This window comes from Taudactylus pleione, unplaced genomic scaffold (assembly GCF_031769625.1).
Source record: "Taudactylus pleione unplaced genomic scaffold, aTauple2 ptg000967l, whole genome shotgun sequence".
Lineage (NCBI taxonomy): Eukaryota > Metazoa > Chordata > Amphibia > Anura > Myobatrachidae > Taudactylus > Taudactylus pleione.
The window spans coordinates 4,372,951-4,438,891 of record NW_028285368.1 but is presented as its reverse complement, the minus strand read 5'-3'; the positions used below and the strand labels follow the sequence as shown (position 1 = coordinate 4,438,891).

Sequence of the window (65,941 nt, the reverse complement as noted above, 5' to 3'; positions counted from 1 at the left end):
CTCTAATGCCAGCTCTATTTGAAGGAGCACATTTCATCACATTCTGCAAATGCCAGTTCTTAAATTACCTAAAAATACCACTGCTCATTATATTTACTTCCTGATCTGGACTGTCTTTAGCATTAGAGATGAGTGAAGATGTTGGAAACTTAAATGTGAATATTTTTTTTTGCAGTAGAAATGGATGTTGTTCTATTGCTGTAATCTGGGAGTTTGCTTAGGGGTCACAATTCTACACTGTGATGAATTTGTGAACTCCTATTTTTAATAAAATACATAGCCTATGAACAGAGCTGGGACAATGGCGAAAAATGAATTTGCTGTGTGGTGAATTTGGCATAGGACCAAGAACACTTCTGACCAAAACGTTGATCACATATACTTAGCATGCATCTACTTATATAACACTGTTTGTCAAGTCAATTACTGCAGCTACGGTAATTAACCATTGGCTAATGCAGTACTGGGGCTAATTAACTGCAGCCCGCAGGTTTCACTTAACATGGATTTCTGTTCGAGTCTGAGGGAGGCTCGAACAGAAATCCATGCTTAGTGCCCTTATCACAGGTGCCATGAACGTGTTAACCCATAACTCCGGGCACTAATTTCAGGAATCTATGGGTTAATACAAGTTAGCCGTGGATTTGCCTCACGAGGAAAAGGGCTTATAATTGAATAGCTCCGGGCATAAAAACTGAGAGGCTCCTAGCACTTTTCCTCACGGCTAATTGAATCCGGCCCATAGTCTGCGTTTATGTCTTTTCCTGTTTTCAAGAGAGAACGAAACAAATGTGCAGCTCTGATATGGAGGCTACAGTTGCAGCAGTGTGTTGCACAATGTAATTACTGTAGGCTACTCAGGCAACATTATTGTTGCATGACCAGTATATTTTAATTGCTTCACAATACAAGTTCCCATAACATGACTGGAAAAGGGGAGAAATGGAAAGAAAAAAGTGATCAAGATAAAATTACAAACAAAAAAGAAGAAACATTTTCCTTGGATAAACATTGTGAGCGCCCTATCACACTGCATATCTGTGAACTTGGGACCTGATTCAGACCCGCTCGCTCGATGCGTATACAAATTCAGCAAGGCAAGCGATCACAAGGCATTAGCATGCCCACTATGTCTTGGCGTGCGATCGCATTGTGTATGCAGACACCCACCAGCCTGACTTAAGATGCCCACTTGCGCACGTCATCTCCAGGAATTGTATGCAACTATCGGTAACATTGGATTTGATCGCAGCGCTTGTGGCTGGCCATACCCTACCGCAAGCACTTCAGTGTAAAATCCAGCCAGGTGACGTGTACTATGACGCTGTCTGTTATTTATGCACGCCTCTGAAACGGCTTTGAGACGCTCAGGCACATCTGCATTCGCACCTCCACTCCCCCGTTTTTAATGGCCAGCCCCTGTCGCCACCCACAAACAGCTTCTCCTGTCACTCACTCTGATGGGCAATCTAGGCGCAACGAGCGAACGCTTCCCGATCTCTCGCACTGGTTCGTGCACTGCAATGCATATGCATGCTCAGAATGCGAACCATCGGCAGCTACGAGCGAACGCATCTTAGCGAGCGGGTCTGAACAGGTCCTTGGTTCTTTCTTCAGGTACTCTATACAATATTATAAATTACATGTATACTTTCTTCTTGAAGAGGGATTATGGTGAGGAACTTATTGTTAAATCATTTCTTAAAGATGATGAAGGATGTCACCATCACTTTATTAGCATTATTATACTACATTCAAATAGCGTATATGGCACGGAACTGCACTCGTACTGGGTGCAGAATACTAATTGTGGATATTTGCCATATATGCAACACGCACGCTTGTTCATATAGCGATAATCATTATCAGTGCGGACTTCTATCAGCCCTATACATGGTGCAAAGCACAACTCTGCATAGCCCTCAATTCATTCTATACCCCCTGACACAACAGCCTAAAGCTGGGTATACACCATACACTATATATCGTACACATATCTTATAGTGTGTTAGTCATGAATCGTCCCATCTGCTGTGCTGCACATCAGATGGGACGATTGAATGAATGACACGATGTAGTTACATGTAACGACACACTGCGTCATTATACGGCGCATATTGCAGTGTGTACAGCGCACGCAATGCATTGTTGCATCGCTGGGCCACACCATCGTAAGGTGTGTACCCAGGGCCGGCACAAGCCTGATTTTTTTGGTGAGCGGATATAGATTGATACCCCCTGTTGAAATAAAGCCTCATATTTTGGGGTGTGAAATATCCGGAGTACATGTAATAATGTAACAATGACAAAAGGAAATCTGTAGATCAAAAGACCAACTTTATATACACACGTTTATAATTTAATACTATACTCAGTGGTGTCACTAGGGTTGGTGTAACCAAGTGCAGTAACTAGTGGAGTTACTCCACATGGACCTTCTCCTGCATCAGTTCAAAGAAAATCCTTAGTAATAATATACAATGGAACTAACAGGGGAATAAACATACACATTAACCCCCACTGCGGGGGCCCCACATGATAAATAAAAAACACACACATAGGACACAACATGAAAAAAAACCACACACATATGCCCCCACATGAAAATAGTAAAACACATAGGATTTGCATGAAAAATACACATAGGCCCCTACATGAAAATAATTAAGCGCACACAGGCCGCGACATGAAAAAAACATTAATACACACACACATAGGCAACCACATAAAAAATAATTAAACACACACATAGGCCCCTACATGAAAATGTATGAAGTGTTATAGGGCCCCTATACAGAAGGACCACCCTGGGTGCTAAGCTATAATTATACCCTAAGGGAGACAGCCAGTGGGTGACAGGGAGAGGGCAACAGCACTATGTGACAGGGAGAGGATGACGACAGGGAGAGGGTGACAGCACTGTGTGACGCCAGAGAGAAAGTGACAGCACTGGGTGAGAGGGAGAGGGTGACAGCACTAGGAGATGGAGACGACAAGGAGAGGATGACAGGGAGAGGATGGCCAATGGGTGACAGCCATACAGGGTATTTCAGTTTCCTTACCTGGGGCCAGAACTGCAGCACGTTGATGTTGGCTCCTCCTTGGACCTCACTTAATGCCGGGGACGGTCACACGATCGTGAAGTCAAATCTACGGCGTCCAGCACAACCTCAGAGAGAGAGAAAGCTGGGGTTGGAACGTGGAAAGGGGAGGAGCGGAGGAGAGGGGAAAGCTCGGCCCCTCCTCCCCATTCAGCCGGGCACTGACTCTCACTCTTGTAAGCCGTATCACTCTGGGGTGGGGGGGTGGGGGGGACAGGCAGCAGCTGCGGCACTGGTGGCTGGCTGCACAGCGGCATATAATGAGTCAGTGTGACTCATTGTAATGCCGGCGGCTGTGGGGGACCGCGGCGGGACTCTGATGCAGAGGCCTCCCTTACAGCTTGGCGCCGTACATGGATCCGTACCTGGCGTAACGGGCTGTGTGTATCCAGCTTAAGTGTGAATACCCTGTTGCCACCCTTCAGCTGCAAATGGAGATGTAACCGAGTTGAGTACGACTCTCAATCACCCATAGTTGCTTTTGCTCAGCCACGGAGAGTGCGCAGTGCTAAACATCACAGGAGCCAACCACAAAATGGACTTACAACTCGTCAGCCCCATAGTTATGGTCTAACTACACTACCCTCATTTTTTATTGCGTCTAGCACTTACCACTAATGGATTTTGCTGAAAGGAGGGCACTTGGATAATGCCACAAAGAATTATTCTATAAAGCAAATAAAACTATAGATGTTACTTCCTCGGATTGTTGTATGGTCACAGATATCAAAACAAATAACAACTGGAACTGAATTCAAAGTTATTACCCCCATGAGAAAGGACATACACCCAACGCTAAAATAAGTTTGTATGTGACTCAGGGGTCTATTTACTAAGCAGTGTTAGGGAGGGAGGGGTCAGCCACCATCAGCAAATCAAAGTCCGTTTCAGCTGTCTCCCGATTGGCGCTGGCCGGGACATGTAGTAAAAAAAGGAAAAAAAAAAGAAAAGAAAAATAATTGATAATTAATTCCATCGGCCCCAAAACGGTCCGGCCCACCGGGAAAACTCCTGCTGAAGTCAACGGCCAATCTGCCCCTGGTGTTAGGAGACAGAGTGAAAAATGATAAGGTGCCAGCCAATCAGCTCCCAACTGTCATTTTTCAAACACAGCCTGTGAGATGGCAGTTAGGAGCTGATTGGCTGGCACCTTATCACTTTCTTATCACTTTTCACTGTGTCTCTTAACACTGCTTAGTAAATAGACCCCTCAAACTTTTAATGTAAACATTTATAACTTACAATATAGTAACCAAAGTTGTAGAACCCTCAAATGGGATAGATTCAATATGCATTTGTGATTTTGTAAAAAAATCTTTATATGTTCTGCCAGTTTTTTTTCGCACATTTCAAATGATTGATGCTAGATCCAAGTTGGCAGAAAGACCTCTGACGTCACAACTATGTGACCACTACAGCAGGGGCGGTCAGCTACCACTTTTACTATCCACGTGTACATAGAGGGTGAATATAAACCTGTGGCGGGCAAAGCAAGCCAACGTGCCCGAAGCGTGGCGGTTGAAGTGAGCCCGCAAGGGTACACTCTTGGCCCCATGTTCTGACCCTTGCTCCTCCCTCTGTTGTCCCGGCTCACATGGTTGTGACGTCAGAGGTCCCGTAGCCCACTTCATTTTAGACCTAGCTCATTTCCAACTGTGTAGAGTCAAGATCGGATAAAGCACTCAATGGTGAGAAATTTGTTTTGAGTTGTAGGATGAACTTCCAGTCTTTATACTATCGGAGATTACATGCTAATTTTCTTTACCATCTGATTACACTTCTCTCTTACAATTTACTCTGGGAAGTAATATTTTTAGATTTGCACTATAATAAATTATTTTTTATTAGTCCTAGCACTTTCTTTTATTTATTTCTGTTATGAAACTGCTTTGTATTTGTGATCTGAAGATTAAATCTTTACTTCATTGGAAAAGCCTCCATTTCATGTGATACACAATTATATTTACCTGTTAGGTATCATTATTTGTTGAGCATTTCACTTATGTTTTTGGCATAGAACTCTCACAGAGTGACTGTAACATAGTAAATACATCATGCAGTATGTGAGCAACCACTGCTTAAACAATGACAAGAAATACATCTCAACCCCAGTACACACTCACAGTAAATACAAAACATGTGTAAGCAATGCATATATTATTTATTACAAATACAAAAAAAGTTGGTTTTCCACATAAATCACATCCTTTCATAATTTAATTCATAACCACAAGTTAAGCAGGACTTTTTGTACATATCCTCTTCAACATGTTCCTCTGGACCAAACTCATGATGATGACCACTGGCTTCCTTTTTCCATAAGCTACTCCTGACGGCGCGTCGCAGTACTAGGAAACAAACATACCGTGTTAGCACACTGGGCTGGCATAATCATAGGCATCCAGCCTACCAATCTTTAATATAAAAATATAATACAGCTTGTCTTTATTTTGAAACATTACTTATTATACAAACAGATAAAACATTGCTTTATACCAAGGGAGGGTAACCTTTTTTCTGCCGAGGGTCATTTTGATATATAGAACATTATTTGCGGGCTCGGTGCAGGCCACGCCCTCACAGTGTGACTTTTCACAGGGGCGGGGCCACAATAGTCAGTGATAACAGCAATGCCCGAGCATCATGAGGAGGCTCCGGGAGCTGTAAGGGCAGTGGTGTGACTGTCTGAAGCATCCGAAGGACGCTCCAGGTGGCACTGCTGCATAGATTCTGGCTGCAGGGTGCCATTTTAGGCACCCTGCTAGCCAGATGAGGCTAGGAGAAAAAAGCTCAGAGGGCCAGACCAAATGATTCCGCGGGCCTTATACGGCCCCTGGGCCTGAGGTTCCCCATCCCTGCTTTATGCAGTTATTCCTTTACAATTAGCAGAGGTGTCATCACATCAACAATAACAGAGTAAATAAAATATTAGAATAAAAGGTATTTTCATGGTGCTTTTGCAGTTCTGCTACATGCACATGAGTAAAGGAAACAACAAATATTGCGACTTGGCCATTACCCAAATTACTTGTTGAAAGCAGCATTTGAGTTTGCCCGAGTATAAAAGAATGTTATTTAATCTAAACAGCTGGAGGTCAATAAGTAAACTGAATATTATCAACTTGCCTTCCTTATGCAGGGCATACACTATACAATTATCTGGCCAATCCACTTGATATCGGTGGATCGGCCAGATAATTGCACAGTGCATGCGGACGACCACTCTAAAAATATTAATCGGTCGGGCATGCCGGATTGTCCAGCATGCCCGTTCGATCTGAAATTTTAAAAGTGCGACACTGCATTGTTACCCATTCTCTCTATTTCCTGATGAAATGCACATTTAATTTTCTAATTAAATCAAAGCAGCAGCATATTGTATTTGCAATATCTGAGCCAGATGCGGTTATCAATTTAGGAGACAATACATTAACATCTGTAGGATAAATGCTGTTGATTAAACATATAGGACAAATAGGATAAGTATAGTATGTAGCACTTTCTAGCCATCTCAATATTTGCTTTAACAATGTTTTTACATGGTACCAATTTAATGCAAAATTAAAACAAATGCTGATGTCATCAAAACAGCGGTTGTATGAAACTCCCTGAAAAGCACCCAATTCTACAAAATGGACAATTATCAGTGATTTCTGCAGCAGAATTTTCAGTAACAATGTTTTAAAAGTAAACCCCAGTTTGTTGGGTTGGAAAATGTATTAAACTCAACACACCGGGTTTTGGCTCTGAGAAAATTGTCATTTTAAGTTACACCACAAAAATCACTGAGAACTGACGATTTTGTAAAATCACACCTCATTAAATAAAGCCCAGTGAGGAGAGGGCAAGTTAGCAATTACATTTGTCCAACCTAAATATGAGAGCATGGGAGACCTTGGTTGCAGTATTTGGTCAATAACTGGTTGTGAGGTTGGAAAAAGAGGTTAAAACCAAAGGTTAAATCATGAGCATGAGATGCTGGTGTGAGGATTATGTTATTGATGTTGATGGAAATGAGGGTCATTAGGAGCATGAATTAACTTGTTTACCTTCTGCTGTATCTCGTTACTGTTTGTATCGGGTGTAAATGTTAGACAGTCAATAGGTCGACTGGGACAAAAAGGTTGACACACTAAAGGTACAGTAGATATGCAAGAAGGTCGACAGGTACAAATGGTCGACAGGGTCAAAAGGTCGGCATGAAAATTGTCGACACATGATTTTTTATTTTTAGCCCTAACCTTCACCCTAACCCTCCCCTTGGTGCCTAACCGTTGGAGTTAAGTGTCTAACCCTAAAAAAAAGAAGAAAAAAGCATGTGTCGACCATTTTTGTTGCAACCATTTTCAGGTTGACCTTCTTACATGTCTACCTTCAGTGTGTCAACCTTTTGTCCCTATAACACCTATACTACTCCATCCAACAATGATAAAATCCCTTAACCATATCTGCTGCAAAGTTGAAATGGCTCCCAGGCATATCGCTGGATATCTAAACTGTAAATGACAGTCTGATTACATGACCCACTATGAAAAAAATTGTATTCTAGAAGATCACAAGAGTATGTACACAACCAATGGGTAAAAAAATACAATGCAAGCTGCTGCACAAACAGACCAATTGATAAGCTGCATACATTTTTCCACTTACCTTTTACTTTTTTGTCAAATTTCTTCTGTTTCATTTTATCCCTGTTCTCTAGTCGAGCTTCTTTTGCTTCTTCAATAGCTTCCTCAGTGCCCCAAACTTCTAAAGAGCGTTTAATTATCTACACAGAATAAAAAATACATTCTATCAGGGCAAAGCAGTGCTAAATATAATACAAACATACCAATAACTTACTATCAATTCATTGTAGGATACCCTGAGCTTTTGATCCTCTGCGCTTATTGAAATGACCCATTATTTATGTACTTATTGGAATGTTACATAAGAGGAGACTGGAATAGCAGTGTTTGTGTGCAGTCATCTCTATTAGGCCAACAACATTGTTGCAATGGCGTCTATGGAATATTAATAAAATATAAAGATTTAAAACAAAAAGAATATGCTTTATACCTGCAATTTTAAGTAAAGTTTCATGTCTCCCCAGTGAGAATTGTGAGGGTTTTTCTTCAAAACGTATTTCAGCACAGGCTCCCGTTTATCAATATCACAGTCTTTCAGCAAATACTCCTTCTTGGCTTCAGTCCGTGTAATGAGCTTGTGCTTTCCTTCTGCGTCTCTAACATATCCAAATGTTCTCAAGTCATTTATATGTAAAAAAAAATTACACTATTTTAGCTAAGAAATATCATACCCTATTCCAACTACTACACAGAGGGAAATTTATGAAAGAACTGCATGTTTGTCACATTTGTTTAGATGCACACACATTACTTACTCCCATTCACAGTTACAGGACATTTTCGTGCTGCACCAACTCTGTGGAATGCCCTCCCACGCACAATAAGGCTTTCCTCTATTCTCCAAACCTTGAAGTGTTCCCTGAAATCTCATCTATTCAGACGAGCTTGTAAAATTCCAGAACCACCCACATAACCTTCATAAACTATCCTATCCAATTATATCCCCTCTATACAGTCCAAACATAACTTTACATATTTTCTCTTTCTTCACTTTCACATCCTCCTGACTCTTGGCCAACATCCCATGTATGACTGGGTCATACAGCCCACCAAGAACCTCTGCAATCTTGCTGGACCATTAAGCAATAGATAGCATCTATCCTTGTGTATCAATGCCCATTTCCCTATAGATTGTAAACTTGTGAGCAGGGCCCTCTTACCTTTATGTCTGTCTATTACCCAGTCTTGTTTTAATATTGTTTGTTCCCAACTGTAAAGTGCAATGGAATATGCTGCGCTATATAAGTAACTTAATAAAAATAAATAAATAATTGTGTCAATGTTGCCATTCTGTGTTTTATTGCAGTTCGTTTGTGCTATATTCATATGAAATATACATAGTGTGTTTGGCATTGGTGTTAAAATCTATGCAGCATGTGTATACCGTATTTTCAACTCTAAAAAAATATGTAAGTACAGTAATGTTTGTTTTGTTAGTGACTCCTGTAAGACAAAGAAATGTGGACACCCTGATAACCATTGAGCAGTGAAGTCACCAGTTAGGATATCAAAATTACATAAATTTTTAGTCAAATCTTAGTACAACTTCAAAGCAAAGAGGCATAATGAAGAAAAGGAAAGGGTGAATTACCTGCAGCTGTCACAGACAGCCAAATCAAACTCATTGCTTAAGTATGAATCCATGAAATCTTTACCACACTCCTCACAAAATAGATAATCAAATTCCAGCACTGGACCTGCAGAGACAGATGATGTTCATTTTAAGATATATCCAATTTCTTTCCTGCCAATGTTTCATTTCCAGTAACAAAATAACAGGATTTTGGTACTTACCGATAAATATCTTTCTCCGATTTCATAAGGGACACTGGAGAGAATAGACAGTGGGGTATAGACGGTGCTGAGAGGGAGCTTGGCACTTTAAATTTTTAGAAGTGTGGCTAGCTCCTCCCCCTCTATACCCCCCTCCAAGCCTCAGTCTTAGAAAACTGTGCCCGAGGGGAGCTGAGAAAAAATAAACAGAAGAGGAAGAGGTGAAGCAAGTACACAGAACATATGAAAAAGGTAGAAAATACACAACCAGAGACATCAGACAGATCTCTATTAGTCATAACATAAAATGACCCAACCCTGGCAGGAAGGAACAGCGCAGGGTGGGCGTCCAGTGTCCCCTATGGAATCGGAGAAATGGATTTATCGGGAAGTACCAAAATCCTGTTTTCTCCTTCATCCACTAGGGGACACTGGAGAGCATAGACAGTGGGGATGTCCCAGAGCTCCCATTATGGGTGGGAAGCGCTGAGAACCCTGAAAAAAAGACAAGCCATACTGCGCTGCAGAGGCCTGAAACATGTCAAATCTATACAAAAGAACAAAGGAATGTCGGCCAGACAAAGAATCCGCTCGGCAAAGTAACTCCATGGAAGAAAACACAGCATGGAAGAAAATACCATGAGCAGCCGCCTACGAGAAACCCACGGAGCAAGTGGAATGTGCTGTAAAAGAAAGCAGAGGCTCCCTAGATGAAGCCTGACTGATGGTCAGAATCCAATGGGCCAGTGATTGTTTGGAATCTAGTCAACCAGGCTAGCATCATCATACAAAATAGATTTTGTTTTACCTATGGCTGTATTCCTACCCACATAAATACGAAGAGCTACATCCAAGGATCCTTACGAAGGACAGTGTCGTGGAAGAACAGTTACCACAATAGGTTGGTTGATATGGAAAGCTGGAACCAATTTGTGAAAGAAAATCCATTCTTGTACGGATTTCTGCTCTATCCTCATGAAATATCAAATATGGAGGACGACAGGATAGAGCTACCTTATCCGACACCCTCCTTGGTGATGCCAGTGTGAGAAGAAGTGTTACCTTCCATGAAAGGTATATTAACCCCTACTGCAAAAGTTCGAACAGTACTTTTCAACTGTAAGAAATAAAGTATGAGATCCAAATCCCAAGTAGCCGTAGGAAGAATAAAGGGTGTTCGTAACCGAATCATCCTTTGTAGAAAATCTGTACCTGCTGTATTCAAGACCCACTCTTCTGGAAGAAAGACAGTCGAGTTGAAATTTGAACCTTCAGCGAACCTCATCCGCAGACCGGCTGAGAAACCTGCTTGCAGAAAAAGCAGAAATCTGGTTAGGTAGAATTCTGTAGGAGGAACCCCTATACAGTTACACTATGAAATTTAATTCTTCCAATTACGGTGGTAATGTTTGGAAATACCTTCCTTCCTAGCTCTAAGCATAGTAGGGATTATCGTGGACGGGATCCCTTTACATCTGAAAATGGCCCTTTGAAGAGCCACGCTATGAAACGTAGCTGCTAGAAGTCTGGATAGACTAAAGGACTCTGTAGTACAGCGATTCCTAACCTCGGTCCTCAAGGCACACTAACAGTCCTGGTTTTAGTGATATCCATGCATAAGCACAGATGGTTAAATCAAAATAACTAAGGTACTAATTAAGTCACCTGTGCTCAACTATGGCTATCCTTAAAACCTGGACTGTTAGTGTGCCTTGAGGACCGTGGTTGGGAACCCCTGCTGTAGTAAGAGATCTACTTTCAGAGGTAGAGGCCCCTGATCTTCGATCAGGAGAACTTGAAGGATGACATACCAAGGTCTGCAAAGTCAATCCGGAAATACCAATAGAACCTTGGTCTTCTCCCTTTTAGACGTGTTGCAAAATCCGAGGGAGAAGAGGAAATGGAGGAAACAGATAGACAAATTTGAATTGCCACGGTATTGACAATGCGTCCACTGCCACTGTCTCCAGGTCTTCCGTCCTAGAGTATTCGAAAGTCAGTTGATGATTTTGTCTGAATGTCATGAGGTCGACCTGAGGAAGACCCCACCATTGGTGAACAACCTGTGGGTGTAGTGTCCATTCCCCTGTTCTACCGGCTGAGGTAACCTGCTTCTCAATTTGCTACCTCTGGAATGAAGATTACTGAGATTGTAATGGCAAACCTTTCCACCCAGACTAGGATCCGGCTTACTTCTTTTAAAATTGCTGGATGTCTGGAGCCACCGTGATTAACATACGCCACTGTCGTGGCATTATCTGCTTGAACCCAGACTGCTCAGCTCTGCAACAGGTGAACTGTTGTCTGAATAGCGTAGAAAACGGTCCGCAATTCTAACATGTTTATCACCAGACTCGCTTCCTGTGATATCCAGCAGCCTTGGAAGTGCTGTTCCTAAATCACCGCTTCACATCCACAGGCGTGAGATCCATCCCACACTCCGAATCTTTTTCCCTCCAGTAGGAGTCTCGAGTTCAACCACCAAAGAAGGAGTAACAGAGTTCTGGGATTTAACTTTATCCGTTGGTGGATAAGATGGGATTCTGTTCCCTGAGAGAGAAGGACTAGCTGAAAAAATCCTATAGAGAAATCAACCGTAAGGAAAAAGGTCTTTAATGCCTTGACCCTCTTCCTCAGGAGTCAGATGCAAACATGCATCAATACCAGACGATGTTGAAAGACCTTCCTCACCATCTCCAGAATGGAAGTTGCTTTTTTCTGATGAAGAAACACTTTCTGACATAACGTGTCCATGTAGCGTCGGTTGCAGATGAGACGTGGGAAAAGTCAGAATCCACCTATAACGATGAGACTGCTGTGAGTTACTGTGAAGTTCTGCAGTAATTGGTCCCTGGAATGGACCTTCAGCAGAAGTTCGTCTAGGTAAGGGATAATAGTGATCCCCTGTTTCTGAAGGAAAGTCGTCATCACAGCCATGAGGTGAATAACCTGGTGACTGATGATGAGCCGAAGAGTAAGCCCTAAGGCAGGGAATGAGAGCTCTGAAGTACGAATCTCCGAAATGACTGGTGAGGCGGCCATCTATGGATGTGTCCTTGATATATAGAGATATTGTGATTCGCGGCATTCTAGTCCCGCAATTGCCAACTGAAGGGACTTTCTTAGGAATATAGTGAGATTCTACAAGTTCAGAGTATGTCTAATCGAACCATAAAGCTTCGGAATCACGAAAAGACTGGAATAAAAAAAAAAAAACTTTGTCCGGTTTGCTGTCTGGGAACCTGGACCACCATTCACATGGATAGAAGCTAGTGTATAGTTTGCTGTAAACCGATACTCCAGGTGAGAGGAAAGCCCATCATGCAAGAGGCTTAGTAGTGGACTAAACCACATGTTGAGTAGAAATTGTTGCAACTCTACCCCGACCTCCGGAACCACAGGAAGTTGATGGTCCCGTGAGCAACCTGGAGCACTAAAGGATCTAAACAAGGGTCCTGATAAGAACTTCCAGGAGAAGGAGCCACAGACTGAATATAGGAGGATGTACCCTTATTAATTTGAGAAATCCATATCTAGATACAGTGCAAGAAAAACACTATCGCGAATGGAAGAGTTTTTACAGCTTACCTCAATTCTGCACTTTCCTTCATGTAGATTTCAATGACAGGACGCAGTATCACACCAGCAGCTTTACCAATGGACTTGAGAGTGTACTTCAAAGTCCTGTCCGATGTCTTTAAAAGACATAACCTCAGGAACCGGAAGCGTTGAGTTCTTAAATAGCCGCTTAACCGATGGATGTACTGTAGTGGGCGTTTTTCAAGATATTGTTACGCATGAAAAAGAGAGAAATATAATAATCGTCGGGAGATCTGAAATTTGTTTATCCTGATGTTCCCAAGATGACAACTGAACATAATCCAGCTCTATTGAAATTGGAAATGCAACAGCTACAGTAGTCTTTTATTTCTTTAGAAAGAACAACTGTGGAGCAGGACTAGTCCTCCTCCTGTATCTGCAATACCAGGCGGATTGCAGAAGATAAATCTATTCCGTAAAATATTCTCAGAAACCCATACTGGGATTTGGACGTACGTCAGTCAGTCAGTCAGTCAGTTCTCTCTCTCTCTCTCTCTCTCTATAATTATAACTGCACCCCAGTATCTTGATCAGAGGAATGGGAAGAAAAAACATGGTTTTGAGATTCCAAGGCCCACATGTGCGGAAGCCACAGCGTTCTACACATCGAAATCACCAGTAGGCTATGTGGTAAACATCACTGTATCTTATGCTGACGGAATAAGCTCCTTAACGGCAGCTTATTTCTCATCCCGTCAGCCATATGAGTTTATTGTTTAGGATGCAATTTTATTCAGGAAGTACACAAAAACGCCACACAGCCGGAGCCGCAGTGGGTTGTTGAACCCCAGCACTGCGACGCAGCAATGCCAACCACCACAACATCTACGTTAAACCATAGGGAATTAAATGATTGCCCCTGTATAACTAATCTGCACCATATTTGCAGGTACATATGATATATACAGACCCCACACATACAACAGTAAAGTGTAATGAAAAAGGTCAACAGAAGGAACTGGTATACAGAGAAAGCAACACTTGCCCTAATAGCGCTCCTAGCAGTGCCAGAAAACACTAGGCATAAAATGAAGTAATCACATATACTTACATGCTCTCCTGACCAGCCTAAACCACACTGTGTACTTACAGTTTCGTTTTGGCTATTTCACTGCAGCAGCGTCTTATATTATACATTAGGCAGAATCCATCCGTGTAATGGCCACCAGCACACTTCCAGGGAAGAGCTGTGGCCGCTGGGAGGAAGAAACAGGGATCCGGAGCTAAGCTCCGCCCCCCGCTATGGCGCTTGAACTGTACTGTAAGTGCGTTATAAACATGGTCAGAGATGCCACTAAGTAAGTGGCAATGCTTTATTCTATAAGACATACCATAATGAGTCTGGATAACAAGCAGCACTAACAGGTCTGCAGCGAGGTTACTGCTACCCACCGCTCTTACATTAAGGGGTTTATTTACTAAGCAGTGTTAGGAGAAGTGAAAAGTGAAGAGTGAAAAGTGATAAGGTGCCAGCCAATCAGCTCCCAACTGTCATTTTTCAAACACAGCCTGTGAGATGACAGTTGGGAGCTTATTGGCTGGCACCTTATCACTTTCTTATCACTTTTCACTCTGTCTCCTAACTGCTTAGTAACTAGACCCCTAAATCTGTGTGCTCTGTTACATGCTCTCCTGACATTAGTGGTCGCAAATACGCGCTATAGCGCGGATTTTACCCGATATTGAGCACTGGGGACTCACTTTTATAAAGTAGCCGGGTCCCCGGGGACGCGCTGTGCTGTGGCCAATCTCTGACAGCTGGCTGCAGTACAGCGCGTCCACCTGAGAAAGACACAACGCTGTCTGTTAGAGCAGCCATTGATAGTCAGACTCTCATTGGCTGCTGCTGTGGAAAGCAGTGCTGGGATCAAGTGTCTGATCCCAGCATCGGCACAGCATCCGTGCCCGGCGCTGGGACAGTGTGTTTGTTACCAGCGCCGTGTAAGCCACCGCGGCGGGTTCCTGGTGAAGGGACCGCCTGGTCCCTTATACCAGCGTCGGAGGTAAAGTGGCGGCGGGAGAAGCTTGGCTCCGGGCGCAAGCTAAGCGGAGCTCGATGCCCGGAAGCCAAGTAGTGGCGGCGGTTGTTTGGCACTGGCTGCGAGCCAAACACGGCTCGCGGTCCAGCAGCCAATAGGGGGCAGTCGCGATGAGCCAATCGCGGCTCACCGCATATAAGCCCCGCCCACTCGCGGCATCTTGAATTAGACGCCGCTGAGCAGGAAACTTCAGTACCAGCGGCGGAGGGGAGGAGTGAAGACCTCCTGAAAGGGAAGAGCGTCGCGGCAACAGTTCCTGCGGCCGCGCAAGAGGCCAGAAGACGGCGTGATCAAGAAGGAAGAAGAGGCGGCGCCGCTGGCCAGTGGCAGAAGAATGAAGCTGAGGACCGGAGAGGACTGCGGGGGTGGGAAGAAAAAAAGCTAACTAAACTCCGCCCCGCCTCTTCCACCATACGGGTATGCGGCTTTGGGCCACCGTTATTTAACCCCTCCCTAGACCACCAGGGTTGTCAGGCACTAGGCCCGTAGCAGAAATTCATGCAATAGGCCTGTGGGTATATAGGTGGCACAAGGCCCGGGCTACAAAAGGGGCATTAGGCCTAATTGAAGGTATCTGCCCCACAAATAGGTGAGAGTGACCTGGGCATTAGGGCCAGGTCACTAAAGGGCAAATAGGTGGGCCAATACTGGGAGCAAGGCATAGGGGGGATTACTACTGGGGGCACTGCATAGGCGGACTACTGGGGGCAATGCATAGGGGGACTACTAGAGGTAATGCATGGGGGGGGATTACTACTAATGGCAATGCACAGGGGGTCAACTACTGGGGGCAATGCATAGGGGGGGGACTACTACTGGGGCCAATGCATAGGGGGACTAAAGGGCATTAATGTGCAGCATAATGTGTAAAGGCCGGACATGGCTGTGTGGCATCATTTGTAAGGGGTTAGCGGAGGTCTGACAGTTATATGGGGAGCTCTAAAGCATAAATTATGATGGGACCCAGAAACGGTCACAAAGGACCCCATTTTTTTTTTTTAAGTGGAGGGTCCCTGGGACCCACATATTTTGTCACTCACCGAGATCACTGTGACATGATGAGTCACCGCTTCTGCAGTCTTACTGCTGTTTTATATCGGAGCAGCCTGCTGCTATACCACCTGTTTAAATAATAATAATAGTAACCTGGCCTACTCGGGAAGCCAGGGAATACTTACAGGAGCTGCGGTGCTGCCAGCGGCGGTAGTTACTGATGGGGGCCGGTATGCTTGCTGCAAGCAACGGCATGTAGAACCCCCTATTATGGAGAATGTGGTCTCAGCAGTCGGGGACCCCAGGCAAAGTGCGTGCACTTGCGAGCGGGTCCCCCGGCAGCTCCACCATTGCAGACAGGCAGTGCAGCTGCTGCCTGTCTGTCCTCAATGTATTCATGTCTTCAGCACAAAAGTGCTACTAACTAATTACCTAACCCTGAGGAGGAGTGTAAAACACATCTTGCTCCCCTCGGGCACGAACTAAGACTGAGGCTTGGAGGGGGTATAGAGGGGGAGGAGCTAGTCACACTACTTAACATTTAAAGTGCCAAGCTCCCTCTCAGCACCGTTTACACCACACTGTCTATGCTCTCCAGTGTCCCCTAGTGGATGAAGGAAAAAACATAATATTTACTTCCATATCTGTTAGGGGCGTATTTAAAGGCCCAATAGCAAAAGTTTGTAAGGGCCCTTACGTACTGTACCACCCAATAGTGAAAAATGTATATAACACATGTAACACTGACAAGGAAGATTGGCCCCAACTTAGCGCTGGGCCCCATAGCAGCTGCACCCTTGCACCTGTGGTAGTTACGCCCATGGTATCTGTCCTTCGCCATTCCTATATACATCTATATGGACAAAAGTATTCGGACACCTGACCATTACACAAACAGGGACTGTAATGACATTGTATTCAAATACATATACTTTAATATGGAGTTGGTCCCCCTTTTGTAGGCTTTCCACAAGATTTTGGAGTTTTTCTGTAGGAATTTTTGCCCATTCATTCTGTAGCGCATTTATGAGGTCAGGCACCGATGTTGAACGAGAAGGCCTAGCTTGCAATCTCCGTTCCAGTTCATCTCAAAGGTGCTGTGTGGGCCAGTCAAGTTCTTCCACCCCAAACTCATCCTACCATGTCTTTCTAGTCCTTGCTTTGTGCACTAGGGTTTGATAAAGAAAAGGGGTTTTACTCCACACAGAATTATTATATATAGGTATGGTTAGACCAAAATGTAAGGAATAATCCAGGATGTCATATCTCATCTGTAATCACTCAATTGGTGGTGCTCCCCAGAGCCAATAATATTTTGAACAAAAGAAAAAGAGGAGAATTTAATAAGGATAAGAGAGATTTTCAGTCTGGGAACATCTTCAAATGGAATAAGCCTGAGAATAAAAAACATACTTATAGACAACAAGATCAGTATTCATCGTCTGAAGCAGAATCCTCAGGAAGAGAAGATTTCTTAGAGGACACTAGACCCAATACATCTACCTATAGAGGTGACAATTACAACGAGAACTCATCCCTTCCTTTTTTAGGGGTTGGGAGAGGCAACAGAAGCAGACAACATCCAAGAGGAAGACGAGGAGGGGGAGGAAGAAATGCCACAGAGGTAGGCTGGGACCCTCTATTAACACGAGATACATCACGAGGACATGGAAAGGCAATTAAATACCAATAATCAGAGCCTTAGAATTATCAATCTCTCGGAGAGGACCCTAACCGAGACTGAAACTAAAATCCTTGAGAAAGGACTCACCTTCTCACCCACTAAAACCTTTAATAGATTCTTGTGGGAAAAAGCCCTTAAACTCTTTGGGCGCAAACTGCTTCTGAAAAAGTTTTTCTGTAATAAAGAAAAGAATTTGGATGAGATGGAGGATACCATATTATCAACAGGATCACCCTCACTTCATCTAGAAGAAGATGAACTTTTAGCACTAAAAATTCTGGAGGATTTAGAAGAGGAGAGTATACCTACTATGCAATGCAAAAGGAGGAATAAGCTTAGACATAGTAACTTGACCCAGAAGGAAATACAAACCCTGAGGACAATGAAAAAATGGCAAGATGTAATAATAAAGCCCTCGGATAAGGGGGGTAATATTGTGATCTGGCCGTCGGACATGTATGTTAAAGAAGCTATGCAACAATTAGGAGATGATAAATGCTACAAAAAAAATCATGTTCATTCCCACGGATAACTCGAATATTATTCTGAATTTGATACTGAAGAAGGCCTTATCTGATGGGACAATTCTCAAACAGGAACATGATTACCTTATAACACCACACCCTAAAACACCCACCTTCTATCTATTACCGAAGGTACATAAAAACCTAAGGGAACCACCAGGAAGACCCATTGTCTCAGGCATTGGAGGAATTTCAGAGAAGGTGGGAAGGTTTGTAGATCTTCTCTTACACCATCATGTTCTGAGCCTGCATTCATACATCCAAGATACAGCGGATGCACTACACAAGCTACATGATATCAAATTAGAAGAACGACAGATACTGGTAACTCTTGACGTTGAATCTCTCTATACGAGTATCAAACACCATCTGGGTCTCCATGCAGTCAAATACTTCCTCATGATGGAAGTATTTAATGACTTCCACCAATTCATTTTGGAACTTCTTGAATTTGTTCTGACCAAAAATAATTTCACTTTTGGAGACCACCATTACCTACAGATAAGAGGTACAGCTATGGGGGTGGCCTGTGCCCCCACATACGCGAACCTCTTTTTAGGGTGGTGGGAGAGGGAAATAGTTTTCCATGTGGACAATGAGAATCTCACCAAATATATCTCTGCATGGTGGAGATATATAGACAACATTGTTTTGATTTGGGAAGGGGATGAAGAACTTTTGATGACATTTATCAACAAATTAAATAATAACTCAATAAATCTGAAACTAACACATTACGTCAGTCATAAATCGGTACCGTTCCTGGATCTTACAATATATAAAGATCCCACAGGCTCAATTCAAACTGAGCTATTCTGGAAGGACATGGCAACCAATAACCTCCTACATCAGACAAGCTCACATTTTCCACCAACTATAGAAAACTTGCCCAAAGGGGAATTTCTCAGATTGAGAAGCAACTGCTCAGATAAAACAATATTTGAAGAGAAAAGCTGTGAACTCGCTGATAGACTCCTTGAAAGAGGATACAGCAAACGGTCCATTAAAAGGGCAAAAAAACTTACAGTATATGCTCCTAGAGAGTCACTTATCTTTCCAAGAAAAGACAACAAAGAGAACAAGGGAAAATTACGCTTTGTGGGTGACTTTTGTCATGAGTGGAGGGAGATTCAGTACATTGTGCAAAAACATTGGCACACTCCACTTGGACAAAGATCTATCAAACATTCTGGAAAACAAAGTCTCCATGAGTTGGAGACATTCAAGAAACCTTAGGGACGAACTGGTAAAGAGCCACTTCATTAAGAACCCACCAAGGGAGAGCAAACTTACAGGTACTTTTCCATGTGGCACCTGTAAGGCATGTCAATTCATCCGCAAAACAAACAAAGTGGAAGATAAATTTGGTCAGAGTATCCCAATTAGGAATTTTATGAATTGCAATGCAGTAGGATTAATCTACTGCATTTCGTGCAGCTGCAACATGAAATATGTTGGAATGACATCTCGTGCCTTTAAACACCGGATATTGGAACATATTGGTTCAATAAGAAACGCCTCTACAGATCTACAAAAACATAAGAAACTGACCTCAGTTGCCAGACATTTCCTTAAATATCACCAAGGATCGAATAAAGAATTTAAGATCTTTGGCCTGGAAAAAAATAACTTAGGCATACGTGGGGGTGACCTAACCCAAGAACTATTGAAGAAAGAAAGTGCCTGGACCTTTAGACTTGGATCACTTACACCAGATGGACTCAATGAATACATCAACTATAATGTATTCATATGAAGACATATTCCAGCATATGGCACTTCACATATCCATGAGAGATTTTATATCTCTTTGAATCTTATTATTCATACATGTTATTCTATACATGAAAATCTATGTGTAGATGCTTTTAAACACTCTTTATTATGGTATCACGATTTATTATTAGCTCATTCACTATTCCTATATCTGATTTTGTTTCTCTAATAGGGATGTCAGCACTCACTCCCTCTTTGGGATTTTCTCTATCTTGGTTCATATGAGGACATAGGGGGTCATTCAGACCCGTTCGCGAGCAAAGGACGCTCGCAAATGGGTCGATGTTCCCCCACTGCGCATGACGGAGGGAGCTCCGTCGTGCGCATGCGCGAGACCCGGACTGCGACAGCCAAGCTGTCGCTACAGGTCTCGCACCAAAGGGGGCGTGCTGTCGATGTTGATTGACAGCACGCCCCCTTTTTCATATTTACGAATCATCACATGCATGGCCTGTATGCTCACTCTTCATCAATATCTATCGATACATGATCAGCAGTAGCACGGGTTTCCGCCCCTGTGATGATTTATCTCATATTCCTTTTCTTGATTTATATCCTGAACACTCTCATTACAGACTTTCAGAGAAGTGTCCTAGGGTGGCACGCTCACATGCCATCCTATGTTATTCACGTTGGCATGAGGCAGCTGCAATCCCAGGCGAGATGTGGGGATTTTCATTTTAATCTACTTATCTCCTTTTTCTTTTATTATACTTGCTATAATTATGTGAAAGTTCTATCACTATATACTTATTAGTATATAGGCAGATGTACATGCATACACCAGGTTATTCACATATTAATGCCAAATGTACAGATATGGTTCACACTATGATGGTGAACCACAAGTAAAATTAAATCTGTATGTTTCCTTTGTATGTTCCTCCATTGTGTCCCCTGTTACTACTCATTACCTCATGTTCCTGAGAGGTCTGGGCAGAATAAGACAGGATATTTCTATTTAAGACTAATACACTGCACTCAGTGAGCGGTCATAATACGCTCACTCAGCGCTGCTATACATCTGTCCTAACGACGGCTTGTATTATTTCTCCCTCGTTTACTATTGTTTACATCATGTGACTCAGTTAACCAATAGGCCTTTGGATAATATCGGATACACACACGTGTCCTGGGTGACCAATAGGCAATCCCCTTTCACTATTCAGAGACCGGGAGCAATGCCCGGAAGTCAGCATTTAAATAGAGAGCGGAGGCTTTCTATCTTGAGCGGGTGACCAAGTCCTACAGGCGAAACGCGCGTCCCGATTTCCATGGCATCGCAGTGGTGATAGACGGACAGACAACGGCGGGTGCACACGCCGTTCTCCACTCCCTCCTTACTGGTCTACTAAGGGTAATATGTATCCTCCCCGTGTGGGATCTCACAGGCACTCACAGACTAAGGACCTCATTCAGAGCCGCTCGCTATTTGCGGTCGTTCGTTCAAAAAAAAGGGGTGGCTATTCAAATGAACCGTTCGCTCCTTGCGGTCTGTTCACGCCTATATGTCTGAACGAGCGAGCAAAACTTGCGGTCGAAATTTTGAAAAATACGCCCCCTTGCCGCTCGCACCATACGTCATGTCCGCTATTTTTTTGATTAATCGAGTACATCGAACAGCGTATGAACTGCTCGCTATTCTTGTGGTTGGTTTTTCCTACCACTATATTGCGAGCAGTTCTGACTATAATACAACCAGGTGACGTGGTCGATGACGCTGCTGTATTAATTATGCACACCCTTAAAACGCCCGTTTTGACCTTTAAGTACGCCTGCGTTCTGAATTCCACTCCCCGTTTTCAAGCACCTTCCCCTGTTACCACCCACATATGCCTTAGCCTGTCACTCAAAATAGCAGGCATTCGCTATTTAGCAAACTAACGATTTTCGGCCGCACTGACTGGTTCGCGCATGCGTATTACAAACCGTACGCATGCGCAGATGTGCGAACATCGCTCGGAACGAACGAGCGCCCGCTTACAAGCGGCTCTGAATCAGGCTCTATGTGTCATTTTCAGGCTGAATGATGTAATACAAGGCATTCTGATCCTGAATGAGTGATGATTATTAGACCAGGAAAACCTTATTCAGTTTTTTCAATGTAAATAGTACTGCACTATATAAACTATCTGTTATATCTTTCTTGGCACTATTTAGTGCCACATTTAGGGTGTTTGTATATCACAGTGCATGATACTGATATTACTATGGCACATATATGTGCTGTCTATAATTAGTGAAGCATTCTACCATCGATGTTTATGCATATATCTGTTTTCTATATTATCCTGATATTTCTGTGTAGCTGATATAGCATTTCTACTAATTCTGTATCTATAAGACTACATATTGAAGGTATATGTTTGTATAAGGCCATATGTACTAAAACTCATTTATATGCATAAGGAGGTATACCCTGCATGAGAACCTTCTGTTCTCAATCTATTATGAATTAAGATTTTCACCAATTTGTTTGTTTACACATGCATATGTGTTCTATGTAAGTTATTTTTTGTAATAGTATTTACCAATTAGGTATAGGTGTCACCACATTTTGGATAACGGCTATATTTGCAACTACGTGCAATCTGAAACCAATGTAATACACCATTACTGGTATACAAATAGGTACTTAAAGTGTGACTTACTCATTACTCCACCTATGATGTTTATTCATATATATGCATTTTATGATATACATTTTGGAGGCTAACACAGTTGTTAGATCACTGTTATCACACTGTATTCAGTTAACAATTGGAGATTTTAGATATATGCATGTATATAGTCACAGATACTATTAAATCTTTCTCACATAAATGTGGCAATGTATCTTTCATAAACTCCGAATCTATATTTGAATAGATTTTTGCCGCACCTTCTTTATATGTGTTTTGTGTGTGTCATTGTCATATGTTTGTGTGATTGATAGGAGTCCTATTAATAATAGGACCTATCCGTTTAGTTACCTTTGAGGAACTTTATTTTAAGGTCATTTATATTAGTTACATTTTAATTTATATTGTTGAATTATAAGAGTGCCCCAGAAAAAGAGCCGTCTTCTCCTCTTTTTCTTTTGTTTGTGCACTAGGGCACAGATTCTCAAACTTGGTTCTCAGGATCCCACATAGTGCATGTTTTACAGGTCTCTTCCCAGAATCAAAAGTTAAATAATTATAACCACCTGTGGATCTTTTAAAATGTGTCAGTGAGTAATGAATACACCTGTGCACCTGCTGGGTGACCTGGAAAACGTGACCTGTGTGGGGCCCTGAGGATAGAGTTTGAGAACCACTGCACTAGCGCATAGTCATGTTGGAATAGAAAAGGGCCTTCCTCAAACTGTGGCCACAAAGTTGGAAGCATAGTATTGTCCAAAATGTCTTGGTATGCTGAATAATTAAGTGCCCTTCACTGGAGATAGGGGGCCTAGCCCAAACCCTGAAAAACAGCCCCATCCCTTCTCCACCAAACTTCACAGTTGGCATAATGTAGTCAGGCAGGTAACGTTCTCCCGGCATCCGCCAGACTCGCCCATCTGACTGCCAAACAGAGAAGCGTGATTCATCACTCCACAGAACATGTTTCCACTGCTCCACAGTCCAGTGTTGGTGTGCTTTACACCACTCCATTTGACGCTTGGCATTGGACTTTGTGATGTGAGGCTTGCATGAAGCTGCTCGGCCATGGAAACCCAGTGCAAATGGAGACTGCATGGCTAGGTGCTTGATTTTATACACCTGTGGCAACGGGTCTGATTGAAACACCTCAATTCAATAATTAACAGGTGTGGCCAAATACTTTTGTCCATATAGTGTATCTATTTACCACAGACTAAAGCTGGACACACACTAGACCAACTTACATCCAACCAGCCAACTTGTTGATTGGTTGGAATGAAAATCTGGTAACGTATGGGAGTAACTGATGATCAGCAACCTGCTCCTAAATGCCAGAAAACAGATGAAAATGGTCATTCAGACATGTTTGTTAAATGTTTGATCTAAACTATTTGTTCAAACAACAGTTTCGGTCCATTTTCCAGCGTTTGGGAGCAAATTGCTGATTGTATTCCTTACCAGATTTTCATTCCAACCAATCAACTAGTTGGCTGATTGGACAGATAATCTTTAGATGTGTGGCCAGCTTAAGGTTGACAAATGTGTTATAGGGTGATTCTGTTTCAGCATTCTTCTGTGCCAATTTATAGTTATGGAACTAGACATTTTAAGCTTACAAACACATTACACTTGGAGACTTTCCAGACATTTTTGGTGAAGATGTGTTAAAAATGTTGTTATAATAAAGAACAAATTACTAGTGAACGTAAATATTGTTAAATCAGCTCCAGAATACATGCATGGAATTTACCAAGCACAATATGTGGGAGTCAGGAATTTACATAGATGACTGTGCCAACCAATGCTTTACTCTTCTCATTCCTGCCGCTTCTGACAAGCACCACGTTCACTACGGACAACACAATGGAGGAAGAAGAGAGCAGGGTGAACTGAGCAGCACTAGATTTAATTAAGCTACCTGACAGAAATTGGAACAGTCCATGAAAGTTTACCTGGTTGATGTACAACATTTTCCACAATCTTCTCTTCTGTTTCTTCCTCTTCTATAAAAAACCCTCCACCCGAATCTACAACCCTTGGAGGAGCCTTCACAGCAGATATTCCTAAAGAAAAATATCAAGTTATGATGTGATTATCAAGGGGGTGACAAAATGAAAATGAAAATAATTTCATGCAAAGTTAGGATTTATAGTCAATTCTCTATGAAGTGATCCAGTACATTGCATATCACAAGTCTTCCCTTGCTGCACTTTACACCAACTACAAAAAATGTGTATGAAATATTTATTAGCAAGCAAATCTGTATGTTTCATACATCAAAACACAGAATAGTCAGTTTGGACTCTTTGGCTAATGTCATAATTGTTTTATTCTGAGGGGTCTTTGTTCAACAGTTTTTAGCATCTAAAATGAACAAACTGCATCTATGTAGCAAATTAGAGTGTATGTATCCAAACCCCTGTACCTGAAATTGTTAACTAAATAACGCTTACTTAGCTGTAACTTACAGTCAGTGAAACAACCCAGCCATACTTCCTACCTCTTTTGAAGAGAAATGTACTTATTCAGTATCCCAAGGTAGTGAGAGTAATGTGATCTGGCTTTAGGTAACAGTAAGGTTCTGATAGTAGCCCGCAGGATAACAAATTTAATTTCTTCACAGATTCTTATTAAGGTAGAGCTACAATGTAAGATTAAGTTTACACACACATATAGGACTCGATTTAATTGAACACTAATTAAATAGCGCCTTCCAGGTGTGCAAGCAGAAATCCCACAAAAGTCCAGACGCAATGCTGGTTCTGCCCTTAGCGTGGCGGAAACAGCATCGCGCCAGGCATTCTCCAACCTAACAGCGCACTGAATTGAATAGCTCCGGGAGCCCCCTCTCGGCGCTATTTAATTTGCATTCAATTGAATCGAGCCCTATAGTTAAGAGCCAAAAATATTGGCACCCTTTGGTACTTTTTAAATAACACTATTTTCTGTAAACACACGTTGCAATTAACAGCTGTGGGGGCAATTCAGAATTGGCAGCAGTGAACACAGGAGCTAGGTCTTTAGATGCAGCTGCTGTGTGCAAATATGCTAATGCTGCAGGATGCGACTTATGTTAATAGATGCCTCCTGATTAAGACCCGCTCGCGAGCGCAAAGCGCTCGCAAGCTGGTCGATGGTCCCTCATTGCGCATGCCGGAGCTGGCTCCGGCGTGCGCGAGACCCGGCCAGCGACAGGCGCTCCGTCGCTACAGGTCTGGCACCAAAAGGGGGCGGCTGTCGATTTTGATTGACAGCTCATCCCGTTTTGGAGGCGGGCAGGGAGGGTGGCTGCAGAAACGGAGGTGTTCCCGAAGGAACGCCTGCCGTTTGTGGGAGGCACAAGTGATGTCAGTGGAGAGCTTCCTGCTCTCGACCATCACCTGGCCGCTCGCAAAAGCTGTGGGTGGTCACCCACAGCTTAGCGAGCGGCCAGTGGGCCGCAGCAACAACAAAAAAAACCCACCCTGTTTCAGAGCGAGCGTTCTTCAAGAGTATCTGGCTCTGAATCAGGCCCTTAATACTGTAGATTTTTTATTTTCTCCGCTCTGGTGCTTCTATCACATTCAGCTGATGCAAGAAACTGCTGACACATAGACCAGAGTGTGCTAGAAGCACCAGAGAGCGACACTCCAGGCAGGAAAAATAAACTGCACGGGTTGTGACAGGTGCAGGGCCCTAAAATGAACACCAATACTGTATATCCTTTTAAATCAGAAAATAAAAAATCATTGACAAAAATTACTGACTCTATAGGCGTAATAATTGATAACACAGCCTTATGTGAAAGTATGCAAAAAAAAAGAGAAAGTATTCCTATATCGGGGCACTCACAGAACAAACTGAATTTTATAATATCCCTACAAATACTAACAACAATTCATTAGCACTGATAATTCTAAAATATAACCTTTAATAGCGGTGCACGCTGTTTAATGTGCACTATGTGTTGTTTGTTTTTATGTATGTCACACTAAAAGACAAATCGATATGTCCATGAAGGGTGTCTGTTAGACGTTGGGACGCTAAGAGCAGGCGCTTGGGCTCCAGCACATGCTGTACATACTAATGTGGACAAATGGTTACAGTGTGTTCAATACACTTAGTAACTTCATTACTTTTATGACTAGCGCAGTAGCTATACCTGCACCACTATCAAGGGAAAGTACCAACGCTAACACTGATGTTAATTATCCCCAATCTCTGACAGTTGATTTATGCATTATAGAATGAGAATAGTATCTGGTATATGTCATAAAATAAATATAAAAGACGTATAATGCCAGTTCATTGTTGGGAATGTATAAGATGAGGGATATGATTAGTATCCATTGAACTAATAGTAGTGCCCTTTTACATTGAATTTAACCCCGTAATTTGTATCTTATTTTTGTGACAAACTACCAATAATTGGTGATTTGTGAACCCAGTTTATTGATAGCGAATTTCTGTACCCAGTTAAGCGCTATACCAATTGAGGGGTTTATTATATATAATCCATTACCGTTCGATATATAACTGTTTATTTATGATTGTCTGCACATCTGCTATATGCCAACGGTCTATTTGATATAGATCATAGCATATAATATGCCATTATTATGGCTTTACTATCTGATCAATACAATAGTAAACATATTGGATAACATCAGCAATTTAATGTGAATTGATATCAATATATATATACAACCCCTTTGGTAGATGTGCATGAATAAACATTAGATATATTTCAACTGATGGACTAACAATATCTGCACAAAGACTATTAGGATTAAATATAAGTAATATAGATCAACAGCGTGTGTGATACTTTTTATAATACTCTTGATATATCTATCATTTGCATATTGTGCATGCAACAAGTTATAAAACATATGTCCCTAGTATACAGACACCCGAGAGTTATTTATAACATGACGATGTTATGAACTAACGAGATAAAAATCACATCTGAATAGTGTGATAATAATTTTAATAGTATTGTTTACTATATATTAAAATATAAAAATAAAAATATTTCGCTCATTGCTGGCCACTTCAGAACTGTACGAAGTTTTAACCATTCCTTTCTGGAGTGTCTTTGTCCTGCTGGATGACCGATGACCTTCAACAGAGATGCAGCTTTCAAACACTGGGTTCAAAATTGCATTTTAAAATGGCATGGCAATCTCCAGATTTAATGATGACATGCACATGTTCCAGGCGTCTCGTGTCAGATGCAGACCAACAACCCCAAAACATAAATAGAAAATCCGTCTCTAACATCTGTGTAGGTCAGTAACAATATATCAATAGATTTACATCTCATATATAGAGCTGACTGCAGCATCTAACACAAGGGGGGAAACTGGAACCCCAAAACAGTACAAGTAAAAAGAAGATTACAGAACACTGTCAGCACTGAATATTTATTAAAGTATATAAACAATAAATAAATGAATAATGAAAATAAATTCCACGGTCACTGTATAAGATACTACATATACTGTACTTCTAAAAATTGATAACACATTCACATAAAATATTAGTAATGACTAGCCGACAAGGTATAACAATTCTGAAACTTTTTTGAGCAACTTATTACTTTTATGGATAATAAGATTGTTTTGACCACCTGTTTGCTAAGTGTCCGCAAACAGGTGGTTATCAATTAGCTTGAAGCATTAATATTACTGTCCCATATAAATGATCCTTCTTGCAGAACACTTATTTAACTCAGGCCCTGATTCAGAGCCGGACGCTCTGACAGAGCGCTCGCTCTGAATCAGGGCTGTCCTTCTCTTTTTTTTAGAGCGGCCTCCTGGTCGCTCGCATAGTTGTGGGTGACCACCCACAGCTATAGCGAGCGGCCAGGAAGATGGTCGCGATAGTCAAGACCATCGCAACCATCGGGCTTGCGACGAGACCGTTGAGTTAGGGTCTCGTTGCCGCAAGCCCAAGAGTGCTTTTGGCTCTGACAGAGCCAAAAGCACTCCCACCAACATCACTTGTGATGTCAGTGGGGCCGGCCCTAGACGGTAGGCGTTCCCCTGGGAACGCCTCCGTCTGGGCAGCCACGCGCCCCCGGCCCGCCCACCAAGGGGGACGGGCTGTCACTCAACATCGACAGCACGCCCCGTTTGTAGCGAGACCCGGAGCGACGGCTTGCCCGTCGCTATCCGGGTCTCGCGCATGCGCACGACGGAGCCACCTCCGTCGTGCGCATGCGCACTGGGCCAACATCGACCTGCTTGCGAGCGGGTCTGAATCAGGCCCTCAGTCCTTTGGTCTGAGCAAGCAAAGCAGGCATCCATGCTGACAGATATCATCCATTCCACTGAATGAGCGATATATCTGTAAAGTATTAGCAGGTTTGTACAGATATGTCTGTGAACTAAGGGCCTGATTCACAGCCGGACGCTATTTGCGGGGCCGGCTATTTAAATTGAGCGCTTGCGCTTTGCGATTTGTTGTTCGCGAACGAAAAATGCGCTCGCTACTTTGTAAAAACGCCCCTTTGCTGTTCGCATCACACGTCATCTCCGGTATTTATTAGATTAAATCGGGTACATCGAAAGGCATTTGAACTGCTCGCAGTGCTTGTGGTAGGTTTTTCTTACCGCTATCACTGCGAGCAGTTCAGGCTAAAAGACAACCAAGTGACGTGGTCGATGACGCTCCTTTACTAATTATGCACTCCCATTAAACGCCCTTTTGACCGTTAGGCACGCCTGCGTTCGGATCTCCACTCCCCCGTTTTCAAGCACCTTCCCCTGTTACCACCCACAAATGGTACATTCTGTCAATCAAATTAGTAGCCTCTCACTGTTTTGCGAGCGCACGATTTCTGACTGCAATGACTGGTTTGCGCATGAGCATTACGACCCATACGCATGCGCAGTTGTGCGAACATCGCTCAGAGTGAAAGAGCGGCCGCTTACGAGCGGCTCTGAATCAGGCCCTAAGTTGTTCACAGACATATCGCATCTGTCCTGCAGCACAGTAAATGCCGATATATCGACACATCTGACTGTGTGTACAGGTGACCCACCGACCGCTCGTACAATTTCCGCAGGGACCACCCGGTTACCAACATCTCAACTGGCCGGGCAATTTAAATGCCCTTCCAGTTGTGATGTCAGCGCAGACCCATCGGTCTCACAATTGGCAAGTGTAAACGTGCCTCCACACAGTACGATATTTTAAAATGATATTGCCATTTTCGACCGATTTCGTTTAAAATCTGCCATGTCTAGGCACAATAACGATGCAGATACGTGCTCCTGCTGGTCGTTGGTCGAGTCTGATCTTTTGAACATGCAGAAAGATCACGACCTGTCTTTTATGATTTGCATAACAAACAATTTGTCGTAACTTTTCCTGGACACTCCCCTCCACCATTTTGCGCCAGCCAAACAATATATCATTAACAATTTGCAGTCGTTAACGACCCATCTATATCGTTTGTACAATCGTTCCATGTGTATGCACAATATCATTTGTGCGGGAGTGTTCAGGATTCCAAGGGAAATTGATAACGAGATCGTATCATTGCCTACATCGTTCCGTGTGTAGGGACCTTAAGACCCATCGGCCAGGTGTGCACCGAGCTTAAGCAGCTTATCCAAGCAGAGGTTACAGTCTTCAGTATACTAGTTTTGTTCAATACAAATATGGTTAGGAATCAGTGAGAGCAAGAGTCCATTTAAGTGAATGCATATCCTGCCAATACAAGCCTAAACTCAAACGCTTCATGTTCCTTAAAGTGTCACTCATTATTTTACAGCAAACAGAGCTTTTGCAGAAGACTCGTAGGTTGAAGGGGGATGCAATTCAGATTACCTTGTTACACCAAGTCCTAGTGACAGTCTAGAGAAGATGACACCGAATACCACATTCAGATAATAGGCAGGTTTTAACGCATATTCCCTGCCCACAAGAGTTTCATAGATTGTGTTATACCTTGTTGATTATTCATGACTAATATTTTGTTAATATGTAATTCATTCTTAGAAGTATATGTAGTATTATCTTATACACCAGCCATGTTATTTATATTATTAGTTTATTGTTTATATTCTTTAATAAATATTTAGTGCTGACAGCGCTTCTGTAAACCTCAAAATATCACTGAACTTCTTTATCTTTGACTGTGGGGAAGATGTTCTTTTCTTTGAAAGCTTCATTTTGCATTCTGTAAACACAGAGAAAATATGAGATATGGTAAGAACTTACCCTTGTTATCTCTATTTCTACGAAGTCCATAGGGTTCCACAGGATACCTTGGGTATAGGTGTGACGTCAGTCGCAGGGCACCAAAGAGTTAAGCTTTCAGCCTCCCAGGATGCACTAGGTCCCCCTCCTATACCCCGCCCCCGGGCCAAGGCACCTCAGTTAGTTACCAAGCCATAGGCCGGAGGAGGAGAAGGAAGAGAGAGAACAAAGATCTGGACACATACAAGAATCACATTCTCAGCAGAGGGAGACGGAAAACCGGTGACCAGAGCAAAGCCCATCTGCAGCACAGGTGCGACAGGGCGGGAGTCCTGTGGAACCCTATGGACTTCGTAGAAATAGAGATAACAAGGGTAAGTTCTTACCATATCTCATATTTTCTACTTCAGGGTCCATAGGGTATCCACAGGATACCTTGGGGATGTCCCAAAGCAGTATCCTTTAAGGGTGGGGACGCTCCTGTGCAGAAAGGAGAATCCGCCGCCCGAAGGAAGCATCCTGAAAGGCGAAGGTGTCAAACCTGTAATACCTCACGAAGGTATGGATAGAAGACCACGTAGCAGCCTTGCAGATCTGAACTGCCGAGGCACCACGTCGAGCTGCCCACGAAGGACCCACAGACCTAGTGGAATGAGCCTTCAGAGAAGGAGGGACCGGTAGGCCTTCATGAAGATAAGCTTCAGAAATAGCCATACGGATCCAGGCTGCCAAAGTTTGCTTTGAAGCAGGCCAACCCTTTTTACAGAAGCCATAGAGGACAACAAAGCGTCCGACTTCCTAAACGAAGAAGTGCGGTCAACATAAGTCCTTAAGGCCCGCACAACATCCAAAGAGGCCTCACCCACGGAAAGACCCGGTGAGTTAAAGGCCGGAACAACTATTTCCTCGTTAACATGAAACTGGGAAACAACTTTGGGAAGAAACTCGGGCCGAGTGCGGAGCACTGCCCTGTTCCCATGAAAAACCAAGAAAGGGGGTCTACAAGAAAGAGCCCCTAACTCAGAAACACGTCTGGCCGAAGCAACGGCCAGAAGGAAAACAGTCTTAGCTGTTAGCCATTTAATATCCACTGAGCCCAGTGGTTCAAACGGCGGTCCTTGGAGAGCCCTCAGGACCACAGCCAAATCCCAAGGCGCCACAGGTGGAACAAAGGGCGGCTGAATACGGAGAACACCTTGCATAAAGGTGCGCACATCCGGGATTGTAGCAATCCTACGGTGAAACCAGACAGATAGGGCCGAAACCTGTACCTTCAAAGAAGCAAGGCGAAGCCCATGATCTAGTCCCGCTTGCAGGAAGGCGAGAATCCGAGACAGACGAAACTCCCGCGGTGCATAACCTCTCGGTCGACACCACTGGAAGAACGTATGCCACACGCGATGGTATATCCTCGCGGAAGACGGTTTCCGAGCTCGTAACATGGTACGCACCACAGAGCTGGAAAACCCCCGGGACCTCAGCATGGCCGTCTCAACAGCCACGCCACCAAAGACAGCCGAGTCAGGTCCGGGTGAAGACAAGGACCCTGAGACAGAAGGTCCGGTCGTAGCGGCAACCGCAGAGGACTGTCCACGGACAGACCCTGAAGGTCTGAGAACCAGTGCCGTCTGGGCCACGCGGGAGCTATCAACAGGAGCGTCCCTCCTTCCTGTTTGAATTTCCGGATTACCCGTGGAAGAAGGGAGACCGGAGGGAACAGGTATGCGAACCTGAACGTCCACCGGACGGACAGAGCATCCACCAGAGACGCCCCTTCGTCTCTTGTGCGAGACCCGTACACCGGCAACTTGTTGTTGTGCCGGGACGCCATGAGGTCGATTTCTGGAAGACCTCACCTGTCCACCAGTAGTTGAAAAACGTCCGGGTGCAGGGACCATTCCCCTGGATGAACGTCCTGGCGACTTAGAAAGTCCGCCTCCCAATTTAGCACTCCCGGGATGAAGACCGCGATTGCGCTCCGCCCAAACCAGGATCCGAGAGACCTCTACGAGAGCCGCCCGACTGCGAGTTCCTCCTTGCCTGTTTATGTAGGCCACGGTGGTAGCATTGTCCGACTGGACCTGCACCGGGTGACCCTGGAGAAACCGCTGTGCCTGCAGGAGAGCATTGAAGACCGCACGGAGTTCCAAGATATTTATTGGAAGCTCCGCTTCTGTCGGCGTCCACCTGCCCTGGAACAAGTGTGGACCCGAAACTGCTCCCCAGCCCCGAAGACTGGCGTCCGTTGTCAACAGGACCCAATTTGGAACCCAGAACGGACGTCCCTTGTTGAGGTGGGTCGTCTTTAACCACCACGCAAGGGACAGGCGAACCTCCGGGGTGAGCACAATCGTCTGGAACTTCAGAGACTGAGGCAGCCCGTTCCACTTGGACAGGATCAGGTGCTGCAGAGGTCTGGAGTGAAACTGGGCGTATTCCACCATGTCAAACACCGACACCATGGAGCCCAGTAACCTCATCGCCGAGTGTAAGGACACCCGGCGGCTGTGCAGACAACTGCGCACCCTTGACTGTAAAGCAGAGATCTTGTCCTCCGTCACGAAGATCCTTTGCTGTCCCGAGTCCAATAAGGCTCCAAGATGCAGAATCCTCCGAGATGGGATTAGAGTGGACTTCTGCCAGTTGATTAGCCAGCCGTGCCATTGCAGCAGTGCAATGGTCAGGTCCAAGTGGTGTAACAGGAGCTCTGGAGATCCTGCCACCAATAACAGGTCGTCCAAGTACGGCAACATGCGGACTCCTTGCAGCCGCAGAGAAGCCGCCATGACCGCCATCACCTTGGTGAAAACACGTGGTGCTGTCGCCAGGCCAAAAGGTAACGCCCGAAACTGGAAGTGGTCGCTGCGGATTGCAAACCGAAGGAACTCTTGATGGCGCAAAAGAATAGGGACATGCAGGTAAGCGTCCTGTATGTCCAATGACACCATGTAGTCCCCAGGTTCCAGCGCCAGAATGATGGACCGTAGGGTCTCCATCCGAAACTTCGGGACCCGCAAAGACTTGTTGAGTGCTTTGAGGTTGAGAATCGGACGATATGACCCATTGGGTTTCTGTACCAAAAATAGATTTGAATAGAAACCCTGGCCCCTCTGGGAGAATGGAACAGGCACTATAACTCCCGCCTGGAGCATAGTGTGCAATACCTTCCGCAGCTCCGTAGCCTTGTTCCGGTCTGATGGTAGACCCGTGGTGAAGAATCGAGCCGGGGGTCTGTGCCGGAAGGAGAGGGCGTACCCGTGGGAGACCACCTCCAGAACCCAAGTGTCTGTCGTAGTGAACGACCAACACCGGGAGAACTGCAGCAGGCGGCCTCCCACCCTGGGATCCCCCAAGGGGAGACCCGGACCGTCAGGCCGCAGGCTTGTCATCTGGCTTGGGGGCCGGACGTCTGGTACTCCATGCCTGTTTCCGGGGCTTGACCGATTTCTTAGGGCCAGCCTGTCGAGGAAACGACTGTGGTTTGGGCCTGCCCTGGGCCCTAGATGACCGAAAGGACGATGGTCCAGAACCAGAAGGAGCAGCGGCCGACGGGAGACAAGCAGATTTGGCTGCCGCCAGCGTGGCCACAATCTTATCCAGATCCGGACCGAAGAGAACTTCTCCGGTAAACGGCAACGCTTCCAGACCTTTCTTGGAATCTGCATCCGCCTTCCAGGATCGCAGCCACAAGGTGCGACGAGCAGCTACCGCTGCTGAAGAAATTCTAGACACCAGAGTACTAATGTCTAGAGCCGCCTCGTTGATGTAGGTGGCCGAATCACGGAGATTGCCAATCAACTCCGCCTGTTCGGCCGGACAGTCGGATTCAAAAGAAGCCTCTAATGAATCCGCCCAGCGCTCCATCGCTCTGGCAACCCAGCAAATGGCCATAGCCGGCCGTGCTGCCCCCCCTGCAAGGGAATAAGCGGACTTCAGGCAGATTTCTACCTTGCGGTCCGTAGCATCCTTAAGGGAGGACTGGGATGGCATCGGCAATGTGGCACTACGGACAAGACGGGTCACGTGAGAATCCACCTGTGGAGGGGATTCCCACTTAGCAAAATAATTATCCGCGAACGGATAAGCCACCGCCAGGCGTCTCTGCGGTTGGTATCTTTTGCCAGGTTGTTTCCACGCCTCCTCTAAATGGTCCACCAACTGACCCGAAAGAGGAAAGACTGTGGCATCGCCCTTCACATCTTTGAAAAAGGCATACTTAGATTTAGCCGCTGGGGGAACTTCGTCCTCAATCACCAAGGCTGTGCGGACCACCCGAATAAGTCCAGGAATATATACTTTGGACTTAGCATCAGCGTCCTTAGTATGGAGAGGTTCCTGATCGTAAGGATCCAGAATCTCCCCATCATCAGACGTCCCTTCGTCATCCTCATAAGGAGCGGACAGAGACGCCACCGGCCTTTTATGAGGCCGCATCACAGACTCCCCTTGCAACACATCCGACAAGTGCTGTACAGAACTCGTCAGGGAGTTAACCCACGCTGGCTCCTGAGAACCCGGGAGCGGGGAAATAGGGAGACTGTGGGGTACCACCAATTGTCGTGGGAACCACTGCATGGGTGACGACACCACAGACTGCTGGGACAAACCCATCGGAGTAAACGCGGGCTGCGGAGCTAACTGGCCCACTAAAGCTGTTAACGCCTGAGCGAAACAAGCCCAGGGCGGCTCCTGTACCGGTGCTGTAACCGTAATAGGCTGCGCCATGGACAAACACTGCCGGCAAAGGCCCTCCGCGCTACCCTCCCCCTCCGCTAACGGTACTTTGCACGTGGTACACTGTAGCCGGAGGGGAAAATCACTTTCAGACATGACGGCACCACGTATGTGACCTCTCTCACCAATTAAGTATTAAATAGGCGAGAGACCACCCTGCAGCACCGCAAGGGCTTTAGCAGAAAGAACAGGGACAGTAATAAAGCTGACAGTTTAGAGAAGAAAAGTTACAGGCAGCGCTAGCACAGTCACATACAATGCAGAGAAATAACAATTCCTGCACTAACAGCGCTGATCACTCAACTACACAGACACAGGGCCTGGTAGGACACAGCGCTGCATACACAGACCTGAGCCACAGCGGAGGAGAGGTATGCGGGGGGACCCAGACCACGATGCTTCCTTCCAGACTTCCAGCAGCGTTCACCATGCGTTGCAGAGAAGATGGCCGCCGAGGAGCAGAGAGAAGCTGGCCTGGGGGAGGAGCGCTGACACAGGACCAGTCAACACAGTGCAGAGAGGGCTGTGTGCAGCGGGGGAGGCGCCGGCTGTGAGACAGGGAAGGCTACCGCTCTGCTGCGGTCCGCTGTCCCAGGGGGTAGTGGAAGCGCAGGTTGGTCGCCTGGCTCCACGCTGCAGCCAGTCCCCAGGGAGCCCCCTGCCTGGGGACTTAGGACCATGTGATCAGCGGGGACCCACCGCGGGACCCCGCTGCTTACCTCTGTCCCCCTTGAATCCGGCCATGGTCCGAAGCATCTGGGGTCACCGCTAGCTGTGACCCCAGACGCCCACCAGCATCCCCGGATCAGTACCGGCGTTCTGGTACCGGCGGGGTGTAGGGAAGACAGCATGGACGTCAGGACTGACTGTCCATGCTGTTCATCCAGATGTGCAGCCACAGCTGCATGAAGAAAAAGCTTCAGGGGCTCTTCTAGCCCCCACTCCAACAGGTGCACCCGACTCAGGCCGGGCACCAAACTAAACTGAGGTGCCTTGGCCCGGGGGCGGGGTATAGGAGGGGGACCTAGTGCATCCTGGGAGGCTGAAAGCTTAACTCTTTGGTGCCCTGCGACTGACGTCACACCTATACCCAAGGTATCCTGTGGATACCCTATGGACCCTGAAGTAGAAATTGTGTTTTATCAAAAACTGTAACTTGATTGAATCAGTCCAAGTAGCATTCTCTTATTTTGGATTGTCCAGGTGTGTTTTGGCAAATCCAGACAGTTTACTTAGGTCTCTCTCAGTTGTGGGACCCTCCAATCATATCTACTCATCTACTAACTAGAGACCTGCCATGAGATATAGGGCCTAATTTACTAAGCTGCGGGTTCTAAACCCCGGCGGTTTGACGGCGGGTTCTATTTTGTTCTAAACCCCAGGGGTTTGGTGGCGGTTTTGCAGCGGTTTCTAAATGACAGCCCTTTTCTATTCTATTCTAAAATGTGTTTTGACTGCGATTTTGGCCTTAGTAAATCTGCAGATAGCAAAACCGCTGCCAAACCACAGTCAAAACACATTTTAGAATAGAACAGGGCTGTTATTTAGAAACCGCTGTAAAACCGCCAGGGTTTAGAACAGAATAGAACCTTCCGTCAAACCACCAGGGTTTAGAGCCCAGCGCTTAGTAAATTTTGCCCATAGTACCTTCTCTAGCTCTCCTATAGTTGGCCAAACAATACCTATCCAGACAAGATGGGTCTGTGTGGCCTCCATGTATTATTGGGAGCTGTTAATGCGGATGCGAGGGCCAATAGTAGCCATCAGCTATGCCTAATACCTTCTGACTAGAATTACTTACTAGACTAGATGATATGATGATCACCATTATGCATCACGGTGGTTTTCTGGCCATACATACCACAATACAAGGCCAGATGGCTGATATGGGCTGTATCACGATGGGATAACCAGCTTTAGACACCGTGTACTGTTTATTGCCACAGTTTTACTGCATTAGTATATAATTAGCACTGTACCATTAAACAACCAACTTTCTTTCTTCAAATTGATATATAAATCCTGTGTTTGATTATGAGAATGTATTGTGTCACATTATAATTACCTTCACCAGTGGGGTAAGGTCTGCTGGCAAGCCGGGCCTGTCTTAGCATCAGTGCCCTTTGTCTATTTCGTTCTATCTTAGCCCTAACAGCAGCTGGTAATGTCTTTTCTTTCTCCTCAGGAGGCTCCGTCACTGGCTCAGGGTCCATACTGTAGTGTCCGCCCAGCGTTGTTTTTGTCGGGCGGCCCACCTGGCATAGATCCCCTGCCCCCGGGCCGGTACTGTGACCGGTTACCGGACACGGCCGTAAGGCGCGCTGCGCTGACGTATATGGAAACGTCAGCGCAGCGCGACTTATTAGCTGCGTCACAAGACCGGGCGGTGTCAGGCTGGAGGCTGGAGGGCAGAGCGGATCCCTCCCCCAGTATAAAAGGGGGGCGCCCGGCGGGATGGAAGTGGTGGAACAGTAGCCACTGGTGTATGGTTAGAGAGGTCTTCACTCCATCCAGCTCACTGGCCTCATGTTCCTTACTGGTCCTTCTGTGGAGCCAGCAAGTAGGGGGGAGGGAAGGAAGTAAATGGGGCAGTATCTGAGTTGGCTCTGTATTATAATCTGTCCAGCCAGCAACTGCAGTATCTGAGCCGCTCCTAAGGAGTATCTGTCCCAGTAGCATGTGTGCAGTATCTGGGTCACACGTAAAAACTATATTTGTGTTTAACAAGTGTGCAGTATGTTGTCTGCTATTAAAGCCTATGGGCTGTATTCAATTAGTTTCGCACCCGCAATACATTTTCGTATGCCGCACTTTTCGCCGACTTCGCGTGTTTTAGCCATGGAAACTTCGTGCGCGCCCCCTGCTATTAGCCATTTTCAATTCCAAAGGACACGAAAACGCATCCTGGTGAAACTCAAACAGGCAAAAAGTGCTGGGGGAAATCACTCTGACACCCCACAACAGATGCACTAACATTGGAGATGTGTATAGATGTCCCCGATTTGTCCCCCTGGAGCTATTTGGGGTACTGCTTTCAATTGCCTCTATATAGCGTCTTTGCATAAGTGGTGAAGAATAGCATTTAGCAGTTTTTTGGAGTGAATATTAGTTCCAGCAAATTTGGGGAACAATGAAATGGGTGCAAGCATGGTTAAAAAACGCAAAAGTGAAGTATTAAAAACGCACCTGCAGTCAAAAAACACCTCCCCCATACTTGCAGATCCCCTAAATGCTTATTTCGCTAGTGTTTAAGTTTGTATTCCAACTTTGTACTTTTTCACCAACATTTTCAAAGTGCTTTTTAGGGATGTTCCTCTTTTTTTTTTTTGGAGTTTTTTTGATGCAGTTATCCTTTGGGGGTCTGTCAAAAGGATGCAGAGTGGTTTCCACACCTTTGCACCCCAAAACCGCAATTCTGCACTTTTTTCCGCCGGGTATTCATAGGCGATACTTTTTCGCCTATTACATTGCATTGACTTTCCGCGTACGCGAAAGGTCTTTGCAATTGAATATGCCGGAAAGTTTCTGCCTGGCGAAATGACGTCATCCGCAAAACTTTCGCAGATTAGGGCTTTTCGCCGCTAATCGAATACGGCCCATTATTTGTGTCCATCCAGCAAGTGGGCATTAGCTGGGACACTTTAAAATTATGTTTAGGGTCATTCCACACCAAATCATCACAGCCTCCAAACAGACCGACTCAGATTTTCATGAAATTTGGTAGAATGGTAGACAAGTGGTGACATAAAGTAACTTTCATATGTTAAATTTTAGCCCTCAGTGATACACTATCATGCAACAGGGTTGCAAACATGACAAAAAATGTAAAACTTTTGCTTGCAAGGTCATTTAAAACGAATCATAACTTTGCTTCTAATTGTGGTAGATCTTTCATGTTGGTCTTGTTTTGTAGCTAAGGAACCATCATTTTCATAAAAAATAGTTTTATATTTAAATATTGACTGACGTTTCCTTGAATGTTTAAAAAAAGGAATGTTTAAATTTTTTGTACATAAAGGATGTTATACACTTAAATTCAATCTCTCTTTGGTATAAGTTTCATTTAGGGAAGCCTTTGGAAACAGAAGTAAAAAAAATATTAAGTACGGCAGTTGAACCCTTTGTGCACTTGCCATGCAACTGATAAGTTCAGACTTGTCTTATAGGGGTAAATTTATGGAGAGAGTTTTTAAGTTGCGGAGATGTTGTCTAGCGTTCCCGCTAGGCTGTTTTAGCAGGGCGCGGCGCCCTGCCCTCCTTCTGGAGGGCTAAAAGCACCCTGCCCTCCAGGAGGAGGGCAAAGAGCGCCCTGCCCTTACAGCCTGCGGGTGCCGTTCTCACCCGCGGGACGCAGTGTCCCGCGGGTGGAGAAACATGCGGTGTACCGGTCACCGCCGGAGAATAGACGCCGGGCGCATGCGCCCGGCATCTATTCTCCCTTTCTGCAGCGCTTGGGGGCTGCCCGGCATGTCCGTAAGCGCCGGGCACGCCCCCAAGTATGACGAAAAGGGGACGCGTCTTATAGACACGCCCCCTTTTCAGGCGCACGCGCGCCTCCGGCGCGCGCATAAGTTTACCCTCTCTAGCTCCAGCGCCCTGCCTGCCGCCGGAGCTAGAGTGAACACTAGTTGTCTATCAGATTCTACCTATTATCTTCTAGAAGGTGCTAGTTAAATGTTAAGTAAAGTCTGATTGGTTGCTATGGGCAACATCTCCACTTCTAAAAACTCTCACTTTAGTAAATATACCCCGTAGTGTCTTTCTCTGTGTTCTAGGGATGTCCATCTGTGGTATTCCATCGGTGGTGCCATCAGTGATAACCATCGATGGCACAATAACAATCTGTGGTGAACCATCAATGGTTTGCACCACTCAGGCTGCAGCATCTGCATTGAGAACTAGTGATACAAGACGTGCTTGCCTTCGGGTGGGGGCAGCCAGGTCGGCATAGAAGGGGGCATGGCTGGGGATATTACCCGGCATTAGGAGCAGTGGGCTTGACCACACAATTGCGTAATTTTGTATCGCCTCTGCTGCACACTGCCGAGATTACCGGCATTGTGAAGCTGGGGGCGGGGCCATGATGACGTGATTCAGAGCGGGAGACTTGCTTTCTTTTCTGGGGGGGCCATCTGATTTTTGGGATTTTTACAAGGCCAGCGTACCCGGCTGGTTAACGCAGCTTAGGGGAGGTAGGTGCTCCCCCTGCAGGTCCGACCCAGACACAGTCCCTACGAAGGGTTTCGCGCATCTGAGTTGCTCCGCCTACCCTCCATGTGTACATGAGACGCTCATGGTCCACGCTCAGTGCTCCCTGAAGCTGTTGGTCTCAGGAGGTTTGGGTCAGTCTCCCTGTATACCTCTCCCTTGGTTAAGGTATATAGTGCTATATCCTACCATTCCTTTGTGTTTGTGTAGTTGATTTAGAGTCGATTGTAATTTTATTACATATGCATTGTATGTAACTGCTAGCTGCTGTATTGACACTGGCCCTCATTCAGAGGCGGTCGCAAGAAGCGAGCGCTCGCTCTGAATGAGGGCGACCGCTTGACTTTTCAAGTGCGGCCTCCTGGTCGCTAGCTAAGCTGTGGGTTAACACCCACAGCTTTAGCGACCGACCAGGTTGATGGTCACGATGGTCAAGAACCCTTGTCACTTCTTGCATGGCTGCGTAACTTCTTGTGCCTCCTTGATGATTGAGGTAGGCCACTGTTGTCACATTGTCAAACTGGATATGGACTGGCTTCCCCTGGAGTAGGTCCTGTGCCCTGACAAGTGCTTTGTATACTGCTCGCAGTTCCAGAATGTTTATTGGCAGATGACTTTCCTGATTTGTCCACCTTCCCTGCAAGGTGTGACGACCTGTCACTGCTCCCCATCTGCGAAGACTGGTGTCTGTGGTGAGCAGCACCCAATTTGGAATCCAGAATGGGCGCCCTTTGTGCAGATGATCCTCAGCCACCACAGGAGAGTGACGAACCTCTGGAGTAAGAAGGATCCTCTGGGACTTTATTTGATGATACTGTCCATTCCACCTGGAGAGAATCAATTTTTGCAGAGACCTGGAATGGAACTGAGCATACCCTACCATATCAAAGGTGGATACCATTGATCCCAGGACCTGCATTGCTAACAGAATGAATACACTTTGGGGCTGATTCTGACCCGCTCGCGAGCGCAGGACGCTCGCAAGCGGGTCGATGGTGCCGAATTGCACATGCGCACGACGGAGGGAGCTCCGTCGTGCGCATGCGCGAGACCCGAATAACGACGGCCAAGCCGTCGTTATGGGTCTCGCACCAAAGGGGGCGTGCTGTCGATGGTGAGTGACAGCACGTCCCCTTTGGTGGGCGTTCCGGGACGTTACTGCCAGACGGAGGCGTTCCCATGGGAACGCCTACCGTCTGAGTCCGGCCCCACTGACATCAGTAGTGATGTCAGTGGGAGTGATTTTGGCTCTGATAGAGCCAAAATCACTCCAGGGCTTGCGGTCACCGAGACCCTACCGCAGGGTCTCGTCGCAAGCCCGATGGTCGCGATGGTCTTGACCTTCGCGACCATCATCATGGACGCTCGCTATAGCTGTGGGTGGTAACCCACAGCTATGCAAGCGTCCATGAGGCCGCTCCAAGTTGAGGGAGGAGGGCCCTGATTCAAAGCGAGCGCTCTGGTCAGAGCGTTCGGCTCTGAATCAGGCCCTTTGTCCCATCAGCAACCTTCGTGGACGGACTGGAATTAAGATGGTACTTCAAGCTGGCATATCTCTTTCCTCCGATCTCCCTCCTCCCAAGAGTTCTCAGGAAATTCAAGCAGGAAGGCGGAACAGTTATTCTGGTGGCTCCGTCTTGGCCCAGACATTGGTTCACCGACCTACAGAATCTGTAGACAGTCCGTATCCTCTTCCTCAGTGGCAGGATCTGCTAACGCAGGGTCCCTGCCGGCATCCGGACTTACCTCCTCTGGCTTTGACAGCGTGACTCTTGAATCTTTCATCCTAAGAGCAAAAGGTTTTTCCAATTCTGTAATTCAAATTATGCTTAGGGCACGGAAGTCTGCCTCTACCCGCATATATGTTAATACCCTTAAATCGCTAAACAGAAATAATTGTTTTCCAGACTTATATTGTCGTTCCAAAGCCCAAAAGTTCTTATTGCAATAAAAGAAAGTTACACCATTTGATCTAACACAATTAGCGCAAAAGACAATTAAATACAAAGGTACAGCTGATACATACGCTAGCGCTCTGGATCCAGATTTCCCGACATCAAACGTGAAGCCTCTGTCAAAGAAAGAAAGAAGAAGATGTCTGACTATAGGACCGAGAGCGCTAGTATATATATCTTTCAGAGAGTAGACAATACAATAGAAATGAGCTGACATAATTCTATTGGTTTTTGTTCTTGGTTCTTCTGGTACGATGCAGGTCATAAGTTAGTTTGTACAGTGATAGTTCAGCCCTCCAAAGGCTGTTCGTGTATCTTTCCCGCCGAAGAACTGGTTTAAACTAGTAAATGACACTACATACAGATTTTACATTCTAACCACTAATTTCATACAATTCATAACTTGGAGACGTATGATGCGATCTCCTTGCTGATAGAACCGGAGATCTGCAAATAAACAGTGATTCAGAATGGTACCAAACATGACTTGTCTACCATGTACTAAACCTTAGATATCAAATACATTAATTTCACAACATAATTGATTACGAATAAAACCTCTAATATTAAGCTTAATGCTTGGGAACCTTTTTATAAGAGATTGCATGTGTGAGAGTGAGATTATTGTGTAAAGTCGCTAGTATGCGCTGTGCGTCTATGTGTTTTATGCTTATCTGTGCTTCGATGTACAGCGCAACTGTGCATTGTGCGGCTTGTATATTTTCTATGTATTATTTAATGTGCGCATAGGTTACGGTAGGACTTTTAACAATATGCGAGATGCAAAACAGTCGCACGACGCTAATAATCTAATATAGCATCGTACTAAATGGTTTCGTGCTGACGACGTAAGATGGTGTCGATTTGTTCTCAGCCAATCATCCGGCTTCAACATATATTACAGAGTTTGGCATTCTTTTGGTCAATGGTGTTCCCACAGAAAGTATGTTACTAAGATGTTTAGGATTTCCAGGATACTGGCTTTTCTCCAGGCAGGTTTAGACCATGGTCTCCGCTACTTTGAGAGTGCAGGTTTCTGCACTGTCAGTCTGGTTCCAGAGGAAGATTGCCTCATTACCAGATGTTAGAATTTTTTTTCAAAGGAGTTCTGCAAGTTCAGTCTCCTTTTGTTCCACCGGTAGCACCGTGGGATTTGTCTTTGGTTCTTAAGGGGCTACAAACTCCTCCATTTGAACCTCTAGACTTGAAGTGGTTGACAGTGAAGACACTTTTTCTTCTCGCTGTCTCTTCTGCTCGCAGAGTCTCTGATTTGGCAGAGCTTTCTTGTCGCTCTCCATTTTTTAAACAGGATAAAGCTGTTCTTCCTACAAGAGAGGGTTACCTTCCTAAGGAAATGTCCCGTTTTTATGTAAATGAATAAATTGTAATTCCAGCTTTTCAGGCTCCAGATATTTCTGTAGGTGAAGCGTCCCTGGATGTAGTTTGTGCTCTCTATCTATAAGAAACCCTGTTGAAAATCAGATACTCCTCCTTTTTTTATTTTTTTTTATATGGTTTTCACAAACGAGGATGGCTAACTAATAAGCAGACTCTGGTGAGATTGCTACGGATGACTATCTCTCAGGTGTACACACAGGCTGATCTCCCTGTCCCAAGCACGGTGACAGCACATTCTACTCGGTCTGTAGGGCGTTCGTGGGCATTTAGTCGTGGTGCCTCTGCTGAACAATTGTACAAGGCAGCCACGTGGTCTTCTGGCCACACTTTTCTTAGGTTTTATGCCTCTGATACTTTTGCCTCTCAGGATGCTTCCTTTGTGCGACGAGTTCTCCTTTCTGCTCAGGAGTGTCCCACACCCTAGGTAAACTGCTTTAGGACATCCTCATGGTATCCCAGTGAATCCCTATGGACCCTGTAGAAGAAAATTAGAGTTATGGTAGACTTAACTTGTTAACTCCTTTTCTTCGAGGTCCACAGGACACCCACCCTCATGCACCTGGTTGCATGGGTAATGTTTTTTCTTTTGGTCACAGATTCCCACATTTTGTGTGAGTGTTTCTGGTGTACGATTGCTCTTCCTTCTCCTCTTTCCTTCTCCTGCCTTGAGGCTTGTTAACTAAACTATCGTATGGCTAGGGGACGGTCTATATATGGAGGAGGACCCGTGGCATCCTGGGAGCTGAAGCTTTAACTGTTTTGTGCCTGGATCTCTCCAACCATAATATTCCCCATGGCATCCCTGTGTATCCCTATGGACCCTGAAGAAGAAAAAATTACTAAAAATTGTGTTGACTTCTAAATTAAAATGCTAGACATCACTGAAATGTTTTAGGATAAAATAACCAAATTCACTTGGCGGTGAATTAAAAGCACTGCCCAGATCAGTAGATCTGTGCGGGCTTTTGTGTTTAAAGGATTAAAAAAAAAAGTGCATGGGTCCCCCCCAAAAGTATAACCAGCCCCAGATCTCTAAGCACGGTCTTGTAAAGGAAAAACCGGTGTGGGGCCCCACTATTTACCAGTAACCAGCACCAAGCTGGTTACTGGTGTTTCCTTGCTTACACTATAACCAAGGAAACAGCGTGGGGTCCCCCTGCCTTTATGAAAAACTAGCCCCAAACTTGTCAGCCCAGAGATGGAAATCCTCAGGAAGTGAGTACCCCAAATATAAAATGGGGCCTACTCCCGAGGATCATCTAGCCCTGGAGCTGAAGCTTTAACTGTTTGGTGCCTGGTCTCCAACTATAGTATTCCCCATGGTATCCCTGAAGACCCTATGGACCTCGAAGAAAAGGAGTTATCTAGGTAAGTCTACCATAACTAATTTTTTTTTATTAGCCCGCGGCTTGCCAGACAATCGGCAGTGGTGGCCATCAAAGGTTCACCATAGTTTGATATTGTACCATTGATAGTTATCACCGATGTTGCCATCGATGAAAAAACACAGATGGCCAAATTCTAAAATACAGAGGGCCTGATTCAGACCCAGTCGCAAGCGCTCGCAACCGGGTCGATGGTGGGCCAGTGCGCACACGCGGTGTGCGCACTGCGTGTGCGTGAGCCCCGGAGCGAGCGCAAAAAGCGATCGCTCCGGGACTCACTACAAAAGGGGCGGCTGTCGATGTTGATCGACATCTCGACCCCTTTTGTAGACGTGGCCGGGGGGGTTGGCTTCACAAACGGAGGCGTTCCCAAGCGAACGCCTGCTGTTTGTGGGCGGCCTCACTGACATCACCAGTGATGTCAGTGAGAGAGCTTCTGGCTCTGTTAGAGCCGAAAGCTCTCTGGGGCTTGCGGCCACGAGACCCTACCACAAGGGTCTCGTTGCAAGCCTGATGGTCGCGATGGTCTTGACCATCGCGACCATCATCATGGCCGCTCGCATAAGCTGTGGGTGGTAACCCACAGCTATGTGAGCGGCCAGGAGGCCGCAACTTAAAAACCAAACGCCTGCCCTGATTCAGAGCGAGCGCTCGCTTTTTGCGAGCGCCTCTGAATCAGGCCCAGAGAGTGAGACACTACAAGACAAGTCTGAACTTGCCAGTTGCATGGTAAGTGCAAGAAGGGCTCAACTGCTAATATTTTTTTTGCTCCCATTCCCAAAGGCTTCCCAAAATTAAATGTATACCAAAGAGAGATTGTATTTAAGTGTATAGCATACTTTATGTACAAAAACATAATAAAATATGTTTTTTTAGATATTCAAGGTCAATGTTCACATCATGTGACCTTGAAATGTAAAAGTCAATATTTAAACATTAATTTTTTTTTATGAAAACTATGGTCCCTTAGCTTCAAAACAAGACCAACATGAAAGTTCTACCACAATTATACCCCTTTTACACCAAAATCCCGGGTCCGACCCTGGAATTTGAACACTGGTCAATCCCGGGTTGAACTCGGCTTCAGAACCCGTTTACACTGCAACTCGACCTGGGTTATTCCTGGGTTTGCCCTGTTTACACTGAACCCTGGTAATCCCTGCTTTTCTCTATAGAAGTCATTAAAAATGGTCTGCTTTAAGGTCTGACAAAGATGGTCACAAAAGGCAGCAAAAGAGAGGGGTGGGGACTGTTTCCAGCATTGCTACAGGTTGCTGTTCTGGCTGTGGCAGGCTGTGTATCAGCCTGCGTTTGTGGCTGCTGGTCAGGCTGTGGTGCAAGCTGCAGTTCTGGCTTTGGCAGGCTGTGTGCCTGCCTGCTTTTGTGGCTGCTGGTCAGGCTGCTGTGGTGCAGGAGGTTAGACAGGCAAGCGATGGCTTCATTTGAGTCTCTCTATGCAGGGCACTGACAAATTAAATCAGCTGCCAGTGCCCCAGAAGCTCCAATCAGAGCTAGCCGGGTCAAATAAGCAGGGTAGCACCCGTTTACACTGCCTCATGACTCGGGAACAACCCGTTTTCAACCCTGCTCTCAACCCGAATAAGATTGCCTGGTAAATCGACCCAGGTTATTTTTTTGGGAGCCGTTCACACAGAGCCTCGACCTGGCAATAACCTGGGTTATTTGGTGTAAAAGGGGTATTAGAAGCAAAGTTATGATTCGTTTTAGTTGACCTTGCAAGCATAAATATTACATATTTTGACATGTTTGCAACCCTGTAGAATGAACACAGTGTATCACTGAGGGCTAAAATGTTTACATAAGAAAATTACTTTATGCAGTCTACCATCCTACCAAATTTCACGAAAATCTCAGTAGGTCGGGTTGAAAAGTTACTTTCTTTGTGATGATTTAGCATGGAACAACCCTTTATCATCTTCTGGGCCATTCTTTAAAATTATGTTTGTGTCCAACTAGCAAGTGGGCATTATCTGGAACACTCTTAAAATGATCTGTGTTCAGCCAGCTGTTACCCATAATAATTAAGTATTTAAATCAGAAAAAACCAATGTTAAGATTTACTTGAGAAAAATGAAAGTATGAATACAACAGAGCCAGAGATTTCCAACAAAGACATTGAAGAAAAGCAGTGGCGTAACTAGGGTATTTGGAGCCCAGGGCAAATTTGAAAATGGAACACCCCCCAAAACCCCCCTATGTGTAAAAAAAAATGGGCGTGGCCACTGAAAAATGGGGCGTGTCCCCATGACACACACACCACCTTCTACTTCAGGGATCATAGGGGTCCACAGGGTGACCTTGGGGTATAGCTGGATCCTCGGGCACCACGGAGTTAAAGCTTTCAGCTGCTCCCAGGATGCACTTGGGTCCATCCTCCTCTATACCTCGCCCCCGAGCCACAGGCACCTCGGTTTAAGATGGTGCCCGGCCGGAGTCGGGTCACCCTGCGGGGTGGGCTGCAGGAGCAGCCCCCTAAAGCTTTTAATTTTTATTTAACTTAGTTAAATTTATTTTTAATACAGTTTTTCTCCAGAGCGGCAGCGATGGGCTGTCTGTACAGACGCCCACGCTGCCGCTCCTTCTCCCTGCTGGCGCCGCGACGCCAGCACTGAACTGGGGATCGCGGCAGGGGAAGCCAGAGTCTGTACTAGCCGGACTCTGGTTTCCCCCGGGACTGCTGCCGGAGACTTCGGGGAGAGCAAGGTAAGTCGCGCACCGCTGATTAGCGGCGGTGCGCGGGTTCCTTTTAAATGCAGTCCCATGCCCCCGGTCTAGGGGACAGACCGGGGGCGCTAGCGGTGGCGGCGGGCTCCCCCTCCAGTGGAGGCATACCCCGCTAGACCACTAGACCACCAGGATGAATAAGCGGCAAGTGGGATGCCGGCAACCCGGGGGTTAATATGCTAGCCAGGGGAGGAAGCCTTCCCTGTCTAGCGGCTTCTCCCCTCAGCTCAGCGCGCCTTTCAGCTAGTAGTCTGGCGTCGCTGAGCTGCAGATACTCGGCCACTCCTCCTGGGAGGTCTCCAGCAGACATTTTCTCTGTGGCAGCGCAGATACACTCAGGGAGCACGCGGACCGGTCCCCCTGTGTACCTCTCCCCCATCAAGGACAGTGTACACAGCACTATAGCCCTCCCAGACACTGATTCTGGGCAGGTTGATTGTAGTGCAAAGGTGCAGTGAGTATATCTTCCTGCATGGTATGTGACTTTTGCTAGTGCTGCCTGTCTGTGCTAATTTCTACTTACTGTCAGCCTATACCTATCCCTTTACTTCTCCTACAAGCCCTACAGGTGTGCGGGGGAAGGGTGTTTCTACTGACCTCACTTATATAGATCACGTATTTGTGAGGTCCGTCACATACAGTTGTGTGCTACACAGTACCATATTGTGGGCTGTTGTCCAGCACACTGGTGAGTACGCGTTTTCTTCCTATGTCATAACTGTATATTTAATTATATAGTCTGTCATGTCTGAGGAGGAGATTGAGCACTCCGTGGCTCCGGTATTGGTCTCCTGCAGGCGCTGTTCTGCAGGAGTGGATAGGGAGGATTTGTCACAGGACGGCCTGTGCGGACGGTGCCAGGCGATCCCTGGTACGTCTAAACCTCCTATGTCGCAGAAGCCACCATGGTGTCCATCGCGGACTGTCTGTCAGTCCCGACTGCCGTCCCTACTAGGGCGTTGCCCCAGCCTACCATCCCCCTTTCCCCGGGTGTCCCACAATTATTGCAGACTCCCCCGGGGTCTCAGTCTGTTGGTCCCTATGCGGGGTTGCCAATGTATATACAGTCCACCCCTGTGGCGCAGCAGGCTGTGGTGCCGTTTCAGGCTCCTGTGGCAGCTCCTCCACCCTGGGTGGATGCGCTTTCCCACACTGTCCAAGATTTGGCGGCAGCATCTTCGGCTTTTCAGTCGATGTTGCGCAGTGACGTGCCCTCCAGGGCATCTAAACGCACAGTTATGGCGCAGGCTGCGCATTTTTCGGACTCTGAGGGGTCCTCGGATGATGGTGAGGTGCAGGATGACAGCCTCAGATGCCTCAGTCCAGGAGGTAGACACTAAGTCTTCCATCAATATACGGGCTCTGGTTAGGGCGGTGCGGGCCATTCTTCTGATTGAGGATGAGGCATCCGCTCCCAAGTCGAGGTATCCTAGTTTTAAAAAAACTAAGGTTACTTCTGCAGCGTTCCCCTTGTCTGATCAGTTGACGGATCACATGGCGGTGGCCTGGCAGACGCCCAGTAAGCGATTCCTGCCACAGAAGCGGTTGGCGTCCAATTATCCGTTTCCGGAGGCGCATTGTAAGAAATGGGAAACTCCGCCTGCGGTAGATTCCCATGTAACACGCCTCATCAGGAGTGCTACTTTGCCATTGCCGTCTATATCCTCGCTGAAGGATCCTACGGACAGGAAGGTGGAGACTTGTCTGAAGTCTATTTATTCTCTCTCAGGGGCTGTAGCCCGGCCGTCCATGGCCATCTCCTGGGTGGCCAAGACCATTTAGGGTTGGTCCAACGCCTTGGAGGATACGTTTACGGATGATGCTCCGGATGTCTAGAGGGCGTTGTTAGAACAGATGAGAGATGCCGCTTCCTACATTGGAGAAGCATCTTTGGATGCTAGCCTGCTGACCTCTAGGGTTTCAGCGGCAGCAGTGTCTGCTCACAGATCCTTGTGGTTGAGGTCTTGGAGAGCAGAGGCTGATTCAAAGAAAGGCTTGAGGCCTTACCTTTTAATGGAGAGTTACTATTTGGTCCGGACCTGGACAAAATAGTGGATACCCTGGCAAAATCCAAGTCAGCCTTCCTCCCTTCAGCTATGACACCTGCTAAGGTCCGGAGCTCAGCCTTTCGCTCCTTTAGGGTTCAGGGCAAGGCAAAGGGTCAGTCCTTCCCAAGGCAGTCCGCAACCAAGACCGCCTCAAAGCCAAAGAAGCAAGCCTGGAGTGCTAGGCGCCCTTCTTCCAAGCAAGAAGATAAGCCTTCTGCATGATGGGATGGGCCTCCCTCTGGGGGACCCCAGAGTGGGAGGCCGACTTCTTCAATTCGCCCAGTGCTGGCACAATACCACCACGGATGCCTGGGTGCGAGAAGTGGTCTCCCAGGGGTACGCCCTGTCTTTTCGGCACAGGCCGCCTTGCCAGTTTTTTTGCACGAGTCCTTCTCAGGACAAAACCAAGGCCTTGCAGGTTCAGGAAGCCATAGAGGCCTTGCTGACAGCGGGGGTCATTATACCTGTACCACAATCTCAACATGGGATGGGGTATTACTCTACGCTGTTTCTGGTGCAGAAACCCAATGGCTCTCATCGCCCCATCCTCAATTTGAAGTCCCTGAACAGATTTCTCAGGGTTCCCAAATTCAGGATGGAAACTTTGCGTTCCATCATTCTGGCGATGGAACCGGGGGATTATATGGTCTCCCTGGATATCCAGGACGCCTACCTCCATGTGCCTATAGCAACGTCGCACCAATGGTTTTTGCGGTTTGCTATTCTCCACAACCACTACCAATTCAAGGCTCTACCCTTTGGCCTCTCCACGGCACCAAGGGTATTTACCAAGGTGATGGCGGTCATGGCGGCTCACCTTCGGAGCCAGGGGATACGGTTGCTACCGTATCTAGACGACCTCCTCTTGCTGGCAAGCTCCCCGGAGGTACTGATCCAGCATCTCCACCTGATGGTCGCTTGTCTACAGGCGCACGGGTGGTTGATCAACTGGAAGAAGTCCTCTCTCATCCCATCACAGCGGATGGTTCATTTGGGGGCCCTTCTGGACTCTCGTCAGCAACGGATTTTTCTGACTCCAGAGAAGGTGTCCTCCTTACAGCTGCGGATTCACAGTTGTCTGAGCAGGGGCAGAGTGTCGGTGCACTCAGCGTTGAGAGTTTTGGTGTCCATGGTGTCGGCATTCGACATGGTGGAGTTTGCCCAGTTCCATTCCAGGCCCCTGCAGAGGCTGATTCTTTTGGAATGGAACGGATTGCCACAAAGGATCCGCTCTCAGATGCTGGTGTTGTCCTCGGAGGTGCGTCTGTCCCTGGCCTGGTGGCTACAGACGGCTCATCTCGAGGGGCGCCCCTTTTGGATCCCGGAATGGGTTCTGCTCACAACAGATGCCAGTCTCCGGTGTTGGGGGGCGGTGACAGGCTCCTTGTCACTTCAGGGTCGTTGGTCGGCGGAGGAAGCGATTCTTCCCATCAACATCCTGGAACTGCGGGCAGTGTACAGAGCCCTGCAGTCGTCCGGCACCGCTCTTCACGGAAGGGCTGTTCAGGTGCAGTCAGACAACGCCACCACAGTGGCGTACATCAATCACCAGGGAGGGACTAGCAGTCGAGCTGCGATGTTGGAGGTGTCCCACGTCCTGGCTTGGGCGGAGCGCTATCTTCCAGCTCTCTCGGCAGTCTTCATCCCGGGAGTCCTCAATTGGGAGGCAGACTTCCTCAGCCGTTACGACGTGCATCCCGGGGAATGGTCGCTTCATCCACAGGTATTCCAACTACTCGTGGACAAGTGGGGGCTGCCAGAGCTGGACCTGATGGCGTCCCGTCACAATCACAAGCTGCCCGTGTATGGGTCAAGGACAAGGGACGCAGGCGCTAGTCTGATAGACGCGCTGTCAGTGAAATGGCTGTTTCGCCTGGCTTACTTGTTTCCTCCGATATCTCTGCTGCCTCGGGTCCTGTGCAAGTTCAAGCAGGACGGAGGCACACTGATCCTGGTGGCCCCAGCGTGGCCCAGAAGGCCATGGTACTCCGATCTGCGGAGCCTGTCCATCGACGCTCCGTACCTCCTACCTTAACGACGGGACCTGTTGTCTCAGGGGCCCTGTCTTCACCCGGATCTGGGTCGACTATCTTTGACGGCGTGGCTCTTGAGACAGCTGTCCTGAGGTCTCGGGGCTTTTCTAGCTCCATTATTACCACCATGCTGAGGGCCCGCAAGCCTGCTTCCGCGAGGATCTACCACAGAGTGTGGCACACTTACTTTCAGTGGTGCGAGGCCAGAAGATATGATCCCCAGGTGTTCCGGGTTTCGCGTATTCTGGCTTTCCTTCAGTCGGGTTTGGATTTGGGATTACGTCTTTCCTCACTGAAGGTGCACGTGTCTGCTGTGTCGGTGTTCCAGCGCAGGATTGCTGCTATGCCGGATGTACACACCTTTTTCCAGGGTGTTTTAAGAATCCAGCCTCCTTTTGTGCCACCTGTGGCCCCGTGGGATTTGGCGGTGGTTCTTCGGGCCTTACAGGGTCCTCCTTTTGAGCCCTTGGAGTCAGTGGAGCTCAAGTGGCTAACTTTTAAGATGGTTTTCCTCTTGGCAATTGCTTCTGCCAGGTGGGTTTCGGATTTGGGGGCGCTTTCCTGTCGTTCCCCTTTTCTGGTTTTTCATCAGGACAGAGCGGTGCTTCGCACTCGTCCTGATTTCCTGCCTAAGGTGGTTTCCAGGTTCCACATTAATCAGGAAATTGTTGTTCCAGCCTTTCAGTCGGCTGATCTTTCGGCTGGGGAGGCTTCTTTAGACGTTGTCCGTGCACTCCAGGTTTATGTGGACAGGACTAGTTCAGTGAGGAAGTCTGATTCATTGTTTGTCCTCTTTGGTTTTCACAAGAGGGGTTGGCCTGCCAACAAACAGACTCTAGCCCATTGGCTTCGTTCTGTTATTATTGAGGCTTATATGCAGGAGGGTTTACCTGTTCCAGCCTCTGTTAAGGCTCATTCCACTCGGTCTGTGGGCCCTTCTTAGGCTGCTAGCCGTGGCGCCTCTGCTGTTGAGCTGTGTAAGGCGGCCACCTGGTCTTCCATTCAGACCTTTTTGAGGCTCTATGCGTTTGACACCTTTGCCTCTCAGGATGCATCCTTTGGGCGCCGGGTTCTCCTATCAGCACAGGAGCGTCCCCGCCCTTAGTTGGACTGCTTTGGGACATCCCCAAGGTCACCCTGTGGACCCCTATGGACCCTGAAGTAGAAAACAAGAGATATGGTAAGAACTTACCTTTGTTATCTCTGTTTCTACGAAATCCATAGGGTCCACAGGGCACCCGCCCTGACGCACCTGGCTTCATGTGGGCTCTGTGACTGGTCACCGGTTTTCCGTCTCCCATTTCTGTGAGTATGGTTCCTGTGTGTTCCAGTCTTCCTTCTCTCTGTTTCGTCTCCTCCTCCGGCCTGGGCTGCTTACCAACTGAGGTGCCTGTGGCTCGGGGGCGGGGTATAGAGGATGATGGACCCAAGTGCATCCTGGGAGCAGCTGAAAGCTTTAACTCCGTGGTGCCCGAGGATCCAGGATCCAACTATACCCCAAGGTCACCCTGTGAACCCTATGGACTTTGGAATGAAAGAAGAAAACTATTGCAAAAGAAAAGCTGTAAAAAAGGATATATTCCATAAACCTGAGGAACCTGTGTCTGATAAGTCAATGTTGTGATGGCGTCATACTGCAACAAGTGAAAGAAAAATTTGAGGAGACCACAAAAAGTTGTGAGAAAGTTACTATTTTGACACTTCTTCATGATAATAAAAGCAAAGCAATTAGTACAACATTCTGGCATTTTGTCATCACCAAATCCTAAATCAGGTAGAAGCTTTGACCCAGCTATTCCTGAGACTGTGAAGAACTTCTACTGCAGTGATGATGTCAGCAGAATTATGCCTGGTGAGAAAGACTTTGTAACAGTAAGAATTGGTGGTACCAAAGAACACATACAAAAGAGACTCATTTTGAATAACCTTTCAGAAGTGTATGCCCACTTCAAACAATCACATCCTGATATAAAAGTGGGGTTTTCCAAACTTGTCTCTCTGTGTCCTAAACACTGTATTCTTGTGGGAGCAAATGGTACACATTCTGTATGTGTTTGTGCTTTACATCAGAATGTGAAACTGTTAATGGAAGGGTGCAAATTAAATAAACAAATGGAGGACTAGGATTTTCACCTATCCACTTACCAACACTATCTGGCAAATATAATATGTAATCCACCCAAAATAGTGTTTCTTCAAAGAATGTGGTGAATGCCCAGGATGTGGTCAGTTGAGGACCAGATTGACAAATATACTAGAAGAGAATGCTATTGAAATTGTTACCTTCAAGCAGTGGATTACATCACAGACCTGCATACTTGAGACACTTTTCAAGTCCTCTGAAGATTTCATTGGATTATTCGTATCTAAGTTAATTCAACTACAGACCCATTCTTTCATTGCTATTCAGCAATCGTCATATCTGAAAAACCTTAAGGATGATATAGATATTGGAGAAATCATTGTGATATGTCACTTTGCTGAAAATTATTCTTTCATTCTACAAGATGAGGTACAAGGTTTTCACTGGAATAATGCCCAAGCCACAATTCACCCATTTGCCAAAGCAGGAAAATTATCATGTACAAACTTAGTTGTCTGCAACACAATTCATTCCAAAAACATCTCATTCAATTTCTAAAATAACACATAGAAAATGTACTTAAGATATATTATTTCTCAGGTGGATGTGCAGCCCAATACAAAAACAGAATTTTTATTTTTCTTTAACTTGGTATATCATCAATTTGATTTTGGGATTCCAGCACTTCTATGCCACATCTCGTGGGAAGAATTCATGTTATGGACTTGGTGGAATTGTTAAGAGGCTGGCAGTTAGGGCGCGTCTACAACGTCTTTTTATTATGACTCGGAAACAACTGTTTGACTGGGTAAAGGACAATATCAAGAATATGAACTTTGTATATGTGTGTCAAAAAGAAATAATGGAGAATAAACCATTGCTACACAACCAACATGAAGGCACAAGATGAGTACCTGGAACTCAAACATTTTATATTTTCACACCAGGAACCCAGAATAGCTTAATGAAGAAGTTTTCCACAGACTCGTCCAGTGAAGTGAAAGAAACAAATACTCTATATAAAAAATTGCCTTTGGAAGAAATAAAAGGTAACAAGTAACCATTTAAAAAAAACTATTTTAAATTAGTTGCTCCAGTTACTTGTGAGCACATTTTCATAAATCTCTCCTAAAGTATTATGTTTTTTTATAGATGATATATCCCCTGGTGAAAAAAAAAATAAAAAAAATTAACACTTTGAGCAGATGTGGAAGATTTTTTATTAATGATTTACCATATAATGTTCACTTTCTAGCACCATCCAAGGGTGGGGGTCTGCAGCAACTATTTTCTTTAACAGAGGATTCCTTCTTACATAGGTAGTGGCATGGGTGGCACTGTGGGTGCCTGCCTGTATATATCCACTACACTGTCAGGGAAACATGTGTATGGTAGATGTGTTCTCTTGGCCGCACTTGACATCCTTGTTACACTAGTCATGGAGAGACTGCAAAACTGCCCAAGGCAATTAGGGACAACAGTGAAAGACCGAATCTGGTAAGAGATCACTGCTGAAGTCAACACCAAGTCACCAATAGTAAAAACAAAGACTGAAGTATAAACACGGTAAGAGTTAATTTTAAGGAATATACTTTACAAAAATGTCTGGGGGGCCTATTCATCATTACTGAAAAATAGATGCAGGTAATTAGGATTAGAACTCGAATGTAGTTCTACCTACAGTAATTAACGAAGGAATTAATCATGCCTCCTCTCCATAAGTATCTATTCCGAAAAGCTGTAATTTTTGCGATGATCGCTTTTCAGAAAATAGATACATTTCCCTATCTACTCTTCCTCACCACAGCTGTAATCCGTGCTGCACATGCGCAGCACAGATTACAGCTGCAGTAATTTTGTGGTGTCTGTCCACCCGCCCCAGCTTCCCCCTCTGTTCCCCTCCCCCACCTACCTGTCCGCCTGTCACAGGCTACTGCCGCGGACCACGACCTCCCGGGAGAACACGCAGTCTGTGTCAGAGCAGCAGCCAGAGCCGGAGGAGAGACCAGGGAGCAACGGAGGGAGCCGAGGAGGACCTGCTTATGCTGAAATCAGGTAAGTATATCCCGCTGTATACCACCTGAGAGTGGTGTATAGTAACACCATCAAATTCCGAAAATACATAATTTTCAGAATTTGATGAATAGCCTAATTTCTACATCCCCATACTAATGTATGGGGAGTGTGGAAATTAACGCAGATGGACTTAACCAGGAGATATCAGTGATATCTCCTATGTTAAGTGTGTTTAATGAATACTAACAAAAACAGTCATTAAGGAAAATGTCCTTTACAATCATTATTTTAGTGTTGATGAATAGGCCCCTGAGTCCCTAACATCTGAGCAATGTCAACTGTTATTATGAAACTGCATATAATAAAAATGACAACATTCAAAGGGGTCACAATAATGAGTGTGACCAAAGACTTGTTGTCTAATAACATATACTGATCTGTATAATATAGTTGGCAGGGAAGCATATGCGAGTTGCATTTTAGTTAGGTTATACACATTTTAAAAAAAAAAAAAATACACTGTTATACTGTTTTATTTTTCAGGACTAATTTACAGATGTCTACATTTACAAGAACAGTTATAAAGCTAAAACATTTCTAAACATAGAAAACTAAGGAATTTGTTTAATCAAGGAAAACTGCAATGCTTTTGGTGTGGAAATAGAATCTTAGAAATGTTTATCTTAAATTATATTTTCTCTTTCTAATGTTTTTTTTAGATGAGAAGGCCGCCCTTACTGGGACTCATTCAAAGGAGGTAGCGGCTCTATCTCCACCAACATCAGCACCACCCGCAGAGCCACACCTCTATGCCGATGACCCCTTTCTCTTGGAGATGCATGAAGATTCCCAATGGAACTTCCAGAAGCTCTTTAAGATTGTGGAGTTATTGGTGTGCCCAAATGACAACCAGATCGTGTTGACAGAAGCCATCACCACTTGTATGTACAGCTCTTCTGTACCAAGGAATTGGGGAGATTGTGGCCAGGATATCAGAGCCTGGGCCACAAGTGGCATCAACACTTGCCACAGAACCCTTCACCTCAGTTCAGCAGTCCCTCCGCCCTGGCCAGGCTGCCACCATCCAGGGCCTGGCCAGGCGCCAAGAAGATCAAAGCAGCAGTTGGCTCCCCAAGCACCTCAGCCTGCTGCTAAGCATGCCCGGCACAAATTGACTTTAGTAGTGCTCTCCTGCCAGATCCGTTTGGTAGCTGAAGCTACCAATTGAATATATGTAGTTTCTCTAGTATGTTAAACTTCTGGATGTTGAAATGTGACAAATGTCATCTTGTGTAGGGCCCTACTGGGCCCAGGAATTGCCAGGTGCTTTGGTCCTGGAATCTATTTATGCTCACCGTAGTGCTGGTTTCTAGATTTGTAGAATTAGGAGTGGTTGATTGAGCAGTACTGAGAGCCCCATTTATTTAATTTTTTAATTGTTAAGTAAATAATATTTTTTATTTAAAAAAATGTATGGGGTCAATCCTGTTCCATGGGAATGGCGCGAGTTGCCGTTGCAAGGTGCCGATCCGTTGCTGGCGTTTTAACCCCTAAGTGTCTTAATCCAAATGTTTTTGTTTATAATTATGAAAAATGTTGTTGCAAAAAAAAAGTTTTGTCTTTTTTTATTTATGGTGTATATTTAAAATGTTTATGGTGCATATAAGGGTATACAGGCCTGATTCAGAGTTGTACGCTATTGCCATTACAGCTGCAATCCCGTATGCAGCTGCTATACAAAAATTATCTAGTGCAGTGACCCACGTGAGAACTGTCAGATGTCAGGTAGCACTTTACATAGTGTAATCTGTGTTCGTATGTTTGGGTGTTTGTGTAATTTTGTTTTGCCAAGATCCTGGACTTCTACATGAACAAGGGGACTGAGCACATCCAAGGACAAAGTTTATATGAAGTGTAATAAAATGTTACAACATTCTGTGTGTGTCCTGTGGCTTTTGTAATATTTTTTTACAGTGGAATACGATAGTAAATCTATCTTTTACACCATTATTTCCGCACCCACGCTTCCAGGGGTGTGGGGAAGAGTCCTTGGCTTTCAACCCAGGGTTAGATGATCCTCGGGAGTAGGGCCCCATTTTATATTTGGGGTACTCACTTCCTGAGGATTTCCATCCCTGGACTGACTAGTTTGTGGCTAGTTTTTCATTAAGGCAGGGGGACCCCATACTGTTTCCTTGCTTATAGTGTAAGCCTCCGGCTGTTTCAGCTTGGTGTTGGTTACTGGTAAATAGGGGGGCCCCACACCAGTTTTTCCAATACAAGACCGGGCTCAGAGGTCTGGGGCTGGTTATACTTTTGGGGGGAGGGGACCATGTACTTTTTTGTTTTTTAATTACCCCTTTATTTAATCCTTTAAACACAAAAGCCCGCACAGATCTTCTGATCTGGGCAGTGCTTTGAATTCACCGCCAAGTGAATTTTGGGTATTTGATCCTATAACATTTCAGTGATGTCTAGAGTTTTCATTTAGAAGTCAACACAATTTTTAGTAAAATTTTCTTCAGGGTCCATAGGGATCCACAGGGATGCCATGGGGAATATTATGGTTGTAGAGATCCAGGCACCAAACAGTTCAAGCTTTAGCTCCCAGGATGCCTCAGGTCTTTCTTCATATATACCCCGCCCCTAGCCATAGGCCTTCAGTTGTTCGTTTGGTGCGGCAGGATCAAGACGCACCTTTGTAACGGGACTGCTCAGGCAGACCTAAGCTTTTTATGTTTTATTTTATTTCTATGTTTTTGGGTTGGCAGTACTATGCATCTGAATTAAGATGCATATACTGCGACTCCATCTACCTCCGCCGGGCCCAAACACCAGTAACTGGGCTGGTGATTCCGGGAGGGCGCGGCTGAGCTTGCTAGCAGCAATGCTGCGACCAGGACTGCAACCAGACGCACGGAGATGTCAGGTGAGGTGGTTACTCGCTTATGGGGAATCGCATGTGCCAGTGGTGTCAGACGTAACAGAAGCCACTGCAGTCGGAGCCCGAGCTTGTCCTCGTCCTCACTAGACTGCTGGGGCCTTATCATCTGATGTCGGGGATCGGCAGCAGATGCTTTTGCTGCCACGAGGCCAGTGTACCCAGCTGATTGACACAGCTTAGAGGAGGTATGCACTCCCCCTGCAGCTCCTCCCCCAACCCAGACACAGTCCCTACAAAGGGTCTTGCGCATCTGGGTTGCTCCGCCTACCCTCCACGTGTATATGAAATGCTCACGGTCCACTACCGGTGCGCTGCTGTAGCTTTTGGTCACAGGAGGGTTTGGGTCAGTCTTCTTGTATACCTTTCCTGTGGTTAAGGTATATAGGGCTCTATATCCTACAATTCCTGGTGTTTGTGTAGTTGATTTAGAGTACATAGTAATTATATTACATATGCATTGTATGTAACTGTTTGCTAGCTGCTATTGACATTGTCTTTTATTTCTGTCTGTCAATTATAACGATCACTATTTTTTTCTCTCTCCATCCTTTTGGGGTGGAGGTTTGTACTTTGCATTCATTAAGATTTTGTGAAGGCCGTCACATAGCATTGCATTTTATTACCTTTAGTAAATATGTCAAAAGATAAAGGGAAACAGGAGGGGGAGCCCTCTGTGCTGGTTTCATGTAAATCATGTATGGCTTATGTGTCGTCTCAGGAAGTAGAGGATGGTTTGTGTGTTGTCTGTTATAAAGAGCCACCTCACCGGTCCAGTTTACCTGTCTCTGGACAAGAGCCATCTTGGGTATCCTCTTTGTCCCAGGTAATGAAGCAGTTTGTGGATCTTATGGCTTCCAAAATGCCTCCTTGAATGGGGTATCCACAGCATGCTATGTTTGTACCTCCTATTAATCCTTCCTGGAAGGATGTTTATGGCCATTCTAGTCATCTAATGTTGAAAGCAAACCGGTAGTTACTAAGGTGCCTAAGCGCAAGTTATCTTTATCAGTCTGCTCAACATATGGATTCAGATGCACCATCTGAGGAATCGGATAATGTGCAGGGTTCCTCTCCAGGGTCTGGATTGGGGGAGGAGGACCATCCGTCCACAGTGGATGTTGCTTCTTAGGTGAGGGTGGATAAATCAGTACTAGATATTCAGGATGATGAACCAGCTCATAGTAAGAAGGCTCCAATGTTTAATCACCACCGGAAGGTGGCCAAAATGGAGTTTCCTGTATCTGAACAGCTCATTGAGCTTATGGATGAGGTATGGGGTAACCCGGATAAACGATTTTATGTGAATAAGGAATAACATTTTTGTGTCCTTTCCCAGCTTCTGTATATACTAAGGTGGGAGGTACCTCCTACTGTAGATGCTCATGTAATGCATTTAATCAGAAATGCTACATTGCCTATTCTGTCAGCATCTTCTCTGAAGGATTCCAGAGATAGAAAAATTGAAGCACGTTTTAAGGCAATATTTTCATCATCTGGAGCTGTTACTCGTCCAGCTATGGCTGGAGCCTGGGTAGCAAAAGCTGTTGAAGAATGGATGGGGCATTGGAAGATTCTCTACCAGATGCTACCAGAGAACAGATGATGTATATCTCCCACATGCGGAAAGCAGCTAACTATCTGGGAGGAGCTGCAGTAGATGCTAGAATTTTAGCTTCTAAAGCATCAGCAGCTTCAATAGTGGCACGCAGGCCGCTTTGGTTAAGATCCTGGAAGGCTGACAGGATCAAAGAGGACGCTGGAAGTCTTACCTTTCTATGGAAAGGCACTTTTTAAAGCAGGGTTGGATAAAATAATAGCTACTCTGGCGGCTTCAAAATCAGAAGGTCTGCCATCTACGGCGACTATAAAGTCTAGGCAGGTTTCTTTTCGGTCCTTCCGTCCTCAGGGACGAGCAAGGGAACAGTCTTCCTCTAGGCCGACTAGTTTTCGCAAGACAACAAGGCAACAAACTAAAAGGTCTGGCCCGGCAAGACGTCCAGCTTCTAAACCGGACGACAAACCCTCTGCCTGATGGGGTGGGCCTCCCCCTGGGGGATCCCAGGGGGGAGGCCAACTTCTTCAATTTGCAGATTATTGGCATCAAACAACAACAGATGCCTCTGTCCGAGAAGTGGTCTCTCGGGTATGCCCTCACTTTCAGGAGGCATCCTCCACAGAACTTTTTTTGCACAGATTCTCCACCAGATGCGGAAAAGGCCTTGGCCTTTCAGGAAGCCATTCACTCCCTGCTGCAGGTGGGGGTATTAGTTCCGGTTCCTGTGTCGCAACAGGGAAGGGCTTATTATTCCAATCTATTTCTGGTTCAGAAACCGAATGGGGCCTATCGCCGTATACTAAATCTAAAGACCCTCAACAGGTTTATCCATGTACCCAAGTTTCGTATGGAAAATCTCCGGTCAATTATTTTGGCAATGGAGCCAGGGGATTACATGATTTCCCTGGATATTCAGGATGCATATCTGCATGTTCCTATATATACCATCCCACCAACAATTTTTACGGTTTGCTGTCTTTCAGCAACATTACCAATTTCAGGCTGTACTCTTTGGCCTATCTACGGCTCCCCGGGTATTTACCAAAATAATGTCAGTCATGACAGCCTATCTCAGGCGTCAGGGAGTCAGAATTCTGTCATATCTGGGCGACTTTCTGATATTGGCACAGACTCCATTTTTTTTAAGAAACCATCTTCAACTGACCATAGCCTGCTTACAAAAGCATGACTGGTTCATCAATTGGAAGAATTCATCACTTTCTCCAACACAGCAGATGGTACATCTGAGTGGGCTCTCCATCCGGGAGTGTCTCAGCTCCTGGTAAACGGGGTCTACCAGAGATAGATCCAGGTTAGACAGTGGTCTACGCCTGGCCACTTTGAGTCTGGTTCCAGAGGAAGATTGCCTCATTACCAGATGTTAGAATTTTTTTTCCAGGGAGTTCTGTGAGTTCAGCCTCCTTTTGTTCCACCGGTAGAACTGTGGGAATTGTCTTTGGTTCTTAAGGGGCTACAAGCTCCCCCATTTGAAGTGGTTGACAGCGAAGACACTTTTTCTTCTCGCTATTTTTTCTGCTCGCAGAGTGTCTGATTTGGCAGTGCTTTGTGGTCGCTCCCCATTTTTGGTTTCTCACCAGGATAAAGCTGTTCTTCATACAAGGGAGGGTTACCTTCCTATGGTAGTGTCCCGTTTTCATGTAAATGAAGAAATTGTAGTTCCAGCTTTTCAGGCTCCAAATCTTTCTGTAGGTGATGCCTCCCTGGATGTAGTTCGTGCTCTCCATATTTATGTGGAGCATACAAACTCTGTTAGAAAATCAGATGGCCAGCAAATAAGCAGTCTCTGGTGAGATGGCTATGCATGACTATCTCTCAGGTGTACACACAGACTGATCTGCCTGCCACAAGCACGATGACAGCACATTCCACTTGGTCTGTAGGGCCATCATGGCCATTTAGCCGTGGAGCCTCTGCTGAACAATTGTGCAAGGCAGCCACGTGGTCTTCTGTTCACACTTTTCTTAGATTCTATGCCTTTGATACTTTTGCCTCTCAGGATGCTTCCTTTGGGCGATGAGTTCTCCTTTCTGCTCAGGAGCATCCCCCAGCCTAGGTAATCTGCTTTAGGACATCCCCATGGTATCCCTGAGGATCCTTATGGACCCTGAAGAAGAAAATTAGAGTTATGGTAGACCTACCTTTATTAACTCCTTTTCTTAAAGGTCCATAGGGTCCACAGGGCACCCACCCTGATGCACCTGGTTGCATGGGTAAATTTTTCTTTCGGGCACAGATTCCCTCCTTATATAAGAATGTTTCTAATGTATGATTGCTCTTCCTTCTCCTGCCTTGAGACTTGTTAACTAAACTGAAGGCCTATGGCTAGGGGCGAGGTATAAATGAAGGAGGACCCAAGGCATCCTAGGAGATGAAGCTTTAACTGTTTGGTGCCTGGATCTCTCCAATCATCATCAATCCCCATGGTATCCTGTGGACCCTATGGACCTCGAAGAAAAGGAGTGATCTAGGTAAGTCTACTATAATGCTAATTATCCCCAGAGGCCATGGGTATTTTCTTCATTCCATGTAGGCATCCATGCGTTGAAAAAAGTAAAAACCCACATGAAACGATGACTTGCTCCTTATGGAGCCCCAATACCAATGGAAGACAAGCAGCTTCTCACTTCTATGTATACAGTGATGTTTTCCCATGGCCTGAGGCCAGACTAGAGGGAATCCCTACTATAATAAATTGAATTGATACTTCGCTAGTGTATGATACGATTAAAGCTTATATTGCACTATTATTGTATCTTACATAAGGTAGAGATGTCCTTTTAACAGAGCCATTGTAAAACCTGTAGAATATTAAATAAGGTCACTATAAAACATAAACATCCTCTGTTAATCTATGACTTATTCAGTCAAACTAATAGAGCCAGTTTAATTACAAAATGATATTAAAAGTGACATACAATATTGCAGAGGTTTCCAAACTTATTACAGTCAATGTTTTAAGGATATCCATGCTTGAGCACAGGTGACTTAATTAGTGCCTCAGTCAATTTTGATGTAATCATCTGGACTAAGCATAGATATCCTTAAAACCTGAACTGTAATGCCGGAGTTTGGGAACCTCTGCAATATTATATGAGAGAGAAACCGCTTTTAACACCTCTTATAGGCATTGTGAATAGTTTTCCCTTTTCTATATTTAATATCAAAATATTAAAAAAAGTTTCAAGATTGCTTAAAATGTTGTTTTTGATCCAATTAGTTATAGCCTTTACCAACCATTTTAATTTTGTTCTTAGAAAATCTCTCTTGCTTTTGAATTTTAGAGTTTTAAAAAATGTTTTTTTTTAATGAATTTTTTTTTTTAAGAAAACGTTTTTCTGATAATGAGAGGTCTGTATTTCTTTCTACTTATGTGGAGACTGCTTTAACTTGTAGAGTCCATTGACTGAGAAAGCCACTATGGAGCAGGTGTCAAAATAGTCAATGTGTGCTGCTTCATATGCAGTGTAGGAGTTATATAGCAACATTTATCATCATGTCAGTCTTTCATTTGTGCCTGTCAGTGACAAATACTATAATTAATGCCCTAACAACATCCACTATTTACTCTGGAGCCGCAGGATTGACATGTCTGCATACCAGTCATCCATATCTGAAACGTATGTTGCACTAAACTTGATTTCTTAATTTTGTCTGACACTTACAACATAACAAAAGCTAGTTAACAATAACTTTTCATGGGTATTTATTTCCAGGAAAAGTTGTGAAGATGACTGTGGGGATTTCATGCAATATATTAGTCATATTCAACTCATTTACTTACGAAGGTAATACAAATAACACATATACAAATGTTTTAAATGTGGAAATGCTTATAGCATGCAGTCAAAATGATATGTTTTGATATACAGTGTGTGAAGTAAGCAGGTCACCCCAATTGTGTTAATAAAATTGTGTTTGGCTGGATGTCCACTTAGCCTATTTATATTATAAGGGCAGAGTCGTGCCCTTATATTAAGGCTGAATCGAAAAAAAACGTCATTCTCCCATAAAGAATTCCAGATAGAGTGGTGGTGTTTAAGGGGCTACAAATCAGAAGCTATTGGAGGTATCGAGCCGAAATTTGGCATGGACGGGTAGAACTGTCGCTTGGTGCTGCATGTCAAATTTCAGGGCAAAAAAATAATGAGGATTTCGGAGTAATATAAAGTACCAATTGTCAGTTTTTTGGCCACTCGCAATTAGGACCACTTTTCTCTATGTGGGATTTTTGGTAAGTCATACAGTAAGTCAGGGCAGAGGGCGAATTTAGACTTGGGGTTTGTTTTATTAGGTAGCTCTTGTTCCAGGGTAGGTGCTTTTGGGGTTCAGGTAATTGAGAAAGTTACAGTTTTTAAACTATTACTTCACAAATGCCCCTTTATATAGATAGGGAGCTTCAACTTGTTGCGCAGCCTCATTAGGTGCCTCCAGCAGGGGCATGTACATGGCTTCACCTGGGTGCACCAAGATGGCTGCCCTTTGCGGGCGGTAGTGGTGGAACTCGGGGTAAGGAAGCGGGGCGTTAGCTGTGGCCAGGACCCGGGGGGGGCTAGCGGGCATAAGCGGCGGCGGGGACCCGGCTTAGGTGCTCGGGTTAGCGGAGGTGCGGGTGCCAGCAGACAGATGAAGGCTCAGATCAGGGAGATCCGTGATGCCTGCATCTGTATGTTATAAAAATAAACACATGCACTGATGGATGAGATCCATCTGTGCCGGTGTTTTGAAAAGCAACACCCCAAAATAACAAACAGCATCGGGATTTGGAGCCCCAGTACTGGTTGTGCTAAATACAGGTACCCTGTGGATTCTACTGGAGAATAGGACGCGATGAGCTTCAGAGATACATAGATGAGTATGTGAGATAGTGTGTGCATGTATGTTTTA

The 65,941-nt window shown here is 45.5% G+C and overlaps 1 protein-coding gene across 1 annotated transcript; it reads right to left on the bottom strand.

The window, feature by feature from the left end:
• Positions 1–5,241: 5,241 nt before the first annotated feature.
• Positions 5,242–37,995, bottom strand: XPA (XPA, DNA damage recognition and repair factor). The gene is made up of 6 exons (XM_088460058.1): positions 37,732–37,995; positions 24,695–24,805; positions 9,321–9,426; positions 8,160–8,325; positions 7,752–7,869; positions 5,242–5,449 (listed from the first exon to the last, which is right to left on the bottom strand). The coding sequence occupies exons 1-6, from the start codon at positions 37,877–37,879 to the stop codon at positions 5,301–5,303; spliced, it is 798 nt and encodes a 265-aa protein (XP_088316184.1). The 5' UTR covers positions 37,880–37,995; the 3' UTR covers positions 5,242–5,300.
• Between the last annotated feature and the right edge of the window lie 27,946 nt (positions 37,996–65,941).

What these genes read in the sequence shown, in the direction of transcription:
- XPA (XM_088460058.1), bottom strand. Translation starts at nt 37,879, where the DNA reads ATGGACCCTGAGCCAGTGACGGAGCCTCCTGAGGAGAAAGAAAAGACA. An exon ending in AAATGTTGTACATCAACCAG is followed by an intron (nt 9,427 to 24,694) that starts GTAAACTTTCAT and finishes CTGTCTCTGCAG; the next exon opens with GTCCAGTGCTGGAATTTGAT. An exon ending in AACTTTACTTAAAATTGCAG is followed by an intron (nt 7,870 to 8,159) that starts GTATAAAGCATA and finishes TATTCTGTGTAG; the next exon opens with ATAATTAAACGCTCTTTAGA.